Source organism: Crocuta crocuta, unplaced genomic scaffold (genome assembly GCF_008692635.1).
Source record: "Crocuta crocuta isolate KB4526 unplaced genomic scaffold, BGI_CrCroc_1.0 scaffold75, whole genome shotgun sequence".
NCBI classification, from domain to species: domain Eukaryota; kingdom Metazoa; phylum Chordata; class Mammalia; order Carnivora; family Hyaenidae; genus Crocuta; species Crocuta crocuta.
This window is the reverse complement of record NW_027530350.1, coordinates 289,279-361,367: the sequence shown is the minus strand read 5'-3', so window position 1 is coordinate 361,367 and position 72,089 is coordinate 289,279. Positions and strand designations below refer to the sequence as shown.

The 72,089-nt window shown below is 38.9% G+C and overlaps 1 protein-coding gene across 2 annotated transcripts; it reads left to right on the top strand.

Moving 5' to 3' along the window:
* The first annotated feature begins 13,768 nt into the window (after positions 1-13,768).
* AKAP11 (A-kinase anchoring protein 11) lies at positions 13,769-62,796 on the top strand. Of its 2 annotated transcripts, XM_077765663.1 has the most exons (13): positions 13,769-14,044; positions 24,829-24,957; positions 26,679-26,788; positions 32,120-32,236; positions 34,967-35,014; positions 36,900-37,034; positions 38,373-38,637; positions 39,231-43,740; positions 47,593-47,748; positions 52,516-52,599; positions 53,378-53,424; positions 56,255-56,415; positions 58,805-62,796. In XM_077765663.1, the coding sequence occupies exons 3-13, from the start codon at positions 26,729-26,731 to the stop codon at positions 58,943-58,945; spliced, it is 5,724 nt and encodes a 1,907-aa protein (XP_077621789.1). In that variant the 5' UTR covers positions 13,769-14,044; positions 24,829-24,957; positions 26,679-26,728; the 3' UTR covers positions 58,946-62,796. The 2 variants fall into 2 exon arrangements, with proteins under 2 accessions (XP_077621789.1, XP_077621790.1); XM_077765664.1 differs by lacking the exon at positions 52,516-52,599.
* The last annotated feature ends 9,293 nt before the right edge of the window (positions 62,797-72,089 follow it).

The window sequence follows — 72,089 nt, the reverse complement described above, 5'->3', positions numbered from 1 at the left end:
CTGAGAGAGAAGGAGAGACAGCATGAGCAGGGGAGGGTCAGAGAGAGAGGGAGACACAGAATCCTAAACGGGCTCCAGGCTCTGAGCTAGCCGTCAGCACAGAGCCCAATGCGGGGCCTGAACCCATAAATTGTGAGATTATGACCTGAGCCGAAGTTGGACGCTTAACTGACTGAGCCACCCAGGTGCCCCCTTACTTCAAAATTTCTTTAGGGTACATATAATATCCTAGTGTTGACTCTGATCTTATGCCCCAAATCTAATAACTTGGTTTCCTTATTCATATAATGTAATTCTCCTTTCATTGAAACTTGGTCCTTTGTAACTAAGGTTTTGACAGGAGAATGGAGTATTCTCTTGTTCAGGCTATCTTTCTTCGCCAGCTGCTGTCCTGCTCTGGCACTCGTATGGACAGAGGCCATTTTGTTTGTTATGCCCTCTCTTAGTGCATGCCAGATGTCATACTGGATTCTTGAGTATCAACTGAGCCTAGATTCCCTGATGCCATATCTTATCAGCATTTTGGATCTCCTCTTATTCCTGTTATTGGATCTTTTTATGCCTGCTGCATTCATAAACTATTTTTTGGATATGAAACTCTGAGCTCCCACTGGATTTCCACCCAGCTCCATTGCCTAAAACCTGCCCCAGTCTAGTGGAAGAGTGTAATAGATAGCCCAGCTAAGAGTGATGAAAATTTACAGCTCTCAGCACTTGCTAAGCTTTCAGGCTTCCTTCCTAACCTGTGTCAGACTGATCAGATTAAAGACTCTTGAGATCCCGATCCTCAAAATAGAAATCCACTTATTAGAACACAGCTGTCTCTCTTTGCTTTTCCTCACTCTTCAGCCTAGAGACGAAGTACTTCTTGGAAATACAACGATTTGTCTTAGAGATGACTGGGGCATTATGAGTTTTATAACTGTGCGCTCAGAAAGGCATGCTCCTAAGCTACTTGCCTTGTGAAATACAACATCTGTAAGCAATGCCTTGTCCTAGGTCTCCTGAATAGCTCTGCCTTTGAACAGCTTGGCTCTTCCGCTATCTGCAGAGTTCTCTCTGGCTCTACCTAGGTGGGCTTTTTGCTTTTCCCCAAGATCCCCCTGTTTATTGTCCTCTTAAAGACTACTACGGCTCATGTCCCATTTAGTTTCTTTAGCAACTGAGCCACACCCAACCTGAAGCCCCATTACCTTCACATCTATGGACTCTGATTCCAGACCTCCACTGCTCTTTTGTCCCCATTCCTTGGCAAACATGAAAAGAGAGAGTTAAAAGATATAGCAGAGCAGCAGAAATGTGTTTGTTGTATAACTGATATTATTGCCAAATTCTGAGATAGACCCTTTTTCTGTGACAGACAGGAAAAATCAGCAATAAACAAGACATAGGCCTTGCCTGCCTTCAAGTGGCATAGCTGTCACTTTGGTTGTAAAGAAGCAAAAATGATAGGTGAGACAGGATCCCGACAGAGTCAGAGTCTGACAGATTCATCTTATGACAGCTTCCTGCCAAGTGTGTTTTCAAGAATTCTCAGGGGGAGTCAGATCCTTGGGGATAGGAGGTGATGCCACATCCTTTAAGTGCACTGAAGTTTTCTAGGGACCAGATGGCAATAGAAATGCCAGCATTATGGGTCTCTGCATCATCCCTGTAGGGTAGGGGCCATGGTCTTCAAATGGCAATTAGAGATGAGGCGGCAGCCCCCTTCTGATTGCATTTCATCTTTTAAAGTTACTGTGATTGGGCTNGGAGGTGATGCCACATCCTTTAAGTGCACTGAAGTTTTCTAGGGACCAGATGGCAATAGAAATGCCAGCATTATGGGTCTCTGCATCATCCCTGTAGGGTAGGGGCCATGGTCTTCAAATGGCAATTAGAGATGAGGCGGCAGCCCTCTTCTGATTGCATTTCATTTTTTAAAGTTACTGTGATTGGGCTTTTTTTTTTCCAGTGCATCTGGGAATCTAGTATGCCACGAACTGTGTATTCCTGAATATCTTTTGTTGGGTTTTTTTAAAATTTTTTTTTTAATGTTTTATTTCCAGGAGAGAGAGAGAGACAGCGTGAGCAGGGGAGGGTCAGAGAGAGAGGGAGGCACAGACTGAAACAGGCTCCAGGCTCTGAGCTGGCAGTCAGCACAGAGCCCGACGCGGGGCCCGAACCCACGATCCGCGGGATCATGACCTAAGTGAAAGTCAGACGCTTAACCGACTAAGCCACGCAGGTGCCCCTAAATATCTTTTGTTAATACGAAGGGTAGAAGTTGGATTTGGCAAAGCGGAGAGGCTGATGAATTTGAGAGCCATAGACTCTGAGAGCATTTAGGGGCTGTAGTTGTAGGTCACCCATGCGATAGCTATAGTGCTTAGAAGATGATGTCATGCAGCTGGGTGAAAGTTTGCAGGATGAGAAGTTATGAAGATGTTATTGAGACTAGTAACACGCCACTAGGGTTGTTCTGGGGTCCCCTGCTGACATATCATTTCAAGGTTATTTTGGCTTCCTTGAGAGATCCTGTTGGTTATCTTTTGTGGCTTAGAATTCCTCAACCTATTCTGTAACCACAAACACTGACAATGAGAATAAAGTCCAGGGAGTTCCTTAGTTAGAAAATGTAGTTCATGGGGGCGACGGGGTGGCCTGGTCGGTTAAGCGTCCGACTTTCGCTTAGGTCATGATCTCGCGGTTCGTGGGTTCGAGCCCCGCGTCGGGCTCTGTGCTGACAGCCAGCTCAGAGCCTGGAACCTGTTTCAGAGTCTGTGACTCCCTCTCTCTCTGACCCTCCCCTGCTCACGCTGTCTCTCTCTCTCTCTCTCTCTCTCTCTCTCTCCTAGAAATAAATAAAGACATTAAAAAAGAAAGAAAATAAAAAAAAAGAAAATGTAGTTCATGTACATTTGGTATTCTGAGGTAAGGGCAGATGACATTTAAAGAAATGTGACATTTAAAGATGGCATTTAAAGATGTTGGGAAGGAGAAACACCAATTGGTTAGCTTGCTAGTGGGAAGAGTGGAGCTGAAGATACAGCTTTAGGTTTGAGCTGGTTATTTCTGTCCAGCTAACAGTCTGGGTGCTACCCTGGGCCAGGTCCTTTTGACCTGGCAGGTGAAGAAGAGACTCTGTCTAAGGCAGGATATATATAAGATGCCATAGTAATTTATTTTCCACACCGAGATATTTTTGAGAAAGAAAAGAGGTGCTAACAATAGGCAAAAACCTTGAGTGTGCTGAGATTGTATGTGATCGTACCGGGTAAGAACAGGATATAAAGTCACCCCGAATATTAAAACAGGGGGATCCCCAGACCAGAGCAATGTTGTTGATGGCTTTGTGGAGGTAAAAGATGACCATCGTGAATATCCCAGTGGCTCCTGGCATAGGTGGAAGTGAGTCAGTCACTTGTTGGGGCAGCCATGGAGTTGGTTTTATACTACTGGAAGGCAGGGAGCTTAGTGAGGAAATCCCTTATGAAGGTGGCCTAGGGAAACTAAATGCTTGGCAGTGGGCACAGAAAGCCTTTGGCTTGCTTCTCCCTGCAGGTATTTGTTCTTGCTTATGTGTTATATACCATTGCACTCCATTACTTTCACTGTTTGACCTGTAGCTATCAAAAGTCATGAGTTAAGGTAAATAGAACCTTAAGTTGGCTGAAGTGAACAAATGAACAAGAGGGCAGAATTCAAGATAATTTTCTATGACATGCAGGAGATTTGAGAGAGACTTCTTTCTGAGACCAAGTAGAGAATTTACTTGGTCTCTTCATATATTATCTGACATTTCAGGAGGAGAGACAAGAGGTCCAATACAAGCTGGAACAGGGGATGAAAATTGTGGTGTCACAGAACCCTGTCCCCAATGGACGTGGTGAATCAGATTGTTGAAAACAAGGAGGAGAAGCATGTGCCACGTACCGGCAGAAGGGACTGGTATATGGATTCTCTACAGTATCTAAGAAGAAAGTTTTATTTCTACAGAGAGAGCTGTCTATATGCAAAAGGGCATTGTCTGGTCATATTTTAATGAGGGGGTGCTATAACAGAAAGCAGCACTGACCTTATAGGTAGAGACAGCTAAAAATGCAGGCGTCTCAGTGGATACTTGTGTGGAGAGGTCATAATGATTAAGAATCAGATAGGATAGGAGTGCCTGGCTGGCTCAGTTGGAAGAGCATGAGACTCTTGATCTTGGGGTCATGAGTTTGAGCCCCACATTGGGTGTAGAAATTACTGGAAAAAAAAAGAATAAACTTATAAAAATTCAGGTAGTATAATGTACATTTCAGCAGCCTTCAATTATAAGACTTAAGCTCCTCCTGGAATTTGTTGAGAATTCTTAGAATGGCATAAAGAGTTCAGTGAACAAGAAATGTTCCTGATAATTTTCAAAGTTATTTTGAAAATGCAGGTAAATACTAAAGTTTGAAGGGGACAGGGTTTGAAAACCCAAGCACCATGTAAAATGTTGACTTCTGTTTCCCATAAAAGAATGGCATTTCTGGGGCACCTGGGTGGCTCAGTTGGTTGAGCGTCCGACTTCGGCTCAGGTCACGATCTCACAGTTCATGAGTCCAGGCCCATGTCTGGCTCTGTGCTGATAGCTTAGAGCCTGGAGCCTGTTTGGATTCTGTGTCTCCCTCTCTCTCTCTGCCCTGCCCACACACACTCTGTCTCTTTCTGTCTCTCAAAAACAAATAAATATTAAAAAAAAAAAAAAACAAAAGAATGGCATTTCCTCAAGCCATATACAAAACTTATCAGACTTTATTTTATTGCGCATCTATTTTCATCAGGAGTTTATATGGCAATTTCAAAATAGCTACTGAGCAGCTGAAAGAGAGAGAATTACAGGCCATTAAACTGTTAAATAGGAGCTCTGTAGGAATCTTGTTACACCCATTACACTCCGCCTATAGGGATGATGTTTCAAGATAACAAGATCTTTGTAAGAATCTTATTACAGAAACTGATAAGGATGGCAACCTGTATAATGAGACTTAAGATAAGGACCCACTTTCAAAAGGAAGAATTTTTAAATCAATTTAGAGGTAAGAGCAGAACATGAAAAAGTAAGAGACTGGGACTTTATAACTTCAGGCGCTGAAAAAGATATGTTAAAAATAAATTGCATCAATGCTAAGAAGTTTGATACCCACTGTTTATGAAGATAGCGCTTCCCATTTGAATGCAGTGCTGATTATTTTCCCCTTATACTTGAACCCAAATCCACACCCTTCTCTCAAAGAACCGAAGTCTAAGACATTTTTGGTAGCCTTTCAACTTCAGTTTTATTATATATCCCTGTCAGTTTTCCCTTCTCTGGGTGAAATCTCAACAGGTTAAATTTTACACACTATGTATTTTCTAGTCCCCTCACCTCTGTTACATTTCACTTGGTTAATGCAGATGTGGGCTGAATTAATTTAGAGTAGGGACATCTCTTTCGTTCTGCGCATTCTACTAGCTTTCATGTGGCCTAAGGTTGCATTTGTTATATGTGGTAGTCACATCCTTCCAAGGAAGGAGACTGTGCTAACCATGAAATGATGTAGGTAGGCCAGTAAAGCAACAAACCAGACAGTGGGCTACTTTGAAGTTCATGAGGACTGGCTCTGAGGAATCCCACTCTATCCTGCAGAAGGTTACCTGTTGATGTCACAAGTTCTGCTGCGGGGAACGGGAGCCAATTTGTTCATGGATGAGCCCAGGAAATCCAAAACAAGTAGGAATCAACATTACTATGGGGCTACACTAGACATCTCTAGCAGAGTTCAATGACTTAAAACCCCAAATAGAATAAAGCTTAGGAAGAATTTAAGGTATCTTAAAAGTCCTGCTACATTACAGCCTAGATTTTTATCACAATGTTTAATGCTTCTGGACCATAAATAGGCATGCATGCGTGAGTATTCCCTATTTTTAAAGATCTAATCACATGAGGACATTTCAGTTGAATTTCATGTGAGTTAACCAATAAATAAAGATGTTCTTATCTGCATGTTAATATTTCCTTTGAAAGGCAAAGCAGCCAAGCAACAAGGAATGATAGACCCAGGAACAACTTGTTCTAGGATCTGTTTTATCTTGTCATAAGTTTATGACAATGTTCAAAGGACTTCCCTTGCCCTTTAGATACCTAATCCAGGGGAAGTTATCAAATATCTTTTTTTAAATAGTAAGCATGTATACTACTGGCTCACGTGAAGAGGAAGTGTATATCATCTTTGCAAAAGACATTTCTGAAAAGTTATGTATAATGTTTTTTGTAAATTAAAGCATTTTTCCATTTTCTTATACTAAATGCATTTGAAATGTTTGATTACATTGTGCTTCTTTGAATTAGAAATATCTATACCATAAGCTTTTTTAAAAAGTTTATTTATTTAAGTAATCTTTACACCCATCATGGGGCCCAAGCTCATGACCCCAAGATCAAGTCATATGTTCCTCCGACTGAACCAGCCAGGCACCCTTAAAATGAAAGCTTTTTATAAAAGTTTGTGTGTCTATTTTATAATTAACTCTGTCTCAACCATTTAAAGCAGTAGGGCAATGGTAACATCAAGACTCTCTTATGAAGTAATTACATTTATGCATGATTATTTGTTTTTGAATTTCAGACAATTATATGTTATATTTTCCTAAAGGATAGTACAGAAGTACTATTTTACTTATTGGAAATTAAGTCAGTAATTTAGTCATAACTATGATGATTGAATTCAGAAGACTCAGGGGCACCTGGGTGGCTCAGTTGGTTAAGTGTCTGACTCTTAGTTTTAGCTCAGGTATGATCTCATGGTTCTTGAGTTCAAGCCTGGTGCTGGGCTCTGTGCTGACAGTATGGAGCCTGCTGAGGATTCTCTGTCTCTCCCTCTCTCTTTGTCTCTCCCTTGCTAGCGCTCTCTCTCTCCAAGAATAAACAATCTTAAAGAAGAAAAGAAGACTCATGATATATAATAGCAGTCAAATTTATTTTGCTAATTCAGAAGTCTTTAATTTGGAGTGGCACTTCTGAATTATCATCTGTACTACTTGCTAATAATTATAGTCATAATTTTAGAAGTCATTGAGCATTTAATGAAGACCTACAGTATATGAAGCCATTACTATGTATTATGTTATAATGGTTGAGATGTGTTTCTGTCCTTTAAGAGATACACTACAAAAGAATTAGGTAAGTATGGAAGTTAAAAAGTTTATCAGATTGTGGTATAATATACATACTTTGAAAACAAAGGCTTGGTGAGATACTTTATCTTTTTTTAAGTTTGAGAGAGACAGAGAGAACATGTGTGCACAGGGCAGGTGGGAGGGGGAGGAGGGAGCAGCGGAGGGTAGAGGAGAAGAGAGAGAGGGAGAGAGAGAATGCCAAGCAGGATCTGTGCGGTCAGAGTGGAGCCCAACCCACTCCAGGGCTTGATCTCACAAACCCTGAGACCATGACCTGAGCCAAAATCAAGAATTAGAGGCTTACCCAACTGAGCCAGTCAGGCACCCCAAGACACTTTCTCTTTTAAATTTGAAAAGCATTTTTATATGTTTAAATGGCTGATGAAATGATAGTGTCCACAGTTTTCCACTTTCAGAATGTTTTACATTGGTTTATTAACTATTATTAAATAATGTATGTAAAGCATCCCCCAAATGGTGGTCTGCTCCATTATCTTTTCCTGTATTTTCCAGTCTTCTACATAAGAAGTGGGTATTAATTTATCACATAAAAGCAAAATCCAGACACTGAGCCATGTGAAAGAAGGGACTTGACTTTGACTTCTCTCTCTTACAAGAACTGCCAGTTGGGGCCATCACTCAGGCAGGAAACAGGAATTCAGCAAGTGGGTCAAAGGGAGACCTAAGCTTTCAAACAGGAAGCGACATGCAATCTGCCTCTGGCGGTCAGAGATTGCTAGTGTAAAGCTCCTGGGGAAAGATGATGCCTGCCTTTGTAGTCTAAAGGTCATTGGGGCATTAAGTGGAGAGGCTGGCTTTGTATACGTAGAACCAGACTGAATCAGCTACTTTTAGCGTAACCTGTGGCATTTAGTGCCCCTATGTGCTCTAGAACAAATCATTCAAACTTGCTGGGCCAAATTTCTGTCCCGTGCATATGATCCAAACGTCTTGGCTCCATTAGACTATGTAGACAGATGAAAATAACATTTCCGTTAAATAGCAAATCTAAATTGGAGGAGACACTACCAACTTAATTACTAGAAATTAGCCCACTAACTTGTTCCCTGGGGACATGCTAGACATTCCTCATCCCTTGGTACAATCTTTGGTGCACTTAGACAAAGCCTGTGTTCTCTGACTTGTCACCCAGTTGCTTTGGCTCCTTAGTACACCACTGGTCTTCCCCTCTCCACGTCGCCTGCATATAGGGAGCACAGGAAGGGGACACTTGTGTCCCCGCCTACACCATCCGAGGCACAGAACAAGCTTTCCATTAATTCCTCTTATCAGAGGGCAGATTTGGTTTATAACATTTATCAAGACTTTACTGGAGATTCCTAGTGTTAACAAATGATTAAAGAAAACAACTTGAGCGATACAAATAAACTTTATTTCACACTTCATTAAGTGGACAGCTTCCTTTGGAGAACTGCAAAATGGGACAAAAGTCAGGAAGCTTTTACACACTAAAGAAAAAAGAACAAGGAAGAGAAAAAAACGGAAAATATCTGATTGGTTGGGGCCACGTTGTCAACTTAGTTTGGAGTGAGAAGAAACAAACAAATAAGCATAGAGTCCACAGTTGGCACGGGTTTTGGGGGAATTGACTGACTGGATATACTGTGTTTTTGGTCTAGTGGAGCATTTACACAGACACAAAAGTTATTTAAGCTTTGGTTTGCTGATGTGGCATCCTGGGCAGGGGCAGCTCCATCTTGGCCTAAAAATTTATTTCAATACTAGCAAGGGAAGGAAAAATAGAACACAGAATAAGCTGTAAAGATAACCTCCCTTCCTCCCTCCCCTTCTCCTCCTTTCCTTCCCTCATTCTTTTCTTCCTTTCTTTCTTCTTTTCTTCCTTTCTTTCTTCTTTTCTTCCTTCCTCTTTCCTTCCTTCCTTCGTTCTTTCCTTCCTTCCCTCCTTCCTTCCATCCATCCTTTCAATGAATAGATACTGAGTAACTAATAATAACACTTACTATGTGTCAGGCATGTGTAAATAAGAATAGATGTGGTTCCTGCTCATGGATTCTGCGGTCTAGCAGAGGAGAAAGACCAAACAATCACTCAAATAAAATTCATTCTTGGGGCGCCTGGGTGGCTCAGTCGGTTAAGCTACGGACTTCGGCTCAGGTCATGATTTCGCGGTTCGTGGGTTCGAGCCCTGCATCGGGCTCCGTGCTGACAGCTCAGAACCTGGAGCCTGCTTTAGATTCTGTGTCTCCTTCTCTCTCTGCCCCTCCACTGCTCATACTCTGTGTGTGTGTCTCTCTCTCTCAAAAATTAAACATTAAAAAATAAAATAAAAATAAAATAAAAATCATTCTAAGTTGCTAAATGCACTGGAGATAAAGTACAGTCCAGATAGAGAGGAACTTACCTAGTCTGGGGAATTAGTACAAGAGTTCTTGAGGAGACCAGAGTACAGCTGAATGCTGAGGGATTCTCAGGCATTCAGAGGCTAAGGGGGTGGACAGAGAAAGAACACTCAATGCTGAAGGAAGACCTTGTGGGAAGGCTCCAAAGCAGAGAGGGTCTGGCCCTATTTTGAGGAGCTGAGAAAAAGCCTTTCTGAGAGAGAGAGATAATAGAGGAAGAGAGTAAGGAAGATCATTGGCGGAATCATAAGAAGCCACTGAAGCCTTTTAAGCAGGGGGATGACACTGACAGATCTGAGCTGCCGGGAGTAGAAATGCCCGCCCTGCGGGGGAGAGAGAACATGCAGTTCAAACAGCAGGCAAGAAAGGCAAAGCCAGGGGGAAGTAACTGTGCTAGGAAAAGAAATATGGACTTTGTAAACTGGATACATTTAATTTTTTAAGTATTAAAAAAGAATGATCAACATCCATACAAACCTTGGACACAAATGCTCAAAGCAGCGCTTTTCACAATAGCCAAAAAGTGGAAACAACCCACATGTCTATTAACTGATACACTGATACATGGAATACAATGGAATCATCACTTGGCAATCAAAAGAAATGAAGTACTGATACAGGCTACAGCGGGGATGACCCATGAATGAAAACATTATGCTAAGTGAATGAAGCTGACACCAATGACCACATATTGTAGAATTCCATTTATATGAAATGACCAGAACAGGCAAATGTATAGACATAAAGGAAATCAGTGGTTGCTTAGGGCTGGGAGGAGGTGGGGATTGACTGCTAATGAGTAACAAGTCTCTTTAAACAGGGACAAGCCTGTTCTAAAATTAGATTTTGGTGATGATTGCACAGCTCTGGGAATATACCAAAATATATTTAATTGTACTCTTTGAATGGGTGAATTGTATGGTATGTGGATTATATCTCAATAAAGCTGTTTAAAAAAATTTTTTTTTTTTAGTTTTAAAAAAATGTTTATTTTTCAGAGAGACAGAGAGCAAGCGGGGAAGGGGCAGGGAGAGAGGGAGACGCAGAATCTGAAGCAGGCTCCAGCCTCTGAGCTGTCAGCACAGAGCCCGACACGGGGCTTGAACTCATGAATTGTGCGATCACGCCCTGAGCTGAGGTCGGACGCTTAACTGACTGAGCCACCCAGGCGCCCCTCAAAAAGGTCTTAAATCAGAAAATAATTTTAAAAAGAATCCAGGAACTAGGGACATCTGTGGAAATGGATCTCAACCCTAAATTTCTTCTTACTTCATATTCATGGCACTCTAAATAATTGTAGCTAGCAAAGAAGACCACAAAGACTGTGCTCAAGGGTGAGTCAGGAGGATTTATGGCTCTATTAATACATGTTAGAATGATAGAGTTGAGCCCATTGTTCATCTAAATTAGAGCACCAAGCAGCTGTTTCAGTTCATCATTATGAGGAATGCAAATAGTACTCAAGAGTACTCCATTTTTTTCAGCATTTTAAAAGAATGGTCTTAATTTGTTAAGATAAGAACTTTTCTCTTTTGAGCCTTTTTCCTTTTAAAAAATAACCCTACTATGTCCCTTGAAATCTTATTTTCATTAAAATTAAAGTGTTAGCCTAACTTTAAAATGTTGCCTCAGATCTTTTAAATATTTTCCATTTCTTAGGTCTTGACTAGGAACATGTGAACCATTATTTATTAAATAGTACATAGGTTCCAAATAGCTACAGGAAATATGAGGTTGAGCAGGTGACAATGCTTCCGTTTTCACACTCTGAGAAGGCCAAGATTTCTTAGGGAAGCATTCCTGGTATCTGCAGTAATCAGTTTCATAGTTCCTCAGCTGGCGTGCGGGCGGGCGTGTGTGTGTGTGTGTGTGTGTGTGTGTGTGTGTGTGGTATATGCACACGCAAATCCAATTTCATTTGGCTTGTGCTACTGACTCTCTTAGATTTTACAAAAATTTATTACAATTCCCTTTCCAGCTTCCGTCTTACTGGTGTGTGCATGCCAAAGTGTAATTCAGGCTTAAGCACTTTGTGTGTAGGCTAGTTAAATTGCTTTGTTTTATGTATGAGGAAGTTGAGACTCAAGAATGATAAGAAACCTTGATTTGGTTGCTTTGGCAGTTAATGAGAGGTCTTCCAGTTGGAACTTGTTCCTGATTTCTGTTTCTTTTAGTGAAATATCTTCATTTTCTAGCCTTCAACTTCTATCCTTTTAAATCTTATACTCAGGAATAAATATCTGCATTGAACATCACTTTATGTTGTGTTTTCCCTAGAAATGACTTTAGGAATAGACAGTAGAGGTGGTTATCTGTGTGGTGTAAATGGATGGGGAAAAAAAATCAAATGTGACTTTCTTTTTGGGACATTCATTTTCCCAAGTAACAAAATAATTTCTATTTATTTATTTTACTGTCATTAAATAGCAGTAACGCAAAAGGTAGCCAGATGTTTTTAACAGAAGGCATTAAACAGCACCAATGCTCTGACCAAACGGATTCTAGAAGAGGAATGCCAAGGTCACTGGAAATGAAGTCTTTCAGGATTCTGTCTGTCTTGCACTACAAGTCTCAATCTCCTTGCTTCCTCAGAAGTGCTGAGTTACAGAACCTAAAATCAGTTCTCTGTAGGGAAGAGCTTTAAAGACAAAAAACAATACAGCATAGGTATCTCTCCCCTCTTTAGAATTCTCCAATGCTTTCCATTGCATTTAAATTCCCAACAATTACTTTGTTAGCTTACAAAGTCTTACAGGATCTGGCACGTTTGTTTACTTCTCCAAGCCTATTTCTTCTTACTTTCTCATATTTTCCCCTCAAATCCAATTTAAGACCTCTGAATTAGCTGTTAGCTTTGCCTGGAAGACTCTTCCTTCTGATGTTTGCCTGCCTGTTAGGCAAATCAGTGCTTAAGCATCTCCTCCCAAGGTCGCCCTTCAAGCAGCCACCCAATCGCAGTCACCATCACATCATTTACTGTATTTTCTTTGCATTGAGCTTAAGGCAAACAAATAGTCTTTCTTTCTTCCCCTTTCCCCCATAAGATCCCTAGAACCTAGACTCATTTGTCTTCATCACTGCTCAAAAGACAGCTATAGTGTCTAACATTTGTAGTAGCTCAACAAAAATTTATTGAATGGAGAAATGAACGTATGGATGCACCTTTGGTTCCCTACCCCCTCTTCCAAACAGTCCAAAACCCATGATGAGGGTACACTTCAAAATGTCTTTCTCGTCTATCAGTTATTTCCACCCTGGGATAGATGTCCATGAGGAGATTGTGCAACTTGACTGGACTAGCCCTTCCGACTGCAAATGTAAATAATCACACATTAGTTTTATTAGTTTTTCATACAGAGTTTGGTTTCTCCGTGACCAATGCCTTACTTCCTGATTTACTTCGCGTAAATTGGTAAGGGTGAGCACTAGGGCCCGGAGATCCCTTGATGCTAATTGTTCAGGTTCGGTTAGGGCCGTGGGCCTGAAACGCTGCGAGTGGTCCTCCCTGGAGATGCTGGGGAGAAGGGGCGGAGCCACCCCAAAAGGATGAGCCTTCCTTGGGCCGTCAGATCTGGTGGGGCTGCCGCTTTGGGAAGAACCCCGGCAATCAGAAGAAAGCGAAGCTAGCCTGTGGCGAAGAAGCAGCAGCCCAGCTGACCCCAGGAGGTAAGACCACGGGTTCGAAAGAGAGGAGTAAGGGCCTGAAACCAAACCTGCAGAGCCAGCCAAAGCTTGGGTATTTTGCCAGAGGAAAGGGTTAAACCGTTTCCAAGGTAACGGATCAGGAAGCGCGCAAGACGTTCGCCGCAGGTTCGTAGGTCAGCCTGGAGTTTAAAGCTCCCACGGCTGAGCGGATCCTGGCCAATAGAGAGGCCGCTTGGACGTCACGTGGCGCGTGTGGCAGCTCCGCTAGCCGCCCCAGAGCACGTGGGAAGGTTTTTCCTGCTCGTTCTTTCATTTTTTAAAAGCCCACCCACTTTTGCGCGGGCTTGGTCANCTGATTTCGGGGCTGCCCAGAGCTGCGCCTTCTCTTGGCGGTGGGAGGAGGGCGGGAGGAGCCAGGCGGAGGGAGGAATCCCATGGCACCGGGCCTGGGGGGAGGGGGCATCCTCGGGCTTGAGACGGGTCTTCTGGGTCCGGAGTGTGGCGGCCGGGTCGCAGCCCCTTTGAATGACAAGCTCAGTTTCCATCCCCAGAACGGTCTTCCGAGCCGGGTCTCTTCGGTGCGTAGCGGTGCGTATGCTTGGTTTGTGTTCGTGGTGCGCGCACAGGAGCGTATACCCGAGGAGGACGTTGCACTTTGTCCCCGAGCAGCATCCTTCACTGTCAGAACCTCGGAGCCTTGGAACCAGGCACAACCCAAATCTTGTGACAGAAGCGGAAGACGTCAAGCAGCTCCTCGGAGTGTTGATGTTTGGATTTGCTGTCAAAATTTCTCTGAGGCTGTTTGTTAATGCTTTCAGTGCCGGCCGGCCGTATCCCGAATGGATTTGGTATACTTTTATAATTCCAGGCACCTACTCCGCCTTGCACAAAAATATGTAGATGTGACCGAAGTATGAAGAACGTAGATAAAATGGCAATGGCAGTACAATCTAAACCACTACCGTGGTGCAGCTTGGTTACAGTTCTGCTTTCCCTCTCTAAAACCTTATTAAACTGGAAGTGGTTTAGGCTTAAGATGTTCAGGATGAGAATTACAGCTGACACACATATCTGATGGTTTTAGTGCAAACCAGAGTTAAAAATTTCGGTTCTCTTTTCAGCATCATAATTATTCAGTCCCTTGTAAAACATGTAAGCTTCCCTTAGCTTCTTCCCACCTTGTTAGGGATGTTATATTGACTGATACTGATTTTAATGTGTCATGGAAATGTGTAGAAAATACAGAGTATTCAAAATACAGGGTACTTAGTAATGCAGAGGTGATTTTAATGTCTTGTTTATGATTTTTGAGTAAATGACAGCACAGTTCCCAGCGCGATTAGTGTCGGTTAAAATAGTGCAATTTAACGCATCATTTTAAATATCTAGTCCCCCGTTTCAAGTAGTAGCGTGCTTTTTCTTACTTTCTTGGGTTCCTTTTGACAGAAGTACCCAGGGTTGACCGTGAATTTCACTGTTGGTTGTGGCTGTGAGTAACAGCTCAGTTTATGAGAGATCAAAGAATGTAAGGCTGTCAGAACAAATGGGTTCCCAGGCTGAACTGGTAGCTAGTGATTAGCCTATGTACCCACATAACTGCACTATTGGTGAAGGCCTCTAGGTATACTCCTGGGCCCGTGATGTTTCTCAGTTGTTGAGGATAGGGGAGGCCCTGAAGGCCCTGAACCACAGTGAGAGCTTCTTCAGCCTCTGAATTCTTGGGATAAATTTAGAATCTGAAGAATTTCCTTTACCTTTAGAGACTGGAAGAAAGATAATACATTTATTTATTTATTTATTTATTTATTTTTAATTCCAGAAACTTGCTATATGGAAAAAGAAATCAGATCAAATCAGATGATACAGTTTGGCCATTTTTAGAGACATTTCCACTTGTAAATCGGCAGTGGAATCCCGTTCCATACCTTAGAGAAAATGTGAAAAACTTAAGAAATGTCTGTGAGAATGGGCAAAAGAGACTGGTCTAGATTTGAAAAGTTCTCTTCCATTCCTCTTGGCAAACTGGTTTTCAAGGACAGAAAAACAGAATTTTTTCCTAATCTTTATAACCTTTTGGTAAGGGTTTCAAGCTTTTAGGACATAGGTATTTGTTGTTTTGTCTTGCCTTTGAAAAATAATTGAAGTAGCTTTGGGTAGGATCATTATTTAGGCCAGCCGAGTTTGTCCTTTTTTCTCTCAAGTGGCCTGCATTTTAGTAATAGAGTCAGTCATTTGGAGGGAATTAAAGTGGAACAAGTCAGGAAGTGATCTACACTTAGCTCGGGCTTGACTTAAACGTGTGCATCAACTGGTAAAGTAGGGAAAAGAAAAAAAGATACTATATCAGTTTAAAGCGGACCAAACAGATTCAAATGCCTTCATGCTGCCACTCATCCTTGCATTTGAAAGGTCATTTTAATTGTTAAATACTTTCTAGAGTAAAGATGTTTGAAATGAATAGATTAGAGACTGAGCAGGTTAAAAGGAGAAAGGTTAACATTTTTGAATTAATCTGAGAATGTTTCATGGGAAAAAATAAGGTAAATGGTGTGGTGGTCTGGAATACATTGGGTGGAACTTGAATGAAAATGAGGCAAGATAGAAAGAGCTTGGGTTTTGGAGTCAGGCAAATATACTTAATATATACTGTTACTTAATATAGCAGAGCCTCCATTTCCACATCCCTGATGGTGAGAGTCAAAATACCTTAAGGTTATTTTGAAGCACAGAGTAGCTGCTCAATCAGTGTTTTTCCTTTGACCTCTTTCAATAGCTTGTGGATTATTTGACTGCAGGGTCACAAACCCATTTGAATGAACTTAGTTAAAAAAGGCATTTGTCTGGGGTGCCTGGGTGGCTCTTCGTTTTGGCTCAGGTCCTGATCTCATGGCTCCTGAGTCGGAGCCCCGTGTAGGGCTCTGTTCTGGCAGTGCAGATTCTGCTTGGGATTCTCTCTCCCTCTTTCTCTGTCCTCCCCTCCTCGCACTGTCTCTCTCAAAATAAATAAACAAAAAAGTATTTGTCAAAACATTTGGTGGATTGCTTCTGAAGTCCATTGCATGCAGTCCAACTCTTCTGGTTTTTCTCTGGGAGCACATGGTCTTCTGTGCCTGCTGCTCTGTTCTCTGGCCCTCAGGACTCTGCTGTGTCTGTTGCAGTTTCTTTTAGATTGGCTCTCTTTAAAGCGCTTGGTTTTTCTGCTTCCCCCTGACTTTGGTTTGCATGAAACTTTGGTATGCTGTGGTGTCAACACCAGACTCACTTTTCTGTCGTAGCATGGTTCTCAACAAATTATCTGCATGTCTTAATTCTGTGTCTAGAAGGATAATCCTGTGGGTCAAATATGCCTTGTAGTCCAGTTGGCTGGAGGACCGGAGGAGAGGAGAATAGGAAAATGGATAGGGGAGACTTCGGTGTGTCTCACAGTTTGTAACTTTCTTAGACTCGGTACCGCAAGTTCTCTAATAAAGAGGGGATGGACAGGGAGGAATGATGAGTACCTCTGGTATACATTAACATCCTGCAGTTTGCCTTTTCCCCTCTAGTAGTGCATTGAATTTACACTCTCAGTAATGGTCTCTTTCAGGATGGATTCTAGGTTTGTGAGTGAAGGCAAATTATGTAAATGTTTCATGCCTCGGTCTCTCTGTATGTAAGATGGGTATATTAACAGCAACTTCCATTGTGAGAAATGTGAATTCTGTTTAACAGCCATTAAGCAGTACCTCCCTGGCACGGTGTAAGGATGCGGTATTATTCCTAAGTGGGTGCGTTCTGTGTGGCAGGTACCGCGATATGGACTCCTGCAGCATTCAGAGATGAGAGAGTATCATTTCTACCCTCAGGAGTTTAGTATAAGTTTAATGTTGACCACTCCAGACATAAAACTGTTTCTTGGCTCCAGTGACATTAAATTCTTCTAAATCTTTATCTTGCCTGCTTTTCAAACTGCCACTTGTTTATGGTTCTTTGTTTACCTGCCTGGCAACTTTTATCATGGTTGTCCCCTAAGATTCTTTCTTGATCTTTCTCTGTTCTTTCCCAGTCTCTAGGATCAGTTTTCAGACTCTGTATATATAGATGAATCCTGGAATAACATCACTAGTTCTGACCACCCCAACTAAATGTATATCTTTTAGGTGCCTTTTGGATATTATATTGACTTAAACACTGTCTTCTAGTTACCCTGTAATTGGCAAAGGTTCCACTTCTCTTCCATGTCCCCAAGCTTGAAACCTTAAAATTATCTTTCACATTCTTCTTTTTTTTTTAATGCCTTATATAGCCTATCAGTTAATAGGTTCCACACAGGCTTTTAGACTGCCCGATATGTACCAAGCACTGGGCCATTTGCAAAGTAGATCCATTCACCCATTCCTGCTACTGGTGGGTTAGGGTAGAGCCTTATTACCATTTGCAAGAGCTACTAAAATGTCTTTTCAGTGGTATACTCTTTGAGTCATGGCATCATAGATGTCACTGATAAAGAGAAATGCTTTCCTAGGTTAAAATTCTTAACATATTTTTTGTTAAAATAATCTTGTAGATGGGAGTTATGTAGAAGAGGAAGAAGATTAACATTACTTCAACTTCTAAGCTACATATTCACGTTGAAGCACAGCCTGAAGATTATAGTTTTTTTGCCTTTTTTTTTCCTTAGCTGTATTTATTGTTGGTATGCAGGAAATTAGAGAAGCAAGTATCTTAATAGATGATCATTTAGGTCAAACACAAATGAGGTCTTTTTATATGGTTGATTATTGTTTTAAAAGGAAAAATAGTAACTGATAGCCATGGTATTTTTAGATATTGGAAGTAAAACAGCAAGTTGGTTCCTAAGGAAGAAGCAAACATTTGAATTCCCACTATATCAATTCCTGCTCTATCAGGTACTGTTTTTACATATCTTATGTAATTGCATTCTTTTTTTTTTTTTTAATTTTTAAAATTGATTTTATTTATTTCTGAGAGAGAGAGACACAGCATGAGCAGGGGAGGGTCAGAGAGAGAGGGAGACACAGAATCGGAAACAGGCTCCAGGCTTTGAGCTAGCTGTTAGCACAGAGCCCGACGCGGGGCTCAAACCCACGAAGTACGAGATCATGACCTGAGCCAAAGTCAGCCACCCAACTGATTGAGCCACCCAGGCACCCCATGTAATTGCATTCTTAAAGCAATCTGGTGAAGATTAGCCTTAAGCTTCCTGATTTTGCAAAAAGGGGAGATAGCTTCACCTAATGCCACTGTTTGCCTGTTAAGTGTTGTTTGTTTTTAATGCTTGCTTTGGGGTTTACAAGGTGACTTAAACTTATCAGGATCACTTTTTGTATACTGTAGGAACATTGTTTTCTAACCCTAGCTGACCACACTGTGTGTTTTATTTTGTAATGTATTTTACTTGTGTATATTGTAAACCCCATTATACACATTGTTAACACTTTTAGTTTAAATAGTTATTTTTAAAGGGATTAAACAAGGAGAAAATATTTGTAAAATAGTTTTTCTATTACCCTCATATTTACCCTTTCAGGCCTTCTAAACTCTTTGTTTGGATTCAGACTTCTATGTGTTATTGTTGTTCTTTTTCCTGTAGAATTTCCTTTAACCTTTATTCTCATGATGGTTGGCTGGTGATGAATTCTCAAACCTTTCTTTAGTTCAAACATACTTATTTTGCCTTAGTTTTTAAATGATATTTCCCTTGGGTATGGATTTCTCAGTTGACACGGTTTTTAGCTGTTGCTCAGTTTTATTTATGGCTCAGCATAGTTTCTCACAAGAAGTCTGCTGTCTTTCTTTGTTCTTTTTTTTTTTTTTTTTTTTAATGTAATATATACTTTTCTCTCTGGTTGCTTTTAAGAATTTTCTATCCCTAGTTTTCAGAAACTGGGTTATGATGTACCATGGGGTGGTTTTCTTTATGTTCATTTTTCTTAGGGTTCATTGACCTCCCTTGTAGCTGTCAGTTTATGGTCAACTTTTGGAAATTCTGAGCCATTTTATCTTCATATATTGCTTCTCTCCCCCACATTTTTGAGGATTCCAGATATTCACCTTTCACACTGAGTCACTGATGCTGCTTTATTTATTTATTTATTTTTATATCTTTATTTTATTTTGAGAGAGAGACAGGGAATGAGCAGGGGAGGGGCAGAGAGAGAGGGAGACACAGAATCTGAAACAGGCTCCAGGCTCTGAGCTGCCAGTACAGAGCCCGACGCAGGGTTCGAACCCACAGACTGTGAGATCATGACCTGAGCCGAAGTCGACTGAGCTACCGACTGAGCCACACTTAACCGACTGAGCCACCTAGGCGCCCCAGTGCTGCTTTATTTGTGTGTAGGCTTCTCACTTTGCTTCATTTTGGATCGCTTCTGTTGCCACATCTTTAAATTCACTTTTTCTTGCAGCGTCTAATCTGCTGTGGATTGCACCCAGTATGGTTTTTATTTCAGATCTATGTGTATCTCTAGAAGTTTGGTTTGGGTCTCTTACATTTTCTGTTTCTCTCCTTATGATCATGTTTTCCTCTTCCCTTTTGAGTAGATGGAACATATTTGTAATACACTTTTAACATCTTTTCTGTTCACTCCCTGATTTGTCGTTTCTGGGTCTGTGCTGCTTGCCTTGGTTCCTCCTGGTTATGGGTCATATTTTTCTCCTCCACTGGTAATTTTTGACTTTGTGCTGGCCATTCAGGTTTATGCTGTTGCTTGATCGATTTTGTTGTATTTTTTTTCAGTTTTGTCGTATTTTTTAAGTGTTGGATTTAGTTGGGGGGGGGATCACAGGTTATTTGGAATCTGACAGATTGTTTTTGAGGCTTGCTTTTGAGCTTTGTCAGTGCAGCTACAAAAAAGGCTCACTGTTGTGCTCTCTTAGTCCCCAGCTAAGGTTAATTCCTTCTGAGGAGCCCGTCTGTTGCCTGATAAATTACACAGTTTTTTTCCACTCTAGTTGGTGGGAGTGCAGATTATTCCAAGCCCTGTCTGGCTTCAGGTGTTATTTGGCCTGCTGCTATCTGGTAGTTATTTCCCCAGCCTCTGACACTTGGCATCGATCGGTATTTGATCAAGAGCCCTGGAAGAACCCTCTGCAACTCTCTGATGCTCTCGGCGTTTGTGAGCTCTCTCTCCAGTGCCCTACTCTGTGCATTCTAGCCACCGTGGCCTTCCCAGACTCTCATCTCTGTCTCTGCAACTTGCCAAGACTGGTAGACTGCTTGGCGTTCTCCCCTCTGTGCTGTGACCAGCAGCCAGTATTTTCCTTCTTTCGGCACTCATAGGCCTGGGTTACCTGGGGTCTGATGGCTGGAAATCAATGTTTTCCATGTTTTGCCCTGCTTTGTTGTGTTTATATTTAACAAAATATTAGTCTTTAACACTTGGCCATTTGGAATTTGGCCAGCCTGTGTTTTTGGAGCATTTATTGTGTTATCAAATATTGTAAAATTAGAAATTACTAGAATCTTTTAATTAGATTCTTACAAATGATTCATTAAATATAGAAGTACCCATTTAAACATTTGGAGGTATATTTTCCTCTCCAAAGACTTTTTATATGTTAATTCAGGACATGTTTGGTTTGCCTTCTGTGTTAGAATGTAAATGCAGTAAAACATTTTTGTCCTCAAGAAATTCACAAGAGGAAGGAAGCAGGAAAAAACCTTGCCTTGGGAGCACAAAGGAGGTGGCTGCTGTTTGGACAAGGAGGGGTTGATAAGATGAGCCAAGTCTTCCTCAAGGAAAGAGGTCCTTGAGCTGATGCGTGAAGAGTAAGTAACAGTTTAGCTGATGGAAGAGAGGGTAGGTTTGAGGGAAGCTTAGGCGGGTGACAGGCTAGGATTTGGTGACTGACTAGATGTGGTAGTCTGTAGGGATTGAGGGAAGAACCAGTTTCCAGCTTAGCCTGCTGGCCCAGTTGATTTGCTGGCTCTACAGAAGGAGATTGTTTAGAGAGAGTTTTATTCAGTTTTTGGACGTACCCATTTTGGGATATTTAGTTGAAAGTATCGAATAGAAAATTGGACCTAAGGAACTGAAACACAGGTGCAGGCACTGAACTGGAGATAGACATTAGGGAGGTATTTGCACAGTTAAAATCAGAGGTAGAGATTGAATATCCTAGGAAAACTAGGTAGACTGAATACCACAAAGGACAAGGATGAAGATGAGAAATGTTAGCAGTTGAGTAACAAGTTGTGAAAGAGTTTAGAAAAGGAGACTAATGTCATAGCTAGAGAGATAAGTGTTTCTCATTCGGAAATTACAGAGGGTACTTGTTAAAGATACAGATTGCAGGGCTACATGTGGACCTCTGGAATCTGGATATTCAAGGGGCGGGGGCGGGTTAGAAATGAGCTGATCCGCACGTGCATTGAAGTTTGAGACCCAGTGTCACAGGAAGAGAGTCAGGATAGGATGAGCGTGTTAATGAAGACAAGGAAGGGGTTTCAGAGATTCCTTGGCTCTCTCAACTCATGCTATAAAAAGGTCAGGAAATCGATGATGCCAACTTGAAAATTTCTTAGGCCAGATGAGAGGAGGAAAGACGTGGGAAATACTTGTTTTCTGATTCTCAAAGAACCTCTGCACATCCAGAAGAATAAAACTGATGTAATTGCTTCTACTCAGGTAAAAAAAAAAAAAAAAAAAGCAATGTTTATACCCATTTAGTATATGTTCTCTTTTACGTTGCATATATAAATACACACATGCAGTCATACAGGTTTTACCCAAAAATGGGATACTTTGAACATGTGGAAGCTTATTTTTACTTAACAATGGATCATCTTCCCATATTATAGGTATGTGACATTTCATAACATTAAAATAAGTCCCAATTGTCATGAATGACCCCTATCATGAGTTTGGTCTCTATCCATTATAGCATTGCCTAGGCCTATGCAAATATACACACAGAGTTGTGTATGTAAATTTTTTTTTTAATGACAAGTAAAGAGCATACTGTTTACTCTGTTGTGCAACTTGCATTTTCCCTTAATATTTTGTGGTAATGCTGTCACCTCAGTGTGTATTCATCTAACTCTTTCCAACAGCTGGTAAAAAATCAGTCATACGAACGCTGTGTAATTTATTTGAATTGATGGGCTTCTAGATTATTTTTAGCTTTTTTTTTTATTTCAGTGAATATTCTTTCACATGTATCTTTATGAATTTTGTGCAAGTGTGTATGTAGGATAAATTTTAAGAAGGGAAATCACAGGATCCTAAGATAAGTGTAATTTATTCAAAGTGCCCCATCTGTCTGTTTTCTATACTCTTCATAATTGTTTCTCCAATGCTTTCATCTGTTTTTATTCTGTGATATTTCTTAAGACACCCTTGGTGTTCCAGTGTTTTTAGCAATACTCGTTCTGCTTTTTTGTTGCATCTGAGCGGATTTCAATTATTCCATGGTGTTGTCTTTGTATCCTGTGTCTTCACTGAGCTCTAGCAGCTTTTCAGCTGTCTGCCTTGTCTGTCTGTACTTTCTTGTCTCTGATCTGCTTTCAAAGAATGATCTGGATTCACTCTTAATTTCTTTGATCGTAGAGCAACACACTTAGTTATTCCCTGCTTAGGACTCTTGTTTATTTATCCATAATTGGGCACAAATCAAAAAAGCATTCAGTGAAAAGTTCAGTGAAAAGCATTGAGTGAAAACACAAAGGTGTTGAAGGGAAAATACTGTAGTTTTGCCCCTCTTGTGAAATCTGTCTAAAACTACGTTCTCCCTAATTATATAAGATGGTGAAGAAACGCTGCTCTGTTGCTCTTTGTCCTCCATCTGTCTTCATATTATTTCCAAACATACATTTATTTTTTCTTTGCTTTGCCAGAGATATGAGTCACACTGCCTCATGTTGGATTCACTTGGATGGGCTATTGCAAAGATGATCCTCTGATAGATGAGATTTTTCCCTTTGTGACATAATATTTTACTCCTGTATTAAGTTAAACACAAAGTGATCGAGTAGGGCTCAGAAAATGAGCAAAGATATGGAACAAAATATAGTTTTGTTTTTATTAACATACATTCTGAGGTAGTGTTCTGAAAATACATTATATGGGTTTTGGGTGGCATGATTATCATGATTATATTTGTCTGGGCTTTTTTTTTTTTTTTTTGTCTTTAGTATATATTTACTTTGTGATTTTAATGTTCCTCCATGGGTTTGTTGAATATTGGATTCTATTTGCTTTAGTACTCAACTGTGAAAAGAGTGTGCTGCCCGGCCTGTTACTCAGGAGTACTGTAGGGAGAGCGCGGGGGTAACTTAGAGGTGTCAAATCCGGGATGCTGTCTCAGAGCACCCTGGCCTCCCCCAACCTCCTTGTCACTGTTTTGTGTGTGTGTGTGTGCCTCAGGGGCACAGCATGTCACAGCACCTTTTGGTGAGCAGCTCATCTAAATAACTGGTCACCTTCTTTTCTGAGTTAGTGTGTAGCCATTGCTCATTATTGACTTTAGTCAGCAGCTGCAGAGGTGAGTGCTTTTTCCCATGTCTTTCCCCACCTCTGCCCTTTCAGGAGGGAGAGAAGGGGAAGATGCCTTGTGCTCTGTTCCTCCTTCCGGCCATGTTGGCGTTGTTTTTAAGAAGAGATGTGTTTTTGCTTTTTTGTTGCTTTTTGTTTGTTTTTAATGTTCAGAGAGAGAGTGGCAGAGAGAGAGGGGGGAGACAGAAAATCCAGAGCAGGCTCTGACCTGTCAGCACAGAGCCTGACGTGGGGCTCGAACCCATGAACTGCGGGACCATGACCTGAGCCGAAGTCAGACGCTTAACAGACTGAGCCACCTAGGCGTCCCCTTCAGTGTTATTTTTAACATGTTTGCATCACCAGGGACTGCATCTCAGTTACTCAGTCACTCTCCTGATTCTGGCATCTAGAGTGCTTCTTATTTCTCTCCAGCATACAGTGTGATGAACACTTTTTCAAACCTTTATACTGGTTAAGAGCCTGGGTGCTAGAGTTTGAAGGTCTGGATTTGAATCTCCACTCTGCTGCTTACTGTGTGGGCCTGAGCAAGTTGCTTCACTTGTCCATTCCTCAGATTTTCTCATTGTAATACTGGAAGAGATCTACTCTACGAGTCCTAAGGATTAAATGAGATGTTGATGTCAATCTCTTAAAGCACGTGGTGCCTTAGCAGCTCTCACTAGGACCCTAGATGCTCCAGGATCTTTGTTTTCTTTGACAAGTTCCCAGAGGTAGAACTGTTGCATCGTAGCATAGGAATATCTTCAAGGTTTAGGTTTGCATTACACAGTTGCCCACCAGAAAGATGCCTGTTGACTCAGTTGCCAAGTCTGAGAAATTTCCTTTTCTGGAACCCTTGTGTTAGCCTTTGTATTTTATGTGGTACTTAAGGCAAGTCCCTTGGCCTCTGAGAGTTTCTGGCAGTTGAACAGAACTCTGTGGGTAAAAAGGAGAGTGAATTGCTCTGAGAAAAATAAAAAGGATTATTTGTCTTGCTTTGGCCACATAAACTTTTGTATTTATACCTTGTTTTGAGAATTTAGCCTCCTTGATCATTTTGGTCCTTAAGTAAATATTTTAATTTTTCTTTTGCCTATGATTTATAGTTTCCGAAATGCCTCCTATAAATTATTTTCCATTTCATTCTTCAGTAAACTTCTCCAGTAAGTAAGTTGATGTGTACATGGAAGAAACAGATCCAGAGATATTGCAGTTTACCTGGAGGAAAGAAAGCTAATGAGAGGCACAACAGGACACAAACGGCACTCTTCTGAGTCCTGGTATATGACTCGTTATCTTGTACTATTGGGAATTTCCTTGCCTTTCTCACAGTCCTACTTCAATTCTAGTCATTAATCAAATTTTATTATTAAAGAGTTCACTGGGATTTATCCTAGTTCAAAATAGAATAGCCTCAACATTCTTCATTAGAAATTAGTCGGGGCGCCTGGGTGGCTTAGTCGGTTAAGCGTCCGACTTTCGCTTAGGTCATGATCTCACGGTTCGTGGGTTTGAGCCCCGCGTCAGGCTCTGTGCTGACTGCCAGCTCAGAGCCTGGAGCCTGTTTCAGTCTGTGACTCCCTCTCTCTCTGACCCTCCCCTGCTCACGCTGTCTCTCTCTCTCTCTCTCTCCTAGAAAAAACAAAAAACAAAAAAAAACAAACAAAAAAAAACCAAAACAAAAAACAGAAAAAAAAAAAAAGAAATTAGAATCCAGGGGCACCTTGGTGGCTAAGCTGGTTAAGCATGGGACTTTGGCTTAGGTCATGTTCTCATGGTTTGTAGGTTTGAGTCCCAGATTGGAGGATTCTGTTTCTCCCTCTCTCTCTACCCCTCCCCCACTTGTGCATACCCTCTCTCTAAATAAATAAACTTAAAAAAATTAGAATCTAGAAATTTCTGGAGGGAGGTAGGAGTGTGTGCACATGCACACACACTTTGATTTGATCTCTGCAGTGAAAGAGTATAAAATTAGAACTCCGCTAGAATTTAAGGTTTTTTTTGTTTTTGTTTTTGCAGTTCTGTTGGAAACTAGTTGATGTTTGGTTTTGCATATAAATCTCTTCATAGTGTAAACTTACATTTAATGAGATGCCTTGAAAACCTCAACTAGGTTAATTGTTGGTAAGGCCAGTTTAGTTGAAACTAAATAAATAGATTTCTTAAATCTTTATTGATGCAAATTTTTTTAGGGATTTAGAATTCAGTTCCTATTCTCATTCTTTACTATAATAAAATATTTTCCTTCCAAGGCTCTGAACCCAAGGGCCGTATTGCTTTATTCTCCCCTGTATCTGTAACATCAAGTGCAAGTAGATTTTAAATGGATAGGTGCTGTGGACAGATGTGAATATTGAGTGGTTAATGCCTAAGTTGATTTAAGCTCTCAAAGGTACTTCCTTATAATATTGATAAAAAGTTTAAGTCTTTAGTTTTAAAGTTTGTTCCAGGGTGTGTGTGTGTGTGTGTGTGTGTGTATGTGAGTCGTAAGTAGTCTTATTAATCATTAACTTGGATGTTTTTTTAACTCTACTCATTGGTATGTTGTTAATAGGATTAAATAAGAATTTGTTTTTGTTTGTGTGATTTTATTTGATCTACACAGATTTCATATTCTCATTTATTATCAAATATTTCTACCCAAGAAATAAGAAAGTGTAAAGCATTCATACATTCACAGTTGACATAGGGTTAGAGTGACTTTTGGGAGGCAAGAAGGCTCAGATATTTTTGTAATATTCACTCTTTTAGATTTTAAAAGTTTTTCTAAACACTTCTTAATTAAGACTTTCAAGTATTTTCTTATTTGTAAAACAAATCCCCACGAAGGCAGTGAGATTGAATAAATAAGGGTAAGCTACTTTACAATAATTTATTATGTCTCAGAATTTTTGTTTTATGTTTTAATTTTGTTAAATGACTGAATTTGAATAATTTGTTTTAGGAAAAAAATACCTTACTCACTAAAATCAGTGTTTTTCTTTTAATGTGTTTTCTTTAGGTGTTTTATGGACTAATTCTTCATTGATTACACACAACAGCAATATAGTTATGGCAACCTTCCAGACTTTGAGAAACAGTCACATGAAGACTAGAGCATCTGTCAGAAAAGTAAGTTCACTATGTTCAATTTCTTTTAGTGATAGTTTTAATAAAAACGTTGATCATTTTTAAAAATCTTGTTAAGCAGCTATGATATTCTTAGTTTTAAATGAATCTCAATATTGTAATTAGTAATATTCAAATTTTGCAAAGATTGGCATATATGGAAATAGTTATATGAGGTCATGAAGACAGTCAGCCTTACTTCCCAAAGATTGCAGTGCCCCCCTATTTCTTCTCAACAGATAGTTTTTTCTCTTTTATCTTCTCAAGATCTTCCATTTTTTAGCAATATAAACATCAGGTATACATTTTCTTGTGTACCTTTACCCCCAAATATTACCATTTTTCATTTATTCATTCATTCATTCAACAACTATAAATTTGAGTGTTTATTATATGTCAGGTGCTTTGCTAGGTATTGGATAATCAGTAGTAAGCAAAATAAATATGATTCCTCATCCTTTCTGTTTAGTTGGAGGGAGAACCCTCTTTCAGTTTGGTAACCCTTCCATTTCTTGACCTTTTTTCCCCTAATATTTTATTATGAAAAATTTCAGGCATATAGAAGAGTTAAATTCATAGCACACCTACAAGTAAACTTTCATACGAACCAACTATATTCAACAGTTGTTAATATAGTCAACCTTAAACAGCGTCGGAGATAAGAGCATCAACCCCCTGTGCAGTCAGAGATCATGTACAGATTTTTGTTCCCCAGAAACTTAACCACTAACAGCCTACTCTTGACCTGAAGTCTTACCAATAACTTAAGCAGTTGATTGACCCATATTTTGTAGATGTATTATATTTTGTATTCTTAAAATAAAATTTAGAGAAAAGGAAATATTAAGAAAATCATGAGGAGGAGAAAATACACTTACACTGTTGTACTATGTTCATTGAAAAGAAAATCCACATGTAAGTGTACCCATGCAATTCAAACCATGTTGTTCAAGAGTCAGCTGTATTGTTTTATTTACTCTTTGTGTGCATGCACATGTGTGTTTGCTTTTTGGCAGAGCCACTTGAAAGTTATGGTCTTAATATCTCTTCACTCCTGAATACTTGAGTGTGCTTCTCCCAGGGAGAACAGTATTCTCCCACATAACAATAATATAGTTGTCATCTAACAGTAGTATAATTATCACATTCAGAAAATTAAGTATAATTCCCTAATATCCAATACCCTGACATACTCAGATTTCCTTTATTACCCTTAAAATCTCTTTTGCAGTCCTCCTCACCCCCAACCACATTCCCATTTTGGATTCAATCTAGGCTTTTAGGCCTTAAGTTGCACTTGATGATTATGACTTATTTATGTTATTTTTGGTCTGAGAGCTTCTCCTCTTTTTTTTATGTATTAAAATTCAAGACTGACTTTTTCAACAGGCTGGACCAGTTTCTTGTACAATGTCCCACATTTTGGATCTCTCTGGTTTTCTCACAGTGGTATTTAACTTATTCCTCTTTCCCTCTCCATTTTACAGACTCTAGAAGCTAGGTATAAAAGCTTGATTAGATTCAGGTTAAGCATTTTGGCAAGAATACTTTATAGAATGATGTGAGGACAGAATTTCAGGTTTTCCTGTGATCAGTGATACAAAAATTGATCAGTTGATGAAAATAGTCACTTTGCCAGAACTGTCCATTTTAAAAGTGTATTTTATATTTTCTATGAGGTGATATTTGGCTGTGTGCAAATATCTTTTTTCTAGCTACCTTTTATCTGATATTTTTGGCATCCTTGACGACTCTTCCCAGAATCTGTTATTTCCTGAAAGCTGCAAAAGGATGATTTTCCTAATGTTATCATTCGTTTTACATTTACTAGCTAGAGTTTTTTTAAACTTTTTAAAATGTTTATTATTTATTTTTGAAAGAGACAGAGTATGGGGGGGGGGTGGAATGCAGGGAGGGCTGAGAGAGTGGAAGACACAGAATCTGAAGCGGGCTCCAGCTCTGAGCTGTCAGCACAGAACGGATGTGGGGCTCCAACTCACAAACTGTGAGATCATGACCTGAGCCAAAGTCAGAAGCTTAACCTAACACTGAGCCACCCAGGCGCCCCAATTAGTTAGAATTCTTGAAGAAAAGCTTTCTCTCATTAAGGTTAAAGGAACTACAGTATTTCCTATAAAGCATGGTAAATGCCCTTGAATTACCAATTTTCAGATTAATGATTTGGTGGAATATGCAATTGACTTTATTTTCATTCATTCACTCATTAATCCACTCATTCATTTGTATTGCTCTGGACTCATGGATTTAAAAATTCTGTATTTTCCAATCTTTTATTTATAGTCATTTATAAATTTAAGTTGCTCAGAGGATCTCAAACTTGGTCCTTGGGAGCCCCTCTAGGCTGGTGCCTATGTCCTTTTGTCTCAGGCTCTTAATTCTTTGATTGTTTCGCTACTTTCTAGTATAACAGGTTGACCCAGTTTCACCATCTACTTACCCTTCCTCAGACCCAAAATTGGCTATTTTTCCAAAGAACCCTGAGTAGAATTTAGAAACCAAGTACCCTGGGTACTAGGAGTGCCCATTGCCCCTTCAGTGTCATGAATTTGTATCAGTAGTTCAGGTTCAGATTTCAGATTTTTTCCTTTTTTTGAGTTGTTTGTATGTTAGCCTGAAAACCTCCACTCATTAATGAAAACAAAATCATTTAAAATTTAGAATATATTTTTTAAAGTTTATTTTCATTTATTTTGAGAGAGAGAGAGAGAGAGTGGGGGTGAAGAGCAGGGAGAGAGAGAGAGAGAGAGAAAATCCCAAGCAGGCTCTACACTGCTAGTGTAGACCCAGTGTAGGCCTCGATCTCACAAACCACAAGATCATGACCTGAGCCAAAATCAAGAGTTAGATGCTTAACTGACTGAGCCACCCAGGCGCCCCATAGAATATTTTTAAGCCCATAGAAAAGTTGAGAAAAAAAAAAACCCTGTACAATAAACACTATACGTGCTCTTCACTTAGGTTCACCCTCTGTTAACATTTTGCCATACCCATTCTGTCTGTGTGTGTGTATGAACACACGTGCACACACAAACGTACTTCCCTTTTGGAACCATGTGAGAGTAGGCTGCAAGCATCTCTTAAGAATGTCAGCATCATTAGAGCCCCTCAGAAAACTATTAATTAAGTAGCATAATCTAACATGCAGTCCATATTACAAATTTCCCTAATTGTCTCAAATATCCTTGATACTCTTACTTTGTTCTTCATCTAGGATCCAGTCAAGGTTCACACTTATTCAGGTGTTCTGTCTCTTTGGTCCTCCCCTCCCCAATATCACCAGATATCTCCAATATCCTTTGTAATTAGTACAGTTAAGTAATCTGTAGGATGATGCTGAGAGAGAGTATCTTGTTCTCCAGTATCTTTTAACCCAGTGATTAGGATACATTGATAATCTTTCCCTAAATCACTGCTTACATTGGGAGTTACAAATGGCATTTTTAAATTTTGTTATTCTTTCCATATTTGTTATCCAGCATTCTTGTATATAGAAATGTTTTCCCCAGACCCCCATCCTTTCATCTCTTTTAATGGATTCATAAAGTTTTAAAAAAAATCTAGTTGTTATAATCCATTAACCATTTTTATTTTTTTGATGCCCAAATTTGGCCAGTAGGAATTCCTTCAAGTTGGCTTCTATTTTCTTTTTAATTCCAGTGTATATACATACAGTGTATGTATGTACATATACTGGAACTAAAAAGTAACATACAGTGTTATATTTCAGGTACACAATTTAGTGATTTAACAGTTCTGTACATCACTCAGTGCATATCACAGTAAGTGTGCTCTTTATCCCCTTCGCCTGTTGCTTCTGTGTTCTTTTGAAACGACTCATTTAGTTCCTGAGATCTTCACTGCTTTCTGTCACAATTAAGATGTTCCATCCACACATCATACGTTCTCTCCCTCCAGCTTGGAACCAGCCATTTTCCCAAGGAGCTCTAGTTCTTTTATTGGCAAATGGTATTTAGAAACCAAACTCTGGGTGCTGGCCATGCTTATTACTACTGAGAGTCATTGCTTCTGTGATCTTTTTTCTTTTTCTTTAATTAATTAATTTATTTAGAGAGAGACAGCACAAGTTGGGGAGGGGCAGAGAGAGAGGAGAGAGAGAATCTCAAGCAGGCTCCTCACTGCCAGCACAGAGCCCAATGTGGGGCTGGAACCCACAAATCTGCGAGACCATTACTTGAGCTGAAACCAAGAGTCAGACCCTTAAACGACTGAGCCACACAGGCGCCCTGCATCTGTGATCTTTTAATGGAAAAATGTAGTACATGTGTTTAAAGAATCATGAATTCATATTGATAATTCGTATTCAAATTTAACATTACATTTTTTTCTTAACTGCTTTGTTTCCGTATTATGTGTATCTCTCAACACAAATATTTCCACTAATTTCTAATTTATTACAACTAGCAAACATTTATTGAGTTCATATAGTATGTGAGGTACTGAAATTTGAGGAAACATGGAATAAAATATAGTCTGTGACCTTAATAATTTAGTTTAATGGTAGGAAAGACCAGTATATGTAAAAACAGTAATGGTGATATGTTGTGATACAGACTTAATGATCTCAGTGTGCAGACAATACAGTAGAGTCTTTGAGTGAAGTGATTTATTAGAACTAAGGGGTGGGAAAATCGTTATAGGTTTTGGACTGGGTAGGCTTTCTACAGGGGAAGATTAGAGAGTAAGGACAGTTCTGATAGAAGAGCTGATCAGCAAATCAGTGGAAGGAGAATGTGGTAGAAGGAAATTGTTCTCTTTATGTCTGACTGTCATACTCCTTATTTTCTTTATGTAACTTTTTCCTCCATCTGTTCCTTTGCACTGTGACTGTTCTACCAAATCTAGAAAGCCTTACCTCATTTTACCATCTTGCTGCATTAAGACCCTGAAAAGCCTTGGTTCAGATTATTCTCTTTTTTTCTATCTCCAGCTTTGTTATGAGAGTAATCACTTTTGTTAGCATGCCTTATTATAGTTTCCACATCATCTCACTCCTTATATAAATTGTTGATTCTGTTCTGCCGATGACTTGGAAATCAGGTATGTAGTCTGTTGGATTTTAGTGTAGGATAAGTGTAAGTGTACATAGTGTGAGGGCCTCATGAGCTTCTAGTAGGTTGAATGCCTGGGCTATGGTGTGTGTGTTTTGAGCTGAATTGAATTCTGTAGCTATCCATAAGTATCAAATGAATATTAATTGGAGAGTTAGTGACTATACATTTAAAAGTAGACTATCTCCGGGATCTTTTACTTTGTCTAAGAATTAACTAAATTAAGAGTATCTTTTATTTTCAGAGCTTCAGTGAAGATGTGTTCCAGTCGGTCAAGTCTTTATTACAGAGTGAGAAGGAACTATGCAGTGTATCAGCAGAGGACTGTTTAAGGCAGGATGAACATGCCAGTTTGACTGAGGTTTGACATAATCCTCTCTATGTCTTTTCCTAATAAAACACAGTGTATTTTCATGTATTCTCATGCTTCTTTGTAAAGCTGCATTATCTATTTTTAAATTGCTTAAAAATCTCTACATATTCATGTATGAGAAGTCCCTGTTTTAAATATCTGCTAACATACTTGTCTTAGTGTATTATAATCACGTTTAATTGAGTGCACAGGCATGGTTGATCCCTCATCGGGCAAACAGCACTATCTTAGATGATTCCTGCTATATTCAGTAATTGATACTTTAATATTAAGGTTTTCTACTCTGAAACATGAAATATATACTATTTTCTTATATTCATTTTTTTGGCTATTGTTAGTTTTCTTGGTTATTTAAATTCAGCACTTTGATACAAAATGAAAAAGTAGTGATAAATTTATTTTGAAATTAGATATACTTACTACTTGCTCACCTACATCCATGTTTCCGTCTTTGTTTGGATTTATTACTGTGAAAAATAGTAAATTTTTTCTTGCAATATAGCTATAGTCAATCAACACATTCATGTTACCAGGTGAGAGAAGTAAGGTATTAGGTTATTCAAGCACAAAACTGAGAAGTATGTTAGTTAAAAAAAAATTTTTTTTGAAACCAAGGATCTAATAAAAAAATCTGGATTTTCTTATTTTGGGGAATGCTTTTCTTCCATACTCCTTGGACTATATTTGAACTAGTTCCACAGGCTGATGAGCAGACCGTTTAGGCCTGTAGTGTTCTCCGACCCGAGCCTTTCCTGTTTGCATCTGCTGATTTCTGTGCCTCATGCCTGTTATCTTGTTTGTTATCCCTTCTGCTTTACTTAGTAAAGCCAAGCCACCCTTAATCTCCTCAGTTGTTGCCAAGTGTGACAGGTCTCCTGTGTCCTTCTGCCCTCAGTTTTCACCAGCTGCTGACGTAGTGCCTTTCCGAGCCCACATTCCTTGGCGAGGCCTTCCTTGATCAATGGGAAATATAAAACTACTGGCATCTTCAAAACCCCATGTCAGCTTATTTTCTCTTTTATATCCAATAAAAGGAAATTTGAAAGAAGAGAAGCAATTTCTGTCTCACTTGAGGGTGTGCATAGCTCAAAGTATTTTTTTGAAGAAAGGAAGCTTGTTTTTAAGTGTCTCTTTGTTAACAGAGTGTGCAGTTTCCTCCACATCGTCTTATTGACCCTCCCGACCTTGGAAGAGGAGTTGTATTGCTTTAAGTTTTATAGATGAGGAGACTGGCTCTTGGAGCTGAACAGTGTACCTAGAACCCTAGAATTAACTGTAACACTGTGGGAAGTAATAACCATGTCAGGATAAGGGTCCCGGGGTAATACAGTGTTGTGACATGGTTGTGACTCATCAGAAAGAGGTCAAAAGTGCATTGAGTGTTGCTTTCTGTTTTAACTGTGCTACTTTCCCATAATTCTTGAGAATTGATTATCCATATTGCTATTAAGTATTTCATATTTTTAGTCACAGTACTTGTTTAGTAGATAGTGTGCCATTTTGTCTTCAGATAGAAAGTTTTCTTCCTATGATGCTAAAGACATATAGATAATATAAATTTTAAAAATAATACTTTTGGGGGGTTACAAAAGTAGTATATAATGTTTATAGAAAATTAAGAGATACTGAAATCATGAAAAAGAATGCCTATAATGAATCTTATGAATTAGGGGAAAGGAAAGCATGGTGGAAAAAAAGTAAAAAAAAAAAAATAACATTTATAATCCTATCATCTAGAGTTAATCACTGCTTTTACTTGGTGTATTGCCTTCCAGTACTATTTTTTATGCATATGTTTTTAAAAATAAGGTTGAAATTGTATACGTACCTGTATCATTTTTTTCTATAACTTGTCCTTTTTACTTAATGTGACATTTTCTCATGCCATTAGATATTCTTTAGAAATTTAATTTATATAAACTTCTGCAGAGAAATCTGTATATACAGGTGTTGAAGGAAAGAAGTGATAATATCACAGGGAGTCAGGAAGGAGTCTTGGAGGCCTACCCAGGGAAGGCCTCTCTGAGGGGGTGACATTTAAGTTGGAGCTTGAAGAAGGAGGAGGAGCAAGGCATGGAAGTGTCTGAGGAGCAGTGATCCAGGTTGAGGAGCATTACCGCAAAGCCCTTAGCATGTCCCGGACCCAGAAAGGGGACCCATGTGTATGAATGTAAGTGAGGAAAGGTTGAAGGCGCCAGCTAACCCTGAGCCGTGGGGCCTCAGTTAGGACTTTGCAGTGGGAGGCATGGAAGGGTTTTGACAAGGAGGTGACATCACTACTGAGACCAGGTGGGACAGGACAGTCGTGCAGAGAAGTGGTGGCAGGGGCATGGAGAGACGTGGATATATGGGAGATGGGTTCGTGGAGTAGAACTGATTGAATTTACTAAAGGAGTGGACGTGGGGAAGGTTGAAGAACTGCGTTATGGAGCCACATCTTTGGTGAAAAACCTTTGTGGTGATCTTTGAAAATTGTAATCATTTTATCCAAGACTGTCAGCATTTAAAAAATGTTTTTATTTTTAATTGAGGTATAATTGACCCATGGCATATCAGTTTCAGGTATACTACATAATGATTCAACATTTGTATGTAGCAGTCAGCATTTTAACATTTTATGTGCTTTTTTTTTTTCTATTTCTCAGCTCTGTCAATGATCTAATTGAGATAAGACTTAAAAACTTGAAATTAATGGAGATTTACTCCTTTTTTATTCAGGTTACATTTCTAGGTTTTAATGAAGAAACAGATGCTGCTCACATACAGGTATGGTCGATTCATTGAACTGGAAAAGATCATGAGAGATTATTTGGAACAGATTTTGAGATCATGAAATTTGCCTTATTCGCCCAAAATGTACATTAAATTCTTCTGTTATCATTCCTGTTTGAAGCTAAAAGATGACATTTTGCAGTCAGCTCTTGAGTGTGTTTTGGACATTTTCCCTTCTAGCATTTTCAGAGTGTTCTTGTTACAGAGAGCAGCTTTAGGTTAGGAGACCACAAGTGTGGTTTATCTGAGAAGCCTGCCGCTGCAGGCGAACTTTCCTTCCATTCTGTGCATAATGAAGAGAGTAAGACTTGTTTGTTAATTTGGATGGTCTTAAAATCTGACCTCATCAGGTTTTTGTATTTTTAATTGAGATAGTGTTAAATTTAGAAAGTGAAGTTTGTAAAAATAATGATTAACTAAAGCAAAAATTTTAGCCTGATTTAGGCAGGTATTTAGAGAGACTGGTAGTTGAGATTATGATCAGCAAAGGAAAGTTTCACAGTTACATGAAGAGGGTTGAAGCTCTTGTGGATGTGGTAGGCACCCTTTTTTTTATACCTTATGCAGCTGCTTAATATTTGTGATTGCCACGTGTTTCCTTTTGTGGTAGTGAAGTGTCTCCTAACAGAAGAGGTAATACAGTTCACTTCTTTATGACTAATGCATATCAGGTGGTAATGAATGAAAATTCTGCTGTGTGTTTTGATAGTGCCCTTGCCTGAAGGAAATAATTTTTATTTAATTACTTAAAGTTTATTTATTTTGAGAGAGAGAGAGAGAGCGCGCACATGTGTGGGGGACGGGAAGAGAGAGAGAATCCCTAGCAGGCTCCACACTGTCAGCCCTGATGGAGGGCTCAAACTCACCAACTGTGAGATCATGATCTGAGCTGAAATCAAGAGTTGGACACTTAACTGACTGAGCCACCCAGGTGCCCCTGATAGAACTAGTTTAGACAGAAAGCACAAGAGAGGATATATTCCTGAGAACATAGGGCTTTGAAAAGAGAAGTGTTCTAAAGTATTTCTCTCTTACTCTACTTCCTCCTTAAGAGTTACTGATAAAGCCATGTTCATAAAGAAAAGTATTCTTTGAGGGGTCAAAGACATTAATTAATAATTCTTTCACTGGGTAAAATATTTACATAAAAAGGACAAACAAGTAAAATAATAAAAATCTATTTTCTTTGTATCTTTATACAATTTTCAGTTAAGTCTAATAGAATACGTTGGAGAGGAAAGGAAGAAAAATAGATTTGTATTTTACAAGTATAAAGCTCCAAGAAGTACATTGTATTGGGAGGAATCCCTATATGTAGGAAAATTCCATGGTTAACCTGAAGATTGCAGGTTGACATTTGCAGCTAAAAACTATTAAAAGCCTAACTGTCATGGATGCAGGAAGTACCATGAAAAATGCTTTATAGCTTGATATCAGTACTTAAAAAGGCTATAGAAATAGCAAGTATTAAAATATTTTAGTACATTTTATTTTTAAGTTAAAAAATTGTTTATGATAAACTACCTATGTTAACTATTTTGAACTGGAAATTATATTCACCAGTGGACCTTATGATTTTCAGACAAAGCCCTCATTACAGGAATCTTAACAAAAGTATTATGGGGCACATGGGTGGCTCAGTTGGTTAAGCATCTGGCTTAGGCTCTGGTCATGATCTCACGGTTCGTGAGTTTGAGACCGGTGTCAGGCTCTGTGCTAATGGTTATGAAGCCTGCTTGGGATTCTCTCTCCCCCGTCTCTGCCCCTTCTTCATGCCCCCCCTCCCTGCCCCTCCCTCTCCTATCCCTCAAAATAAGTAAGTAAACTTTAAGAAAATTGTTTTTAAAGTGTTATTTATTGTATTATTGTTTTAAATTAGGATTTAGCTGCAGTTTCTTTGGAACTTCCAGATCTTCTGAATTCACTGCACTTCTGCAGTCTAAACGAAAATGAAATTATTTGTATGAAGGATATAAATAAATCAGCAGATAGAAACAATGGTCCTCTAAATCAGGTAACTTTTATGTATCATTTCTAGTGAGTTTTTCAGGGCAAATTTTATAATGATGTTTGATGGACAGTGTTAAACTTTTAAATGCTTGGAGTTTTTTTTTTTTTAATGCTATCTCAAGGAAATATGATTTATAAGAAACATAACTCATGAAGCTTTGAAATTACTGAAGGGGATCAAATAATTTTGGCCATAGATTTAAATTAGTTTTTTCATGCGTGAAGTTCCCTAAATGATAATGCAAATACATATTAATTTTTTTTTTACAAAATACATTTCTGGATTTCTTGAATTTCTTCTACCTTTCCCCCCCTTTATGACCAGTTCCAAATTTATATAAATACTGTGTTTTAGAGAATATACTGTAACTTGTTTTCAGGTTAAAAAAATTCAGTGTAAAGTGGACATTGGAAGACATGTTCTTTATTTGTAAATAAAATATCACCATTTCAGACAGATAGTTTTATAACCTTCAGCTTTCAGTTCTATACTGAGTATTATTTTGTTGATAATACATCAAAGAAAATGCTTTGCATTTTTCACTTTCTAAAAATTGAATTAGTAGGTTTACAATTTGGGTTACTTATTCCAAGTATAAAAGAATACTGTGTTCATTTTGGGGTCTACAGATTAACAGTAGAACTGCTTGCCACATTTTCCTTAATTATAGTCTTCATTTATGTTTACTTTGTTTTATTTGCAAGGATTACAAGAGATGATTAGCTATTTAGTCTCCACCTTTTTCAATTAGTCATTTGTCAATATTTGTGTTAAGACAATAATTATGGAAAAAATCTGATGACTTCTATTCCTGATCAAAGCTGCAAACATTAGGGTAAATTGTAATACAAGGGATATTTAGGTAAAAGGAAGGGAAGATTCTTTATAATAGGAGAGGAGGTGGTACCAAGCTGGAAGCTACTGGAAAATGGGATACAAAAATAGAATAGAACTTGGTTCCTGCCCTCAGGCAGTTTACAGCGTATAGTTGGTGAGCTGGGTTAATGAACAAGGGAACCCCCAGGGCTGTACAGTCCTATAGGAAAACTTAATTGCCAAGGGCAAAGGTAGTAAGTTCTGTAACATTTAAGGAGGTAGAAGAGGTGGATTTGAATGCCGGATGAGAGAAAGACTGGGAGAAAAAGAGATTGGGAAGTGAGAAATGTTGCAGAGAAAGAATGATGAAGAAAATTGAACAGTCAGGGAGCCTTTCAGGATTCGCACATTTCTTTTTTTCCCTGAGATGATGTTGTTTCTAGGCTTCACTTTTCAAATAATATGCTTTGAATGGATAATACATTTTGAAATTAAACTTGTTTTTCATCTTTCATCTTCCCCAAGAGCCATCATTCTGGAATGCTCTGTGTCATGAGAGTATCGCCTACGTTACCAAGACTCAGAATTGATTTTATCTTTAGCCTGCTAAGTAAATACGCTACTGGTATAAGATATACCCTGGACGCGTACTTGCATCAGAAGTGCCAGCTTGAAACTGCTCAAGAAGATGATGATGACACCAACCAGTCCGTGTCTTCCATAGAAGATGACTTTGTCACTGCTTTTGAGCACTTAGAGGAAGAAGAGCCTTTAAAGCCGTTTAATGATGGTTTGTTCTTTACTAGCCTTTCTCTTGAAATAGGAAATTTTAAATTTTAAAACATTCAGTTTTAAAATGTTCAGTTTCATTTGACTTGTTCCATTGAAATTTATTTTGAAATTTGGTGCAATTTAAACATTCTACCCTTTTGTTTTTTTGATTGTGCAAGGCATTTTTCTTATGATTTTAAAGTTCATTGTTCTCTGGTTTTTTGTTTTGCTGCTTCTGTTCTTATTTTGGTAGTACTGTTCAAGCACTGTTTACTTCATTACATTAAGTGTTTGGACCATGCCCGGGTTCAGATTTGAGGAGGGTTAGCTGGCAGAGAGACGACTTTTGTGTTCTAACACAGACAGTAAGAGGCTAAGCATTTTGTAGATCCAGGTATTCCCATGTGTGAGGTAAAATGAAATTATTTTAGTAAAAGGTATACTTGCTCTCAAATTCATTTAGGATGATTCTGGTAAACCACAGAGTGCAGAAGTCATTTATGTTACAAATAAATATTTCATGCTTAAAGTCTACTTATTCCCATTGATGTGAATTAATTTTTAAAAGATTCTGTTCAAGAATAACTTGATCACTTTATTCTTTTCCTGTAGGAATAAATGTTGCCGCACTAAAGAGCCAGTGTGATGCTGCTTCTCAGACTTCTGGTCACCAATCAGAAGCCCATGATTTCAGGATTCCGGTTAGCTCTGGGAGGCAGACGTCATTGACTAAACCTTCAACTTCCTTAATGAATATGCTGGGACATAAAGAACTACCTTCTGTGAAAACTTCAGTCACAACATTAATTTCTGAGCCTTGGATCCAAAAGAGTTTCTATAGATCATCTAATGCTTCAGATAAAGGTAGTGATACACAGAAACCGTTTTTTTCTTCTTCTCCTGCCTATTCCTCTGAATCCGAATGCTCAAGTCCAAGTCCTGTTATTTTCTTGGATGAAGAAGGATATCAAAAAAGCCTAAAAGCAAAACTTGAGTTACCTAAAATTCCTGTGATGAAAGATGATATAGAGGATTCAGACTCAGAAGTAAGTGAATTTTTTGATAGTTTTGATCAGTTTGATGAGCTAGAACAAACTTTAGAGACTTCTTGTCCATTTCTAAAAGATCCTGTGGTAGGGAAGCCGTCGCTAAAGAAAGGACACAAACATGAAAAATCTTGTTCTGTAACTACTACTATGAATCCTCAAAAATTCAAGTTTGAGCGTCCAGCTCTCCCAGCTAATGTTAGAAAGCCAACTCCTCGTAAACCAGAGTCCCCGTATGGTAACCTGTGTGACGCCCCAGATTCACCTCGCCCAGCGAAGGCATCAGGGGAAGACAGTGGTCTGTTTAGCCCTGTTCGATCCTCTGCCTTTAGTCCTCTTGGAAGCTGCGCTCCTGCTGAATTTTTTTGCCAAACAGATATTGGTGGAGATAGGATTCATGAAAATCATGATTCTGTTTACTACACCTATGAGGATTACGCAAATAGCATTTCATGTGAGGTTCTGGGCTCAGTTCTTCATACCCCGAGTACTAATGCAACATCAAACATTGATAGCGTTAAGAAGGGAGGAAATAAAACCATAGCTCTTAACAGTGGAAGCCTTGATGAAACAAGTAAATCTAAAAATAAATCCTTGATGATTAAAGATAGTATTCAGAAATTTGCTTCAGACCTTGTGGAAAAAAGTTTTGGCAGTGCATTTAAAGACCTACAGAAAGGAGTCTCTTCATGTACCAATGCGTTGTGCCACCTGGCCATCAAATTGACATCCTCTGTTTTTCAGATGGCATTTAACGAACTGAGAAGGCAGTGTGCGTTTTCACTGAGAGAACGTGCCATTAGTGGTCTGGCTAATTTTTTGGTGAGTGAAGCTTTATCAAATGCTTTAAAGGATTTACAGTATGTAAAAAAGCAGATATTCACGAACACAGTCGCTCGGTTTGCTGCGGATCTAGCCGAAGAGCTAGTTTTTGAAGGCATCATGGAAGTGTGTCAGTTTTCCTGTCCTCCAACACCCTCATCCCCACAGTGTTGGCCATTTGACTATGAAGACAAAGCAGTGAAGTCCTACGCAAAAGACTTGTCTGAGTCTGTAATACAGGAAGCGTTCATCGAACTTTCACAAGCCGGTGTGACCTTTGCAACCAAGGCAGCAGTTAGTGTTTCCACAGATAACATAAAGGACGCGAGCGCAGGAAATTTAACACCTCTGACACAGACCTCCATGTTTTCCCCTGCTTTTAACAACCAGACCCTTACGGCGACAAAAGCCATGCAGGAACATAAAAAGGAATTCACAGTACAGCAGGCCTTGTTTTGTACTTCGGGAATTGTTACTTCCATACCAGTGCCCTTGGCAGGAAGTGCCCTGCTCCCATATCATATTTCATCTAATATCTATCAGTCAAAGTCTCGTCGGTCATCTGATGATAGTAATTTGAATGGCGAGTCTACCCAGACGCATGTTACCACAAAAAACAAAGAAGAGGAAGTAGCGTGTCTCAGAAATATTTGTTTACCTTCAGAGCACAGTCCAGGTAACCAGAATGATTTGAAACCAACTAATGATGACACTGAAGTGCACAGCTCTTCAAAATTAACAAGTGATCCTGTGATTATTAGCAACTTTTCTGCAGCAGTGGTGCATACGATTGTAAATGAGACTTTAGAGTCCATGACATCATTCAAAGGTACAAAAACAGTTGATGAACAAACAGATGGTGTAATTAAAACAGTAAAGGGAAAAACCCTTCCTTTCTACTCTGATCAAGCAACAGTGCAACAGGGCGAAGCTAGCAATAAGGACATGTTTGCTGATCGATTATCTAAGTCTATTATTAAACATTCCATCGATAAAAGCAAATCAGCGATCCCAAATGTAGATAAAAATGCTGAACTCAAGGAAGACTTGCCTGTTCCGGGAGAAGAGTCACAGTTGACCTTGGAAAAATTCCCCAAATTTCTTGATGCTCAAGGTCACTTACCACACTGTTCACTTTCAGTAGGAAAGGACTGTGTTCCAGAATGTAAAGCTTCTATAGCTCATGGATTTTCTTTCGAGACCCTGCAACCTTGTCCAACAATTGGGGGTCAGAAACCTGATTTGAAGGAAGTTGCTAAAGACAAATCTGTGAAGAAGCATAATTTGAATAATGCAGCACTTGAGCCCTTGTGTTTTGGGCAAGACCACCCTTTTCCTCATTCACATACTTTCTCCTCTACCATGCTTACTTGTGTGGACAGTTTACACGTGGAAGATAAACAGAAAATTAGAGATGGAAATGTGATACCTGATACTCCTCCATCCACTCCTCTCGTACCATCCCAGGCTGGTTCTGAATGGGATATCAGGAAGTTAACCAAAAAACTCAAGGGGGAATTAGCTAAAGAATTTGCACCAGCTACACCACCCTCTACACCTCACAACTCCTCTGTTGGTAGTTTGTCTGAAAACGAACAAAACACTATAGAGAAAGAAGAGTTCATGTTGAAACTCATGCGATCTCTTTCAGAAGAAGTTGAAAGCAGTGAAGATGAAGAACATCCAGAAGTGGATGTGAAGTCAGAGCACTCAGGGAAGAAAGTTCAGTTTGCAGAATCGTTAGCCACCCACATCATTTCTCTGGCCACAGAAATGGCAGCTTCCCATTTAGATAATAAAGTCACTCAAGAACCCAAGGTTAAAAGCCCTTCCTTAAATGTGCAGAATCAAAGAAGTATGTCACCTACTGCTTTAAATCACTCAGAAGAAAATTTACAAATGTTACGCAATTTTGCAGGTGACATGGCAGCAGAAGTCATTACGGAAGCTGAGAAAATAGCAAAAGTTAGAGGCTGTATGCTTTTCAGGCAAAGGAGGAATAGTTGTTACATTGACGGTGGCCAAGGTGATAGATCAGAAGAGAAGTTGGATACCGAGGCTCTAGCAAACCCCAAAGGAGTAGATCCGTCCATTCTTTCATTACCACCAAGTTTTTGCGTGTCTGGTCTGACATACAAGTATCCCAGCTGTGAAAGCGTGACAGACGAATATGCAGGTCACATTATCCAAGTGCTCAAACAGGAAGGTGGTAATAGTGAGTTAATAATGGACCAGTATGCCAATAGACTTGCCTATCGATCTGTTAAGTCAGGATTACAAGCAGCAGCGAAGACAGCCAAAAGGAAGTGGAGCTCCAAAATATTCCCTGTGCAGAGCTCACAGGTGACAGCCAAGAACGAACTCTTAATATTCTTAAATAAAGAGCACCACCAAGAAGTAGATAATGAACGACAAAGTAACAAAAGTGGGGGTTACCTTTGTAAAAATCAAACTTGTGAATGGACGCCGGATACATATAAAAATGAGTGCTCTGAACTGTATAGTTTTTCAGCCTCTCTTGCTCACAGCATAACAAGAGATGTTAAAAAAGAGCTGACCGCGTCTACAGTTGGCTTGCCAAAATCCTTAACAGATTCTTGCCTTTATGAAAAGTCTGGACACGATGAAGATACCAAGTTGCACACTGAGCCAGAATTTCCTCAGACTCTTCAGCCTTCCTTGCAAAATCACAGATTTTACCACAGCATGGGCAGCTTAAATGGGTTTGGTTATGGAGAGAGTGTGGTTCAAGCTATAGAACAGTATGCTAAAAAAGTAGTGGATGATACTATAGAGCTCAGTTTAGGATCTGCAGTTTTCCATGTGTCTGAGTCCACAAAAGCAGCTGATAGGGTCACGTATGCAGAAAAGTTGTCACCTCTTATAAGTCAAGCCTGTAGACATTGTGACCGTAAAGAACTGCACAATTGCACTGGAAATTCATCTCAACATGTTTCCAGACCCGATCCACTTGCTACTAGTCAGCCAGCTTCTAAATCAAAACTTAGCAACATCTATCAGGAATCTAGAATTTTTCATCTTGATGTCCCACAAATTCATGTTGGTCTCGATAAGAAGACAGTGCTTGCTGAGAAGATAGTTGCTGAAGCTATTGAAAAAGCAGAGAGAGAACTGAGCAGTACCAGTTTGGCGGCTGATAGCGGGATCGGACAGGATGGCATTAGCTTTGCTGAAAGCCTTACCACGGAAATAATGACGTCGGTGATGACCAATGTCGGACGTGCTGTTAGCAGGTGAGTCTCAGATTTCTTTTGGCTCTTTTCGATAAAATGAAAAGCTAAACTCCATCATAGGAGTCTTAGATCCTATTGAGAAAGGTACAATTATTTTTAACCCCAAAGTTAACAATAAATTTTCTATACTACATTTGTGATTTGTTTCATATCCTGTACATTACTCCCCGTATGTGTTGTCTCATTCCCCAGCAGCCCTCTGAGGGGAGGTGTTAACCATCTCCCGAACTAGAAAAGGAGGCTTAGCAAGGATGGTCACCTTGCCTGTTCACAGAGCTATGAAGTAGGTAAAGTTGGATTGAAGGAACAGCCGGAGGGTTTTATACAACAAATGTAGAATATTACCATGGTAATCAACTACTCTGAGATTAGATTTTTTTTATAGTGTTTTAGTTTTTTCTCTTCACAAAGATACGTTTTCTTATAAAGAGCATAATTTAACCAATTGCTGTGAGAAAGAAAGCTTTAAAAATTCTCTGAAGATTTCCACTGCTGCCATCACTTTTTTTTAAGATTTTTTTAAATGTTTATTTTATTTATTTTTGAGGGAGGGAGAAACAGTGAGCAGGGGAAGAGAGAGAGGGAGAAGAGGGAGGGAGGGAGGGAGGGAGACAGAATCTGAAGCAGGCTCCATGCTCTGAGCCTTCAGTACAGAGCCCAACGTGGCGCTCAAACCCACCAACAGAAATCATGACCTAAGCCAAAGTCAAGCCATCCGGGTGCCCCACTTTCTCTCTGTCTCTTTTTTTTTTTAAGTTTATTTATTTATTTTGAAAGAAAGTGCAAGTTAGGGAGGGGCTATGAAAGTGAAAGAAGCCCAAGCAGACTGTCTGCTGTCAGTACAGAGCCTGACATGGGGCTCGAACCCATGAACTGAGAGATCATGACCTGAGCTGAAGTCAACGCTTAACCCACTGAGCCACCCAGGCGCCCCTTACTTCTCTTGATAGGCCCCTATTTAAGGGGATGTTGTTTCTGAGAGTCTCACAGAGTCCTGTTCTTCAGTAGCTGTGTCTTGTGCTCAGAGATTCTAACACCTTCGTTCAGATTTAACACTTTTAACCTTTTTTGTCTCCCAGAAAAGTATCAGGATCAACTTTGTTATTAGTTGGTAGGATTTTGTCAGTCCCACTGAAAAGAAAAAGTTCCTAGGGTTGGGGTGGAATTTAATGGAGTCCCAGGATTTTCTCAGATTTTTTTAGCAAGTTTTGTCAAAGCTGTGGCAATGTCTGTCTCTCTTCTTAGCCATCTTAAACTAGGCAGATGCAGGTTGTCCAGGACCCTGGCCTCCAGTTGTTCCCCAGCATCCTCGTGAGAGGTCCCTGGGCGTCTCTCCCAGCAGCCTCCTTTCTCCTAGAGCAGGAGCTGGCACACTACAACCCAAGGCCAATTCTAGCCACTGTTTGTTTTTTTATTTTTAATCATCTGTGAGCTAAGAATGGTTTTTACATTTCCTCAGTGGTTGATAAATCAAAAGAATACTATTTTGTGACATATGAAAATTATATGAAATTCAAATTTTATGTTCAAAAGTAAAGTTATATTGGAACACAGCTGTGCTCATTCATTTATGCATTGTCTGTGGCTGCTTTTATGCTTTAGTGGCCAATTTGAGTAGTTGGTATAGAGATCTGTGGCCAACAGTGCATAAGTGTTTGCTCTTTGGCCCTTTACAGTAAAAATTTGCAAACCTTTGTCCTAGGTCTGCATTCTTTGTTCACGATTACCTATCAGTTCTTAATATGGTGACAGACATAATAATAAGTGGTTAATAAATATATGGATAAATAAGTTGTAGTAAACGAGGCTTTTCTGCCACTGAAGCAACCTTCCTTATATAATTCCTTAATAAAATTAACCTCAGGCTATTTTAAATGTTTCTCCCTGTGTCCCTCTCCAGGCCTGTGGGAGGAAAAGAGACTCACCTCTAGATTAGAGTCTGTAAGACACCCCTCCCAGGGCCTGGCAAATGCCTTTGCTATTGATAGCTCAGTATTTTCACTTTCCTTCTTACTTCCTTGGGTATGTAGGTCGGCCCTTGGACTTGTTCATAGAAGCTAGTGCTGTCCTATTCCAACTTTTTATCAAGGCCAGTGGAATATTATTTTGTATTTCTTTTTCCTTTTGTCTTCTTTTCTTAATAACTGTGCTTGGGTTCTGTAAGTGCTGATTTAAAAGTTGACTCTAGTGTGTATAGTGTACTGTTTCCCAGTTTCTGTTTCTGATGTTAAAATGGTTTGCCTTTGAAGCTTTAAGAGGGATTCATTCAGATGGCTTATTTTTAAAAGTATCATCTGGATTCTTTCACTATTGTCTCCTTTCTTGCAAATGTTTGATTCATGAAAATAACCATAAATATTTCACAGAGCTGTAATGTACAGAAGAGTGGTTGGCATATGAGTATCAAATGGGGAATTATATGGTAGTGCATTTTTAGAAGAGCAAACATCTAAACTCTAATCTGAGCTATTATTTATGAGCCAGAATAACTGAGCAGTCATTAAAACTCTTCTCTGGACCTCATCTAGTGGGTCATTTCAGCCAAAAAACCATTAAGGTTGTGGCACATTCCAGAAGAGTGTTAAAAAGAAAAGAGAGCAAAGGAGTGCTCTGTTATGGCTCAAAACTGTAATGTGCCTATCTAGTATAATTCTGGTTGCTGTATCTTAAATATAAAGTGAGGATAGCCCCAAATGGGGTGGGCAGTTCATGGTTTATCCTAGGCACTGGGAACACAGAAATAAGTAAAACAGTAAAAAAAAAAAAAATGTGTGTTCTTTGGAGCTTAGGTTACAGTGGAATAAGACAAAGAAGTAAAATACAAAGTATGTCACAGAATGATAAGTACTTTGGGGGAAAACTAAAAGAAGAGACGTGGGGGTAGAGGTGAGGTGGGGATGGTGGTGGTCAGTGGCAGCAAGTGGGGATGGCTGGCAGTTTTGAATAGGTAACCAGGGAAGCAGCACTGACAAAGTAACATTTGAGCGAAGAACCCAAGGTGAAGAGAGAAGTCATGTGGGAATTGGGACAGAGGGTGCCAGGCAAAGGGGTAGGATTGTGTATGTTGGGGAAATAGCTCAGAGGCTGGCGTGGCTGACATGGTTGAGCTGGGGAGAGTAATATGTGAAAGAAAATGGAGGTTACGAGAGGGAATCATTCCAGTGAGTATAAGGATTTGGGCTCTGATTGGTGAGAAGCCACTCGAAGGTTTTGATCAAAAGACTAACATTTTTCCTCTTCATCTTTAGAAATGCAATTTTTAAACTGTTACGTTGAGAACAAAATATAGAGTGGGCAGTTAGAGTAATTGAACAGTGAAGGGCCTTTCTTGTGAAGACGGAATAAAAATCTAAATGTCTCTTCTTCATTGAAAAAAATAATGAGAAGGGTTATGATCCATGCTCAGAATTTTAAAGAGATTTGGCTAGTTTGACCATAGGCTTGATTGATGGTAGTTGAATTCCTCAAACGACTTTTTTGTTCTTAAAGCCAGAAAGAGCTTCCTCTCACCACAAATAAAGGGACAGCCTTAAAAGCAGGTGATAAACTTAGGAACTTATGCTCCTCTGTGGTGGTCCCAGTGAAAATAGAAACTGCTTTAAAGAGAGTTTAGATAAATGCAGCGCTTGGGATGGATCCGTAACAGATACAGCTCAGTTCACTTTGAAATTAGGTGCACTCTTGCAGGGTCTCTTCATTAGCAGATACAAAGTGTTGGGTGGGCCACTGGTGTGGCTCTGAATATCGTTTCTTGTTTTTGTACTTCTTATTGTCAAATTGGTAGTCTTAGAATTCAGAATCTGATGCTTTCGGATTGATTTTTTTTTTCCTTCCTCTTTCCCTTCCTTCTAGTCCAAAAGAAGTAGAAGACGTTCAGTCAACTGAGTCACTTGGCAGCCAGCAGCTGAACCTCAGTATAGGTGATGACAGCACTGGCAGCTGGTCCAATTTAAGTTTTGAAGACGAACACCAGGATGAGAGCAGCAGTTTTCATCACCTAAGCGAAAGGTAACTGAAATTGTACATGGGATCCTCAGACCTCAGAAGTAGCTTTACACTGGGTACTTAAGAATGATGAATTTGAAAATTCTGCTGTTGTTTTCAAAATGTATTTTATTATCCATAATATGGTTCTAATGGTTTTGCACATTTATTTATACAGTAATAAGCCAAGCTAATTGTCTTTGGGTACACCAGTAGTTGATATGAAAAATATTGCCTACATTTGATTTTATACCCTTAGGATTTTCCTGGACTTTTGTGAAGGTTTGTTGGAAAAAACGTATTTCTTACCTTTAAAAAGAGTCTTTTTTTTTTTTCTTTCTAGTCTGGGGTAAAGGATAGTTGTCTGTAAGAGGTATCAAAATGGCCCTGTAATTTCCTTATTATTAGGTAAAGTAATATCTTTTGGGGAGAAGGAGTTCTCACTTAGCCTGCTATTCAGGAACAAAATGACCTGGAGCATTTATATGTGAATGACTCAAAATACATAAACTCATCATAAAAATATGGTTTTGTACAGCAGAAGGCACTTAACCTCATATATAATTTTTCTTAATATTATTCATAATAACAATCTTTGGAATATTATATTAATTGCAGTACATTTGTTTCTTATATTCTTTTTTTTTCTTTAATGTTTTTTATTTTATGAGAGAGAGAGAGAGAGAGAGAGAGAGAGAGACAGCGTGAACAGGGGAGGGTCAGAGACAGAGGGAGGTACAGAATCCGAAGACAGGCTCCAGGCTCTGAGCTAGCTGTCAGCACAGAGCCCGACCCGGAGCCCGATCCCACGAACTGTGAGATCATGACCTGAGCCGAAGTCTGACACTTAACTCACTGAGCCCCCCAGGCAACCGTTACTTATATTCTTAACTCTATAAAGGCATTCCTGACTAAAATATAAAATGCCATAAATTCTTAACCCACATTAGTTGATAATTGGAAATAACAAGTGTCCTCCACAACTGAGTCTAGGGAGAGGAAAGGGTTCTTAGTTTCAGGCTGTGGAAGGGACCCCGTGAGGCTTCAGCTGAACAGAGCCTTGGAAGTGACTTAGCAGGAGGGGGAGGCAAGAAGACCATGGGAGGAGGGGAGGGAGGAAAGGAAATGGTTTTTCACCTGTTGGAAAACATCATCTCAGAGCATTTTGTTTGATGCTTGGATTAACCTGTAAGTATTAATATTTTTATAAAACATCTGTCCTGTCATAGTTTCTTAAAATGCTATATAAGCCACCAATACATTTTAAAATCAAGTTCCCAAAAGGCAGTCTTTAAAAGTGATAGTGGGACGTAGGGGTAATTTCACAGACATCATGTGGCCCCTTTCATAAGCCTAACCTGGTATAGGAAGTTAACACTTAAATTCTTCTCTCATCTTGGAGAAACACAGGTTTCTAGAATTTCTGTGAGGGTTGATGCTGTTGCTTTGGAAATCCTGGGGTTAAAATGAGAGAACGAGGGTTAGTGGCCCATGGCATTAAGGGACCTATAGCCAGTAGGACAGCTCTGTGCAGAATGTTGTCTGATTTGATGGCTCTGTCCTTGGTTCTGTCCTCTTCAGCATTTATTAGTGCTAGAGAATAAGTAGTCCTTCCCCACTTGTGGTTTAGCTTTTCTGTGGTTTCAGTTACCTGCAGTCAGTCAAGGTCCAGAAGCAGATGGCCCTCCTCCTGACGTGTTGTCAGAAGGTCATTGTAGCCTATGTAACGTTATGTCACTGCGCCTGTGTCATTCACTGCACTTCATCTCAACACGTAGGCATTTTATCTTCTCACGTCGTCACAAGAATAGTGAGTACATACAGTAAGATATTTTGAGAGAGAGACCACATTCACATAACTTTCATTATAATATAGTATAACTATTCTACTTTATCCTTAGTTTTTGTTGTTAATCTCTTACTGTGCCTAATTTATAAATTAAACTTCATCGTAGGTATATATGTAAAGAAAAAACCCCTATTATATATGGGGTTCAGTACTATCTGTGGTTTCATGCACCCACTGGGGGTCTTGGAATGCATCCTCCACAGGTAAGAAGGGACTGCTGTGCTCCTTATTTGTGAATAACTTAAAACAAAAATTAAAAGATAATCCCATTAACAGAACCAAGTTGCAAAAAGACCAGGCTGAGACTAAAATAATTATGTTTAACATGAGCAAATGCATTTGGTTCAGATATTACCTGTTTGAATTCCAGATGGGAAAAACTTGGCTTGATAGCATTCTGTCAGAAGCACACCTGTAGTTTTAATTGAGCACAGTCTTAATAACTGTTATGCTGTGTGGTTATTTAGGTTCAAGCACAAGAAAAATTAGTGCCCGTCCAGGGTTGGTAGAGTGCATGTTCAACATACAGTTTCCAGGGCCTCACCTCCCAGAGATTAAGATTCATTAGGTCATTGGAGGTCCCAGGAATCTGCATGCTTGGTAAGCACCTCAGAGGCTTTCATGCAGGTGGTTCAGAGACTACGCTTAAAATACATGCTGCACATGTTTTGTCTTTGAGGACATCTGCTGTAGAAACTGTTACTTTCTGGTGCAGAGATCAGATAGGAGATGAAAGACTCCAGTTTGGACACTCCACGTGCTTTCCCTCTAAATAGAAAGTTTAGTAGAGGGCAACAATTAAAAAAGAAATAATAATTTCAGAGTTTCACAAGTCCTTATGAGGAATGTATAGTTTTTGATCAGAAAAAGACCTGGTCTGTGTACATGCGTCTCTTTTAAATATTTCAGGCAGTCTGTGAATATCTTAGAAGTCACGTAGTAGATTAGGTAAGAGGTGGGGCCGGGCTTGCAGAATTTTTGAGATAATATTTATGAGCTATATCAAAACCGATAGTAGTCTTCATGTGGCTGAAAACCACAGTAAAGAATTTTAGCCATAGACTCCCACTGGTTGGAGGTATGCCCGTTCTAGACATAGGAAATATGAAAAGATATAAAAGGAAAATACATAAATAGGAATAGATAGGAAATAGGAAAAGATATAAAAGAAAATGATGGAAACAGGACAGTGTTTAAGAATGAAATATGAAGACTCAAGTGGAGAAATTAAGTTGCTTTATGTTGGACAAATGTAGGATGATCATTGCTCAGGACAGTCCTGGTTTACTTCTGGTATAGTTATTAATGGTGACTCCTTTCATTTCCAGAAGTGTCCTGGTTAGACAAAAAATTCTGCGGTCACCCTTGTTAGAAATGGCATTTTATAAATAACTGACTTTAAATCTGACCCATTTTGAGGGGCAGCAGAGGTGGAAGAATGAGGTTAAATAGATGAAGTTTGAATTTTTGGTCCTTACAACTCTTTAGCTGTTACTTCTTTTCATGTTCACTTAAAATCTAGGGGATGGGTTTTTATTATTAATTAAAAGGAGGAATCATTATTGTCAGGGTATGAGTAAGAATTTTAATTTTATAATATTTTTCTTTGTTTAGAAGAAATCATTCTATTGGTAGAGGTAAATATAGTATTTGAGATCATCAATTTTTTCTTTCTCTTTGGCTCACAGCTATCTGTTCATTTGGTATTTCCATGTTTTTCCATTTTTGATTTGTTTGAAAACAGGCTCCATAGGCAAAACTCTGGCTGTTTTCATGGTTTTATGATACAGCCAAATGTTTTTGGACTTAGGTTGAAAAGGTACTGCTCAATTTTAACTTTTATTTTCTAATACATTATAGCTTGCGACAGTTTGATATATATGAAAATTGTTGAAATTGCTTGGAAACGCTTTAGAACTTTTAAATAATTTTTCCTTTTTTGATAACCTTGTGAGCATTTATTGATGCACAGAAGATGATGTTGTGTTAATTCACTTTTTAGAACCAAAATTTTGGTTTGTATACATATTAATGTTTTATAATTACCTAGCGTAATGTGGGGAAATATAAGCTGCTTATCACCGCGAACTAACGTGCTTACTAATTATTTTAATGATTAGAATTTTAAATTGCATGTTTAGGTTTTAATCTGAAAAACTTAGTTTTCTGAACACAGTTGCTTTTTGTTTTTTATTGCTTTGCCACAGTTTGAGAATCTAGTTGCTTTCTTCTTCTGGTTAGGCAGTTCAAGAAGTTATCTGTGTGGCATTAGTGACTGGCCCCCCAGACAGGTGTATTGCTTGACTAAGCCTTGGTTATTCAATATTATGAAAAAAGTATATATTATTTGCTCCCTACTGAATGATACATAATGTATGAAATGAAGGCCGTTGACATAATAAGAGTATTTTAAGATTAGAAAACACCTTTTCTCCAAGTAGTTAGAGAAGGTCTGTTTGGGACCATGTTTTTGTGCCTGTCATTTCCTCCCCTCCCAAGCCCATCAGTGTTTGCACTGTCTAAAGAGCTGAGAGAATGTTGACCTGTGGTCCTTTTAAAATGTTACCCAAACTGAAGGGTATTGGCTTTTTACAAATTACATCCCAAGATTTGTCATAGACCTTAATTAAATTGTGAAACTTACTTCATGTATTCATTTACTGTCCTAAAAGTCTGTTATGCTCATGTGTAAAATAAATACAGATTTAGAATAATTTTCCTGATCTGTTGAGTACAAGTAAGAAAACTTTCAAATGTCCGAAGCTGTCAAGTACCTTTTCCAGTAGCAGTGATGGTCTCTACCTCCAAGGATGCCCCACTCCGCCGGGCGGGCAGCTCCCAGACCTCCCAGTTATCACTGACAGAAGCTGTTCCAGGGAAAACCAAGGTCTTCTGTACTTTTCATTTTCTGGTTCAGCTCTGTTCTTTTCTTCTTCTGGCAGTAATGGTAACAGCAGTAGCTGGAGCAGTCTTGGTTTAGAAGGAGATTTGTATGAGGACAATTTATCCTTTCCAACATCAGAAAGGTTGGTCCAGTCCAGAAACTTAAAAACTGACGAGTCTTTCACACTAATGCATGATGTCATAATCTTAAAAGAATGTGGGTTACAGTGCCGGTATGTTTCAATCTGCTTTTCTCCTACATTCGGACATGATTCTGCTTGATAATTTACATCTAATGAAAAAATTCAATTATGCTAAGACATGACTGACATCTAATTGCAAAATGTGTTACATCTGTGCATGTGTTGCTCTGCTTGCCCTTTTTCATCCTACCAACTATTATTTCATTAAAAAGAGCTTGCTTCCTACAGGATTTCTGGGTTTTTGGTTTATTGTTTTACTGTTTTTGTATGTAATTTTATTTCATATATAAGAAAAGTATAGGAAAAATGTGTTTTTTACTGTGTTAAAAATATGTACATGGCATCAGCAGAAGCATTAATAATTATTCATGGCATTCTGTGATGATTCAAGCAAATGCTGTGTTATCTAAAACTGAATCAGTAGAATATTTCAGCTTTAAATTATTTTAAATTAAATTTTATCATGAAATTACTTGGTGTTCTGTATCACGGTAAGGTAAAACCTCTTAGTTATTGATGACCTATCTAGGCATCGTTTACAATTCAGATTTTAACATGAAATGGTGTGAGAAGCAAAGCTTCCTTTTTTATTGGCATTTCTTCCCTTTATAAGTGTCATATATCATCGTAACATTCATTCCTTACCACGTTTTAAGAATTAGTTTTAATTCTAATATTAACTGAAGCCTTTTTTTAAACTGTTCTTTTATTTGAAAAGTGACGGGCCAGATGATAAAGATGAAGATCATGAGGATGATATAGAAGGTAATTGACAATTTGTTTTTCAAAGTGTTTGCATGTTTTTATATAAAGTTCTAGAAGAGTCTTTAACTTATGCATTTATGTCAGTCTTCAGTTTTATTATAAATCAGGGTATTACAAATCAGGATATTCTTGAGCTAATATATCCAATGACAGGTCCTTTGTTGAATGAACAATTTATACTATTTGATTGCTAAACTAATGAAGTGCCCATTGGTGTAAAGACTGAAATGCTTTAAAATAATTATTTAATTATTTGAGAGGAAAATTTATGATAATCTCTTTGTATAATTATCTTCTTAAAAACATAAAACCCTTACATGATAAGATACAATTTATTTAATTATGGCATATGCCCTAGTTTTTTTCCTTCCAAACTAGTAGCTTCTACAATTAGTGTTTAATGTTGATCTTTCATAAATCAGTAAATAAAAATTAAAAGATTTTAAAATAAATTCTTCTCTCCCTCAATTCTGTTCCTAAACTCACACAAGTACATATTTTAAGAAAATACTCAATTCTTCCTTTGATGAACATAGTTCTAAATATGTAAATTCTAGATACCATTGGTCACGGAGTTCTGGCCCTCATTTATAATTCTTAATTCGAATATATTAGAATATCTGAGTGAACATAGAAACTTTCTGTGCTGAAGCTGAATTTTCATTGTAATTAGATGGCTATTAACTTATTTTCCAAAAATCTTATTTTTTTAATTATGAAAATGCCAACAATCTCTTCTATAGAGTGACACCTAAAAATATTCATAGTGTTTGAGGTACTTGGTTTTGAACTAGTGACTTTTTTTTATCCTTTCTTTACAAGTAGGCAAACAGAAAATTTCACAAATGAATTTACTGAAATAATTTCATAACACCTGAGTTTCCAATCTGTTTTATCACCAATTATGCCTTCCTTATTTAGGGAAGTCATGTACCAACTTTTGAGATAAAATCCGGTTTTAGAGTTACAGGTAATAATTAACTTTATTTTTGTTGACTTAAAGAGTACTGGCTTGTCTAGAAAAATTGTGTCCTTTTTCCCAAGTAATGCCTGTGAGCAAAGTTTGTTCCAAAGGCAATACATGGTATAAGCGCGTGTGGTGAGTCTTTATTCTGATGAATTCGTCATTACGTAACTGACTTTACTGAGGAGTGAATAAGAGAAAAGAAAATATAAGTAAATAGAAATATGAAATTAATTCTAAATGTTTAGGCACTAGCAAGCTCTTTAGAGTTTCTTTTGTGAGTAGATAGAAATCAGATGAATTCTATGTAGATATATGCCATCACTCAGCTTTTGAGATCCCAGTCCTCTCATCATGTAGAAAATTGTGGCAAACTTTCAAATTTGTTACATTAGGAATTAGTAAATTAGGAGATAGATGATGGATTTACAGAAAGATTCAAAATTATGGAAATCCTACATTTTGTTTTTGTTTATAGTTTGCAGTAGATCAGTCCCTTTCCTTTTCACTGGTGTTTAGTAACCTCTCCAAAGAGCCAGGAGCTCTGAGCTGCGAAAGCCAGTATTACAGAGAAGTCTTTCAAGCCCATCACCTTTGCAGGATTTACTGAATGGCCCCCGAGACCACGCCTGCTACCATAGTGCACTAGACCCATTTTTGATTGAGAGTCGGTGGGAGGAGAGGAGGGAAAAGACAGTACATTTATCTTAAGAGAATAACAAGGATCTGGTTTTTATTTTTAGTATATGTGCTGCCGAAGCGAGCACAAGGATCCGGTTTTTAAATGAAAAAATTAGGGACCAACACATCCTAAAGATGATTAGTAGTCGTCTAGAATGCCCCTTAATGCCTTGAAGTAGAATCAGGAACATTCACCAAGAAATTTCCGCTACTGGTACAAATTGGCATGATGCCTGACAGTGTGCCCACCGCACACCTCTTGTGTAGGAGGGCCCTTGTCTCAGCTTTGCTTTTTGGTCAGCCATATTTACGCAGGAGGGTTAAACACATGCTATGGGTCCACAGGTCATTAGTTTTATAATCAGCAGCGATTCATCACTTTCTTATGTTGAAAACCTACGAAAACATACTTTTGATTAAAAAAAAAGAAACTTGAGAGCAGTATCTTATTTATAAAGGCGTGTGCCAGAAAATTCCCTGGTCTGGCGCTTGGGTTATAGGTGGCTGCATATGACATTTTTCCCCCCATTTTGCCTAAAGAATAAAGTGAATAAGAGCATAGACACACTGCCTGTGTTCACATCCTGGCTCAGCCACCTCCCTGCTGTCGGACTCTGGATTCCTCTCTGCCTCACATCCCTCATGTAGTTGCCACCTCTAGGGTAGGTGTGAGGATTCCAGGAGTTTGTAGATTGAAAGAGCTTAGAACATTACTTAGGATGTAAGATGTGTGATACAACTGTTTGCTGCTTCTGTTACTTCTCTCAGCTCAAGAATTTTTCGTCAAGCCCATTTAATATATTTGTTATTTGAGATTGCATTTTTGTGTTTCATTTATATTTTGTTGGTAATTATAGTTTCATAGTTTTGTTTCTCTTTCTTTACCTGTGTATTGTATTTTGACACAAATTATGGCATTTATAAAGTATTTGAATTCAGTGCCTCAAAATAGTTTTATATTTATGCTTAGTAGATGATCAGTGTTACTCCTTTATTGTAGAATTATTTTGCCCTTTCAAATAAATGTTTTAGTTGATGTTATGATAGGGGTAAAAACAGATGGATTTTTTCCTAGCATTCGGTGGAATCTTAAGAAATGGAAAATATTTCTCTACCATTGGAAACCAGAGTATTGAGAGTCGAATTGATAAGTTTTACTTTATATTGTTTGAATGCAAATATTAGGTTTGGAGCAAGACCGAAAGATTCTGCTCATTACGAATATCGACATGGAGCCGTGCACAGTAGACCCCCAGCTACGGATTATTCTTCAGTGGCTCGTTGCTTCGGAGGCTGAAGTGGCAGAACTTTATCTTCATGACTCTGCAAAGAAGGAGTTTATACAAGTAAGGACTCTGCTGATCAGAGTTTTGTGAGGATACATTTAACCTCATGTGCTGTTCTGTGTCACATGGTTTGTCTAGTAAGATGCCCCTTGACAGCAGAGGGCATAAATGCATAGGTGGTAGAGTCTCCTAGCTGGGCCCAGATATCTGCTCTGCCATAACCGTGGGCAGGTTTCCCAGTCTCAGTGTCCATATCCACACTGAAAATGACTATGAACTTTACCTTACAGAGGTTTGTGAGTATGTAAAAAAAAAATGCTTAATCTAGTGTCTGGCACATCCCAAGTACTCCAAGTTAGGTGCTGTTAATCTACATGCGTTCATACGAAGAAACTGAGTTATTTGTTTCAAATGGCTACAGAATTGTGCCTTGTAATTAGTGTGTCTCCTACCCTGTTTCTCCAATCTCACTAGTGGGAGACACTAGCATACTCAAAAGTCAGTCAAGGTTTAAACATCTTAATAAGAGACCATGGACCACTTTGAGTACTTAATAGGGTTCTAATAATAGAACATTCTGATTTGATGCATTAATAGGTTTCTATTGAGAATTTACTTAACTGTTTGCCAAGCACCTTGTTAGTCAAGATTTTTGGTTTATAGTCTTAAGGTTTTTGTCCCAGAATTTTTCTTATCAGAATTTTGGTTTAATCTTCTTAATAGGGTATAGAATAGTCCAATGAGTCACCAGTATAAATTGATCTTTAATAACAAAGAAGGAACAATCCAGTTACTCTTGATTCCTGGTTTAGAATTTATAAAGATATTTTTGAAAGAAATATGTGAAAAAGGTATTTGGTAAAAATAATTTTTTTGGTATTTTGTAATTTGTTTTTATGTGGACTTTTTGGATTTTTCTAGTTTAGGTTACTGTTTTTGAGCAGAAGGAGAAAATAAGACAGAAAGAGATGCCCAAGAAATGAATTGTCAAGGAGAAGGAATGGGTAGGAAAAGTGTTAGAAATGACTGTAGGGAGGCAAACATTTTCAAGTCGTTTAGTCATGGATAGATAAACTGAGAGCTAAGGAAGGCCTTCAGTAGAACTGAGCATGAGCATGGTACATATATGCTACACCATGAAGGGATCTTGAAGTTCTGTTAAGTGAAAGAAACTGGTCATCAGAGACAATATATATTATGGTTACGTTTACATGAAATGGCCAGAATGGGCAAATCTATAGAGACTGAAGCAGATTAGTGATTGCCTACGGTTGAAGGTTTGGGAAAAATGGGGCTTATTTACTAATGGGTAGAACTTTTGTTTTGGTGTGGTTAAACATATTCTGACATTGATTGTGGGGAGGGTTGCATTCAACGTGGTGAGTATACTAAAAACCACTGACTAGTACACTTTCAGTGGATGGATTGTATGGTCTGTGAATTATATCTCTGGAAGGATATTTCTTTAAAAGGTTCAGCATATTTATATTAAAAAATTAGTTTTTATAGAATTCAATAGAAAAAAATGAGCAAAGATGTGTTCTGATTCTGTGGACAATAGAGTTTATTTAAACCTGTATTTTCTTTTTAAAAAAATTGAGGTGTAGGGGCGCCTGGGTGGCTTAGTCAGTTAAGCGTCCGACTTTCGCTTAAGTCATGATCTCGTGGTCTGTGGGTTCGGGCCCCGCGTCGGGCTCTGTGCTGACTGCCAGCTCAGAGCCTGGAGCCTGTTTCAGTCTGTGACTCCCTCTCTCTCTGACCCTCCCCTGTTCACGCTGTCTCTCTCTCTCTCTCCTAGAAATAAATAAAACATTAAAAAAAAAAATTGAGGTGTAATTGAAATATAACATTATATTAGTTTCAGGCATACAACATAATGATTTGATATTTGCATATATTATGAAATGATTACCACAATATTTATTTACTTTGGTTGTTTTTTGTTGAAACATTATCATTTCTTAACTTAGAAAGCCGTGTTTCCATTGAGGCCAGAGTATGTATTCCAGAAAAAAGCCACACTACATGCTGTGAAAGGAAAAACCCACATCCTTCTATGAAGATTGACATTGTCTTTATTATTTTATGTTCCTAACTGAGGGTGTGGCAGGTGTATTTAGTTAGGTCAAGAATTTGGTAGAGCAGTGGAGGAGACTAGACTCCCACACAGACTCCCTGGTGGGTGAGGTTTATGGAGCTCTGTCTCCCAAGAGTCCCAAAGTGTCATTCTGTAGAGGAGATGTGTTTGTGAAAGGCAGGAAGCAAGAGGGTTTAATTTGTGTAAAGGGGTGATAATTTAGTGGAGAAGACTTCATTATAAAACGGGAATAATATTTTACCACAGGCAGCAAGATTCTTACAGTTATCTGATATTAAAAATAAAAATGAAAACTTCATTGTTAGGAAACTGTTTTTGGTTAGTGTTGGACATGCCTTTTTTTCTTCCTAGCTTTCCAGACGACTGCAAGGAAAGGGATGGAAGGTGGGGGACCTCGTGCAGGCTGTGCTGCAGTACTACGACGTGCGGGAGAAGTCGCCTGGACAGGAGAGGTGCAAGTCGCTGTTTGACTGGCTCCTGGAAAATGCATAGAACAGACTCGCAGCCGGTACATTTTACTGTTTGGGGAGAGGAAGAAACAGATAAAGACGCATAGGATAAAATGACTGTTAACAGCTACAGTGAACAGGGAGGGAAGTAGAGCTTTTTAAAAAGCGCATTCCGTCATCCCACGTTGTATATAGTTCCTACTTTTGTAATCTCTGTCAAATATGATCTTCATTTATTCTTCTAGACACGTGCGTAGTGTGTTAAGACCCTAAGAACGTTGATTTGAAGGAAGGTCTGACTGTGAGGTTTTCAGGGACACGGACTGACAGCATTCTTTCTGCATCCAAGTTAGTGCTGCTATGAACCGCACCCAGGCGGCTGAGGACGTTGCAGACAAATGCAATCCTGTTAGGAACTAATCTGGCATAATAGCTTTGAGGCTGATGGTTTGTTTTTCCCGATAGAATTGTTTTCTTATTTTTAAAAGTCAGTTTTATTTTCGTAGCTCAGCTATTGGTAGCTTTTTGAATCCCCCCCAAACTATTTAATTTCTTAGAAACTGTATTTTAGGTTTCTCTAAATACTGTAAATGATAGTTTCCCCAGGCTTTCATCAAATGACATTATTTGCTAATGTTGCCAATCCATCTGGCATGGACATGAGTGTGTGTGTGTGTGTGTGTGTGTGTGTGTGCGCGCGCGCGCGTGCGCACGCATAGAGGAGTACTTTAGACTTGCCTAGTGGGTTTGTGCCCTTTTTTATTTTACTGTTTTCTTGGTTAGAAACCCACTGTTGACATTAAAAGGTGCTTTAAAATAAAATGTCTATGAAGATTGTGCAGTAAGAATTCTTTTCTTTCTCTCTCTCTCTTTTTTTTTTTTTTTACTATTTTGGGTCCCTGATTTATCCTATAAATGAAAATAAAGGTGCAAAACATGTTAAAATTTTAAAAATTAATGTTAATATGGAAATGCATTTAGAGAAGCCCAATAATGATTTTCATTATTGGATTTTTGAAAAACAAACAACTGTCTTCTTAGCAAGGATAAGCTTTTTCTAGAAAAAGAAGGGATGCCCAGGATCCGTCCCCTATATAATAGTATTTAGTATCTACACTATTTTGTAAAGTCGACTGACATGATTTTTCTGGGCTCTACATTTTTTACTACTTGGTCTTTAGAAACTGCAGGTTGACTTGAATAGAGATTGTGTCTTGATTTTGTACGTGAGGGTATGCGTGTGTGAGTTTTTGGTTCTCCCATCAGTGGATTTTGTAATCTAGAGTAAATCACCTTTTGTTGGGGGCTTTGGTTTTGCTCCATTACATTTTTTTTTTCCTGCTCACTGTTTTGGAAGCTGCACCAAGTGTGGAAGACAGAGCACCCACCAGGGGGCAAGGAGTAAGGGCACTTACATTAATTTGAATTAATAATTATGGTAGAGAGATGTATTTTATGAGAGAGTAAAATTTGCTTTTTAAGAAAAATACCAAAAGCTACTTAAATATTTTGAGATTACATTGTAAGCTTTGGTGTTTCCCAACTTATGACACAGAAATGGAGTGAGCCTTAAAAATAAATTTTCCTAAAGTTTCTTCAAGTGTTTTTTAAGGTGGAGAAATGCAGGAAATGTATATAACCAGAATTGTTTCTGTCTTTAGCTTCTCAGAACTTGAAATTCAGCAGCACTGGGCTGGGTTTATAAATGCTAGAAATTGGGTTGTTGATGATAACACGGATTAACTGATTATTACATTTAGGTTGAATTTTTACAAGTGTGTAACTATCAAGCTGTGTTTAGTAATAACTTCGATATATGTACAGGTTTGATTTAACAGCAAAATTGAACTCTGACTTTCTTTTAAACTAAAGTGAAAATACTAGTTTTGTAAAACCTTGTGCTTGAAAGTGTTTATGTTTATTTCTCTTATGGTAGTAATCATTTTGAAGTAAGACTTTCCTCCTGTCCTTGTTTTCTCTGCATTTACCTGGAGCTGGGCTGGATTCAGAGTTCCCTGATTTAGCCAGGACATAAAGACAGACCAGTCTTCAGGTGTTAGTTTGTTAGTTAGCATGCATGGTAAGAATCCTAGTGGGACTCTGCCCTTGTATCAGTTTCACGCAGGGGAATAGAGAAAAATATTAAGTATTGGCGGATGTGAAAAGAAGCGTGAGTTAAAACTCCTTGTAGGGAGAGAAGTATCTTTTAATCAAGTGCAGTCTAAACTCACTTTCTTTAAAGGCACTTTGTGATTATTCCAAAGACATGTTCCGTCTGTCTGGTTGCTCAGTCTTCAGAACAGCTCTGTTTGTTGAGGACCACCCGTCTCATTTTGTTACAGATCTACTTGACCTGCTTGTATTATAACATTGTGATCTTGCCGTTCTGTGCATTTTGGCCCGTATGAAATTACCATGTCTTACTCAGAACTGTTAAGTTGTGATGCTCATTGAGTTGAATTCTCTGTTTATCAGTTTGAGAACCCTTGAAGGATCTGTGGAAAGAAAGTGAATGAGGCCTTCTGATAAGGTGTTTTTTAGAACATTATTTTAGACTGAAATGTAGCAGTTCTTTGATAGTCTTCTTTTCCCAGGTCACGTTTAAACTACATTTATATTTTGGATATTATTAATGTTGATTTTGAAAATATTTCCTGATTTATACAAAATGAATGATTCATTTGTAAATCAAAAAAGGAAATTAAAATATCTATTGGGATGGTTGATAGAATTTAATGGAGTAATAAAACCTTTGAGAATATTTACTCAATGAATACACGTGATAACATCTTTATGCTTTGAAAAATGTCCACTTACCCTTTCAGATACTTGATGTGAATTAATTGAATTCATAATACTTCCATTTTGCTTAAATAAGGGTTTTATGTTGCTGGCAGGAGAATTTAATTACTTATTAAATGTACCATGTATAAAGTGAAAGATCATTTACTCACATGGCTTTGACATCAGTGCACATTTCCCAGATGCAAACCTTCACCCTGACTCATCATCAGAGTCCAGAGTCAGATGCCTTCTTAGTTAATTATTTAGCTAATAGTATTCTTTCACAATTAACTATCACTTTCCCAACAGTATATTGCTTTAAAGTTTATATTTCTCAAAGGAAACTTTCCACAGTTTTAAGAAAATATTAATGCATCCACACTCAGGGTGTAGGGAAAACACTTTCCATTTAAAACCCTGCCCACCTGTCACCAGCACAAGACAAGTAGTTTCAGTGGGAATTACATGATTATACTAAAGCGAAAAGTAAAATGCATTCTTGTTCTCATTTTTAGCAAAAGACCCTGCACGCATTTACTCACTTCCTGTGTTCCTGCTCTGAAGACGCAGATGCAGTGTTGGTCACTCTTGTCACTTTATTTATTTATTATTGGATTTTTTTTGTTGTTTTTTGTTTTTTTACCATCCCTGTACATTCCTTTCACATGGGTAGGATTGTAGTTCTAGAAGCTCATTGTTTTGTTTTTGTTTAATGTTTGAATACTATTTAATGTCCGGTTTTAATATTGCTGGATTTGCTAACTTCGGTTCCTTGTGCAGTGTTTGAAGTAATTCACATTCTTGTTTAATATATATAGCGAAAGCAGCTTTGAGTAATCGTAGCTGTTTATTTGTGCAGAATTACTACATTAAGATCTTGTATAACAGTAACTTTTTTGGCTTTTCAGTCATTTAATATGTTCATTTATCAAACTACAAACTTCAGGATGCACTATAATTTTGTTTTTGCAGTGGCTCAAAATAAACATTTCAGAAATGACTTTTGTAATAATTTGCAGTTAATTGTTCTTTTATCTTTTATGAATTGTTTGTCTGTGATCTTTCCTCTCCCAACTAAGAATTCTCCAATAAACTTAAGAGATGCCTGGCCTTGGTTTCCATTCTGTAATATCTTGTTAAGTACTCTGTGCTGAACTAAACAAAGGCATACAAATGGAACTTCCATGATAGAAGACACATCGAACAATCCGCATTCCTCTCACATGGCTCCCAAGAACTAGGATGGCTAAGTATTTTTAGTTGGACCCTAGATTCTAGCTGCATATCCAGGGGCCTCTGATGCTGACATAAGTGACTTCAAAGGCTGTTTGTCCAGTCTGTTCTCTATTTGAGTGCCAAGTAGAGCATTATGCTTGCGTGTTAGGAAACTCTTCTGGCCTGGATCCGGCACTTCATCTATGGGATATAGAGAGCATACCTGTCATGCCATGTAGCATCAGGTGCTTAAAAGTTAGATGCTAACTGTTTGTTGCTAATGGAATTTGACTTACGTATGTAAAGCCCAGAAATTAGGGAATGATTTTCCAGTTTTGTGTGAATGTTGCAAAATGCTAGGAGATAATGATAGCAGGTAATGACTTGGGCATGAGTGGATCCCAGTCACCAAGAAAACAATTCAAAAAATGCTGAGAAAAAGTGAGCAAGATTCCTTAGCCTGTAATTCCAAAAGGGAGAAAGGGCTCAGTTTTGCACATTGGGCTCATTTGTAGTCTGTGTCTTGGCTGGGATAGGGAGGAGGGTGAGGGACGGGGCCTGAAGAGCAAGCACAGGTTTTTCAAATTGTGAAAGGTGGAGAGCTGTCACGTATCCAGGGAGGAATGCATGTACTCCTGGTGCTATTGTGCAAAAAGGGCAAGAGTGAAAATCTAAGAGCTTTTCACAGCATTGTGTTTACAGCAGGAGCAAAGAATGTGTGAGGCTTACTCCTTGGGAGTGGTGGTTACATTCTTTTCTCCTTCCTCAGTAGGTAGGTTCCTCATCACTCCTTTTACTTTTGTGCTCTAGGTCAAGGAGAGTAATATTTTAGATTGGAAAGAGATAAAAAATAAACATTTTTCAAGAGAAAATCAGAGCCCCACATTTGACTTTTTGGTACCCCCCTCCCTTTAAAACACCTAAATATACTTGTTAGCTTAGAGCGAGGGTTTAAAAGATCCTGTGTATGATATCTGCCCCTTGAAATGCTTTGGTCCATTGTGAAAGCTAATTATCAACACTTGAAAATAAGGAGATTTTACATTTGAATATGTTTTGTATTTCAGCTTCTCTTAAAAAACCGGGGACCTCTGGAAACACTGATTGGACTATGTGATGATGGTTTCTCAGGAGCCGAATGATGGCCACTTTAGTCCAGGCTTACGGTTTTTTGCCTCCAGCATGACCTGCTGCACTTGGCCCATTTCTGTTGCCCATTGGGGCCCTATCGGTGTTTGTGATGCAACCTCTGACTTAAAGCAAGGGAGATAAGTAACTTAGTGCTTAGCAACACTGGATGATACTCTAGCAACTCTTTGGTTCTCCAGGATTGCTCAGAGAGTAGAGGAACATTCTAGAAATCATAAGCTTGAGTTTATTGCTCCTGAGCAAAAGACAGATCCTAGTTGTTTAAAAGCATGGTTTTGTTTTAAGTATGTAGACAAGAAAGAAGGGGGAGAGATCAGAGGTTTACTGAGAGCAGATTCTATCAGCTTACATTTCCTTTTTCAATAGAATTATTCAACTGGCTATTAGAATACCAGAAACCTAGTGTCTGTATTTTAACAAGGCATTTTATATGGACAAAGGTATGAACAATTGTGGCTTCTTGACATTTTGAGAATGTGTTGCCAAAGATCTGTGGTTAATGGGTAGGTAAGTGTTTATCTAGAGGGTCAACACATGATGTACCACAGGCCATTGGATGTATAGCTGTTTTATACTGCCTTGGGTGAGGATTGTGTTGGAATATACCAGCCAGGGATTTCAAAGAGCATTGTGGAGTGTTTCCCAGTAACAATTCCCTTTCCAAGGATGGTATTCAAACAACTGCAATAAACTAGGACAAGGAACTTCTGAATTTTTTTTCCCTTTATCTTTTCAACTGAACCATGACTTGTTGACATTTTCTTCCAAAGGTGAGAAGGTTCTATGTTCTCATACTTTTACAAATTGAATATTTGGGGCTCAGATGTTTTCCTCCAAGTACTTTTTTTTAATGACTTTCTGGATATGAACTTCATTTTCTCCCTGTTACATAAATCCTATGAACCCAGGAATTGATGCTCAGAGATCCCATAAGGGAATATAATGGTAACAGAACAAGGCTTAAAAAAAAAAAAAAAAAAGAAACTGCCAGAATTCCTTAGATATGAAACCAACCTCCTCTCTTTTTCTATTTATAACAGTATGGGTAGTTGTAGGGCAGTGAGGTATGGATTCTGGGGAGACTGAAATGTTACAATAGCCTTTCCAATCTCTATGTCTTTGAATCACCTCAGAAGCATTGTGGCAAATGTTGGGCAAACATTGTGGCAAGTGTTGTGCCTAAGTTTGGGCAAATCAGCTGACCTCTTTACTGTCTTGAACCTTAAGAAACCGTGGCTTCCAGAAGTAGTCCTTGGTTAAATGGCAGAGTCTGCAGTTGATACAGAGCTGGGGAGATAGTGTCAGTATGTTGAATGAGTCCGATCCCATAAGGCCTCATTAGACCCAAATGGCTAAGTGCTCTAGTAAGGCAGGAGGTAAATGTTAGTTCTCTGGACATATACTGGGAGATAAGAGACCTTCAAGGCTTGTATCAGAGCCCTATGAGGCTGCAGGGAGAGAAAGTATGTCATTGCCAGTGCCCTTTTGGGAATGGACTGTGTTTTGGGGAAAAAAATAGCTATAATATTTGTCCCTGCCTTTATGGAATTTATTATGTAGTGAAGAAGAGTCATTAAATGAGTAATTATGAAAATAGCTGTTTACTATTGTATGGGTGATGGGAGCCTAAAACAGAGGAGCCTAATTGGGCTTACCTAAAAATGTGATGCTGAGGCTCAAGCTAGGGTTGAGCCCAGTGGGAACCAACCAGGCAAAGGGAGCCAGGGTGGTTCTGGGAGGTGGAGAGCTTTTTCAATAAAACAAACATGCCTTGAGAAGGCTTGGGGCTTATTTGAAAAACCGAAGACCAGTTTGGCTAGAGCCTGAGGAGTTGTGGTGCATCTTGAAAAATATGCAGACATCCTAGATAGCTTTCACTCAGATGCTTAAAGAAAGGGTTTGTAGTTGTCTATACTGCAGTAAGGCGGGTTTTTAATACTGTAGCAGTTGGTTTTAGACCTGTGGCATGCTGAATGAGAGTCTTGCTTGACCCTGTGCTTTATAGACCATGCCTGGAGCTTTAGGTTTAGTCCCAGATGCCATTTTACAAAGGACATACTGAACCATCCACACTCATGACTGTCTAATGCTGAAGGAGCTAAAAATAAAAATGATTTAACTGAGTTTTTACCTAAAGACAAAAAGCCACTTGGTCTGGAGAAGGAAAGTAAGGTGGGGGGGGGTGACCTCAAAACCGTCTTTAAACATACAAAGGTCAGTGAGACAGATTAACACTTGTGATCCTAGAGGACCAGGTAAGGACCAGTGGGTAGAAATTAGCAGATTGCAGCTCGCTCTTCCACAAATCAAAGGTGTATAAAGAGGGACTAGACCCTTTCCATGAACAAGAATGTGCTTGTCTTTGGAGACACGTCTCTGGTGCCGACTGATCGCTTTTGCAAGTTTCGATAAGAAACCCCGACACCTCCTAACTTTGGATTAAGTGACATGTTTTCCCATATGCCACTAATTTTTCCCATGAAAGTTTAGTGAAGTTTAAGAATGTAGGCTCTGTGGTCCAAAGAGCTTGAGTTAAAATCACAGCTCTGCCACTTGCAACCTACCTGTGTCATCTAGAGAGCAAAGGCCTGGGAGGGTGGTATTTTCCTTCACCGGGAACTTCCCTTTGCTTCCGACAGGTGCCTGAGGCCATGACTAGTTTTGGCACTCCTTAACTTAAATTCAAACCTCGAAGTTTTCTGAATAAGTCATGTGGCTAGAAATTGTGTTGCAAATTGGGGCGGGGCCTCAGGGTTCCAGCTGAGAGGGGGTGGTTTCTGAGAATCCCTTGGTTAGACCCAGTGGAGAGAATTGGGTTTTGCTTTTCTAACACCTGGTGAAGCTGCCAAAATACTACGCTGTCTCATGGATTTTTTCTTCAGGTTTGACAAATATTCCTAAGGACAAAAAAGCAGTAGGAAAGTGCTGAGTTTACCTGCTGGGGTTCTTTGCTTTTGCTAGATTTTGATCCATTGATTCCTCAATATCTTATAAACTGTTTGATGCTTTTAGGAGGATATTTTGATATTTTATCCAATTTCTCCTCCCAGGCAACTACTCATAATATTTTAATTTACATGTAGGACTTAAAAATTTTTTTGCTCTTCTACATGTGCTATGCCCTTGACATCCTTTTTATTTTTGTATTTATCTTTTTTCAAAGGGTCATAAATGCAAATGATTATGAAATCCCAAAGGGTATCAGGACATAGTCCTTCTTACTGCCCTCCAGCCACAGAGCACCCCTCCTAGAGAAAGCCACATTACCGGTTTATGCTCTGCAGCACTTGTGCAGAAATAAGACGCTTCAAAGCTTGGATTAGCTGTTGTAACTTATTGTTAGATGTTAATCTAGAAGTGTCAAAAAACAGGAAACGGTTACCATAAAAGTCAGGTTAGTGGTTACTGCTGGGACAGACGGATATACAGGAGGCCGATGTGGTGTCAATAATCCTCTTTCTTGCCTTGAATGGTGGTTAAACGGTTGGTATAGATTTATGCAATTCTGTATATAGGTTTCATTTAATGTGATGCGCGCGCACACACATCGTGCTGTTTATAGAAACAACTGCAAAACCAATCATCTCAAAAACAACCAGAGAGAACAGATGGATTACCTGTAAAACAACAGTTTGACTCATAGCAGTCAGCTGTTATGACAGAAGTCCAGAGATAATAGAATGATATCTTCAAGTGCTGGTTTAAGTCAGATCTAGAACGGCATGTGCTTATAAACTATTCTTCAAGAGTGAACATAAAATTAAGGTAATTTTTAAAATATAATTTATTTTCAAATTGTCTTACATACAACACCCAGTGCTCATCCCAACAAGTGCCCTCCTCAATGCCCATCACCCATTTTCCCTTCTCCCGCCCCCTCCCCCCCCCCCCCGCATCAACCCTCAGTTTGTTCTCTGTATTTAAGAGTCTCTTAAGTTTGTAACTGTTATTCCCCCTTGCCTTCCCCAATGGTCTTTTGTTAAGTTTCTCAAGATCCACATATGAGTGAAAACATATGATGTCTATCTTTCTCTGACTGACTTATTTCACTCAGCAAAATACCTTCCAGTTCCATCCACATTGTTGCAAATGGCATGATTTCATTCTTTCTCATTGCCAAGTAATATTCCATTGTATGTATAAACCATATCTTCTTCCATTCATCAGTTGACGGACATTTAGGCTCTTTCCATAATTTGGCTATTGTTGAAAGCGCTGCTGATTTTTTGGAGGAACCTCCACACTGTTTTCCAGAGCAGCTGCATCAGTTTGCATTCCCATCAACAGTGCAAGAGGATTCCCATTTCTCCACATCCTCCCCAGCATCTACAGTTTCCTGATTTGTTCATTTTAGCCACTCTGACTGGTGTGAGGTGGTATCTCAGTGTGGCTTTGATTTGTATTTTCCTGATGATGAGTGACTTTGAGCATTATTTCATGTATCTCTTGGCCATCTGGATGTCTTCTTTGGAAAGGTATCTATTCATGTCTTCTACCCATTTCTTCACTGGATTATTTGCTTTTCAGGTATGGAGTGTGGTGAGTTCTGTATGGATTTTGGATACCAGCCCTTTATCCGATATGTCATTTTCAACTATCTTTTCCCATTCCATCGGTTGCCTATTAGTTTTATGGATTGTTTCCTTTGCAGTGCAGAAGCTTTTTATCTTGATGAGGTCCCAATAGTTCATTTTTGCTTTTAATTCCCTTGCCATTGGAGATGTGTCGAATAAGAAATTGCTGCAGCTGAAGTCAAAGAGGTTTTTGCCTGCTTTCTTGAGAACTCTAGGGTTTTGATGGTTTCCTGTCTCACATTTAGGTCTTTCATCCATTTTGAGTTTATTTTTGTGTATGGTGTGAGAAAGTGGTCTAGTTTCATTCTTCTGCATGTTGCTGTCCAGTTCTCCCAGCACCATTTGCTAAAGATACTGTCTTTTTTCCATTGGATACTCTTTCCTGCTTTGTCAAAGATTAGTTGGCCATACATGTGTGGGTCCAGTTCTGGGTTCTCTATTCTATTCCATCAGTCTATGTGTCTGTTTTTGTGCCAATACCATGTTGTCTTGATGATTACAGCTTTGTAATACAGGCTAAAGTCTGGGATGGTGATGCCTCCCGCTTTGGTTTTCTTCTTCAATATTACTCGGGCTATTTGGGGTCTTTTGTGGTTCCATACAAATTTTAGTATTGTTTGGTTTAGCTTTGAGAAGAATGCTGGTGCAATTTTGAATGTGTAGATTGCTTTGGGTAGTATTGACATTTTAACAATATTTATTCTTCCAATCCATGAGCATGGAATGTTTTTCACTTCTTTGTGTCTTCAGTTTCCTTCATAAGCTTTCTATAGTTTTCAGCATACAGATCTTTTACATCTTTGGTTAGGTTTATTCCTAGGTATTTTATGGTTTTTGGTGCAGTTGTGAATAGGATCAGTTTCTTTATTTCTCTTTCTGTTGCTTCATTATTGGTGTATAAAAATGCAACCGATTTCTGTACATTGATTTTGTACCCTGCGACTTTGCTGAATTCATGGATCAGTTCTAGTAGGCTTCTGGCGGAGTCTTTTGGGTTTTACATGTAGAGTATCATGTCATTTGTGACAAATGAAAGTTTGACATCTTCTCTGTCAATTTTGATGCCTTTTATTTCATTTTGTTGTCTGATGGCTGATGCTAGGACTTCCAGCACTATGTTGAACAACAGTGGTGAGAGTGGCCATCCCTGTCGTGTTCCTGATCTCAGGGGGAAAGCTCTGTTTTTCCCCATTGAGGATGACCTTAGCTGTGGGCTTTTCATAAGTGGCTTTTATGGTGTTTAAGTATGTTCCTTCTATCCCGTCTTTCCTGAGGATTTTTATTAAGAAAGCAGGCTGTATTTTATCAGATGCCTTTTCTGCATCTATTGACAGGATCATATGGTTCTTATCCTTTCTTTTATTAATGTGATGTATTACGTTGATTGATTTGTGAATATTGAACCAGGCCTGCAGCCCAGGAATGAACCCCATTTGATCATAGTGAATAATCATTTTTATATGCTGTTGAATTCGATTTGCTAGTATCTTGTTGAGAATTTTTGCATCCATGTTCACCAGGGATATTGGCCTGTAGTTCTCCTTTTTTGCTGGGTCTCTGTCTGGTTTGGGAATCAAGGTAATGCAGGCTTCATAGAATGAGTCCAGAAGTTTTCCTTCCATTTCTATTTTTTGGAACAGTTTGAGAAGGATAGGTATTAACTCTGCTTTAAATGTCTGGTAGAATCCCTCAAGGAAGCAGTTCTGGTCCAGGACTCATTTGTTGGGAGATTTTTTGATAAATTAGGTAATNAATGGACCAAAAGAATTTACAGTTTATTTACCTGTGCTGAGAAAAACTGCTGGATATACTACTTTCCTTTTTTTTTTAAAAATAATGTTTATTTACTTATTTTTGAGAGAGAGAGAAAGAGGGACAGAGTGTGAGTGGGGAGGGGCGGGGGGGGGGGGGGAGACACCAAATCCAAAACAGGCTCCAGGCTCTGAGCTGTCAGTACAGAGCCCAATGCGGGGCTCGAACCCGCGGACCACAATCATGACCTGAGCCGAAGTCGCACGCTTTACCAACTGAACCACCCAGGCGCCCCCTGAATATACTACTTTCATAAGAAGAAGATTGAATGCTCTGGAAACAGTGAAGAAGCAGTGTTTCAAATAACATTAACCCAGAAAAAATGAAAGCGAGAAGGAGCAACCACCCAAATGCAACAGTGTTCTTATAGTTTCAACTTACTGTCTATGGCAAGCACTTCATGTCAATGAATCCAGATATCAGCCTTGTCAGTCCTATTTTTCATGTGAGAAAACTCAGGCTGAGAGCAGTCTTCCCAGCGGGCATAGAGGTAATGCCCAGATCTGCCAGGCTTCACTTCTGCTCATTACATTACACTGTGTCACCATATTGAAAAACCAAAATCCAAAAGGTGACAGAATCACCTCTCCTAACACATAGAGACAGCAGCTGTTTACACTGGCACGTTTTTCTCCCACACATTTATTTTATACAACGGGGATTTCATAACTGTTTGCCAATACCTCTTTTTAAAATTCCATATTCATCTTTGGGTTTTTCAAGTTTGGTGATTGATGATGGTTCTTGCCACCCTCTTGTCTGGAAATATCTTGACCAGAACTCTTTGGTCCAACTGATCTGTATAATGTCTTTTCTTTGCATCCCTGTTGTGTGGTGCCGCTTTGAGCCATAGTGAAAAGGTTGAACATCTTTATACAAGGCTAGTATTTTAAGTGGAGTCCGTCTTGCCCCAGCAGGCACGCATCACCTTCTGGGTTCTCTCCCATACGTTGTTCTCATCATTCAGGTTGAACCCCTTTGGGAAGTCAGTTATCTTTGACCTTTTCCCCTCTGCCCTAATTGCCCCCAACAGAAGCAAGAGAGTATGATCCTGGACAGGAAGAGATGGCAGGTGTTAGGGGAAAAAATAGTCCTCTACTGGAGGATTGGGAAAGAAAATGAAATGCTAAAAGTATCTGATGCTGTGGCCTAGAAATTTAACCATCACACACCAAGATTTTGGGCTTGGCCAAAGTGAAGACCCCAAAGGATCATTCCCACAGCCTGAAAGTGAAGTTGGGAGGGGAATAAACCCCACAACTCTCCCATCCTGGGGATTGGAAAACTTCTCTGTCCAAACCTTTGGCAGTAAATCAAGGGGGAAATTTTTTTTTTCTGAGACTTGATAAACTGATTTTCATGTGAGTTTTAGTAGTCTAAATTCATCCTGTCTGGGTGGTCTTAAAACCCCAAGGTGAGAATTTAGTTTAACATTTTTCTGCTAATGGTTCTGTGCACTTATCAGAGGCAAACAGGTATCCTCTTGAAAGGTCCGCCTCCATCCTAGGTTTTAGATATTTCCAATTTAAATTCCCCCAAGCAATCAGAAGCATAGATAAAAGAAACAAATTACGAGACCATGAGCAAGGAGCAGCAGAAATGACAGAGTGGAAATCAGTTCAAAGATGTTCTATGTTAGTGTTATCAAACGGA

What these genes read in the sequence shown, in the direction of transcription:
- AKAP11 (XM_077765663.1), top strand. Translation starts at nt 26,729, where the DNA reads ATGGCAACCTTCCAGACTTTGAGAAACAGTCACATGAAGACTAGAGCA. An exon ending in CTAGAGCATCTGTCAGAAAA is followed by an intron (nt 26,789 to 32,119) that starts GTAAGTTCACTA and finishes TTTTATTTTCAG; the next exon opens with AGCTTCAGTGAAGATGTGTT. An exon ending in GTCGGACGTGCTGTTAGCAG is followed by an intron (nt 43,741 to 47,592) that starts GTGAGTCTCAGA and finishes CCTTCCTTCTAG; the next exon opens with TCCAAAAGAAGTAGAAGACG.